The sequence below is a fragment of the Haliotis rubra genome, unplaced genomic scaffold, assembly GCF_003918875.1.
Source record: "Haliotis rubra isolate DU_JTF1 unplaced genomic scaffold, ASM391887v1 Scf252, whole genome shotgun sequence".
Taxonomy (NCBI): Eukaryota; Metazoa; Mollusca; class Gastropoda; order Lepetellida; family Haliotidae; genus Haliotis; species Haliotis rubra.
This window is the reverse complement of record NW_025766581.1, coordinates 716447-788535: the sequence shown is the minus strand read 5'-3', so window position 1 is coordinate 788535 and position 72089 is coordinate 716447. Positions and strand designations below refer to the sequence as shown.

The 72089-nt window shown below is 40.2% G+C and overlaps 4 protein-coding genes across 6 annotated transcripts in view; 1 reads left to right on the top strand and 3 right to left on the bottom strand.

Annotated features, from left to right (window-relative positions):
* LOC124279569 overlaps positions 1 to 5676 on the bottom strand; it is a 10346-nt gene extending 4670 nt beyond the window's left edge. Inside the window, exons 1-3 of one of the 2 annotated variants that reach the window (XM_046715409.1) lie at positions 5057 to 5676; positions 625 to 729; positions 532 to 543 (exon numbers count right to left, since the gene is read on the bottom strand). In XM_046715409.1, the coding sequence (XP_046571365.1) occupies positions 532 to 543; positions 625 to 729; positions 5057 to 5516 (577 nt within the window). In that variant the 5' untranslated portion in view covers positions 5517 to 5676. Of the gene's footprint in view, positions 1 to 531; positions 545 to 577; positions 730 to 5056 lie in introns of both variants that reach the window. The other variant, XM_046715408.1, reaches the window with a different exon arrangement.
* A 38286-nt stretch (positions 5677 to 43962) lies between these two features.
* Positions 43963 to 49023, bottom strand: LOC124279593 (putative per-hexamer repeat protein 5). Its single transcript, XM_046715436.1, has 6 exons — positions 48999 to 49023; positions 45919 to 46344; positions 45668 to 45775; positions 45206 to 45457; positions 44841 to 45061; positions 43963 to 44241 (listed from the first exon to the last, which is right to left on the bottom strand). The coding sequence occupies exons 1-6, from the start codon at positions 49021 to 49023 to the stop codon at positions 44161 to 44163; spliced, it is 1113 nt and encodes a 370-aa protein (XP_046571392.1). The 3' UTR covers positions 43963 to 44160.
* A 597-nt stretch (positions 49024 to 49620) lies between these two features.
* On the bottom strand, positions 49621 to 64491 carry LOC124279565 (G8 domain-containing protein DDB_G0286311-like). Of its 2 annotated transcripts, none has more exons than XM_046715402.1 (5): positions 64018 to 64491; positions 53939 to 54186; positions 53893 to 53905; positions 52847 to 52929; positions 49621 to 52753 (listed from the first exon to the last, which is right to left on the bottom strand). In XM_046715402.1, exons 1-5 carry the CDS (start codon positions 64475 to 64477, stop codon positions 52637 to 52639), a joined length of 921 nt encoding a protein of 306 aa, XP_046571358.1. In that variant the 5' UTR covers positions 64478 to 64491; the 3' UTR covers positions 49621 to 52636. The 2 variants fall into 2 exon arrangements, with proteins under 2 accessions (XP_046571358.1, XP_046571359.1); XM_046715403.1 differs by having other exon boundaries at positions 53893 to 53904; positions 53986 to 54186.
* Positions 64492 to 65388: 897 nt separating this feature from the next.
* On the top strand, positions 65389 to 70912 carry LOC124279568. The gene is made up of 2 exons (XM_046715407.1): positions 65389 to 65501; positions 68958 to 70912. Exons 1-2 carry the CDS (start codon positions 65441 to 65443, stop codon positions 69764 to 69766), a joined length of 870 nt encoding a protein of 289 aa, XP_046571363.1. The 5' UTR covers positions 65389 to 65440; the 3' UTR covers positions 69767 to 70912.
* The last annotated feature ends 1177 nt before the right edge of the window (positions 70913 to 72089 follow it).

The window sequence follows — 72089 nt, the reverse complement described above, 5'->3', positions numbered from 1 at the left end:
ATGCTCGATTCTCTTCATATAAATTCACGTACGATTTGCTTCTTTTTTTAGAGTAATTTTAATAATGACATTATATGATCAAGAGATTATTAACCTCGTGTGTTTCCGTATCATTTATATCATATATTAGGAATAAAAAATTATGTATTATGCTCGCCATAGGCTCGCATAATACAATTTTTATTCCTAATATATATTAATAATAGGGAAACACACGAGGTTATAATCTCTATGTATTACTGACACTATTCAATACATTAAAAATCTAAAACCTTATTATGCTGTACATGTAATTGGAACTTGAAACGTTGTTGCAGTCACAATTGTCTTTGAGCATTTCTGGTGACCCTCGCCGTGATGTAGCTGGAATATTGCTAAAAGCGGCGTAAAACCAAACTCAGTCAGTCAGTCAGTCTTTGAGTGTCTGCTTGTTTTGCAATGTTATTTTTGATGTAATTATGGAGATAGATTGTGGAAAATTGTCAATACCAAAGCGTTGTTAAATAATAACACCTGTGAAAATAAAGATACCTGTTATGTCCGCTTTGGGGGGTTCAGTCGAGCCGTTTGTTGCGACTTTTGTGTGATTCGCTGGCGGCGGTGTTGTCGGAACTGCTGCCGGGCCTGTTGTCTGATTCGCTGGCGGCGGTGTTGTCGGAACTGCTGCCGGGCCTGTCGGGTGTGTTGTCGGGGTTACTGTTGTAATCGCGTCCAAAAAATTAGTGGGCCCTGAAATATCAAAGACAGGATTAAGGGACTTTTTTTTCTGTCTTCTGTTCGTTTCTATCCAGGGCGCCACCTCTACATCGAGATTTAAATCCTATCGGGTTTCAGACATATTAATTTCAATATGTTGGATACTAACATAAATGATGTCGTTGGTACTTATTCTAACTATTCCCGGTTTTCACGTAGGCTAGTTCGTACTTGTGTGCCAAAGCTGGTCCTATTGTATCAAATACATTGTACATTTTTATGTGGACATTCAAAGAGCTCCGATCTGATCACACATCGAAATTATTCGGCTTTCTTTGCAACAAAATGTTTGTCTAGTCTGTATCCAGTTTATTTATGATTTCGGTATTTTAAAGCGACAAAACCCTTGTAGGACGTAAATTTTTATTACAATTTACCGCAGTGTTATTACAATTTACCGCAATATTATAACAATTTGCCGCAGTGTTATTACAATTTGCCGCAGTGTTATTACAATTTACCGCAGTGTTATTACAATTTACCGCGTTATCACAATTTACCGCAGTGTTATTACAATTTACCGCGTTATCACAATTTACCGCAGTGTTATTACAATTTACCGCAGTGTTATTACAATTTACCACAGTGTTATTACAATTTACCGCAGTGTTATTACATTTTACCGCAGTGTTATTACAATTTACCGCAGTGTTATTACAATTTACTGCAGTGTTATTACAATTTACCACAGTGTTATTACATTTTAATGCAGTGTTATTACAATTTACCGCAGTGTTATTACAATTTGCCGCAGTGTTATTACAATTTACCTCAGTGTTATTACAATTTACCACAGTGTTATTACAATTTACCGCAGTGTTATTACAATTTGCCGCAGTGTTATTACAATTTACCACCGTGTTATTACAATTTACCGCAGTGTTATTACAATTTGCCGCAGTGTTATCACAATTTGAGAAAGTGCTATTGCAATTTACCGCGTTATCACAATTTACTTCAGTGTTATTACAATTTACCGCAGTGTTATTACAATTTACCGCAGTGTTATTACAATTTACCACAGTGTTATTACAATTTACCGCAGTGTTATTACAATTTGCCGCAGTGTTATTACAATTTACCAGTGTTATTACAATTTACCGCAGTGTTATTACAATTTGCCGCAGTGTTATTACAATTTACCGCAATATTATAACAATTTGCCGCAGTGTTATTACAATTTGCCGCAGTGTTATTACAATTTACCACAGTGTTATCACAATTGACCGCAGTGCTATTGCAATTTACCGCGTTATCACAATTTACTTCAGTGTTATTACAATTTGCCGCAGTGTTATTACAATTTACCACAATATTATAACATTTGCCGCAGTGTTATTACAATTTGCCGCAGTGTTATTACAATTTACCGCAGTGTTATCACAATTGACCGCAGTGCTATTGCAATTTACCGCGTTATCACAATTTACTTCAGTGTTATTACAATTTACCGCAGTGTTATTACAATTGACCGCAGTGTTATTACAATTTACCGCGTTATCACAATTTACGTCGTAACACACCCTCTCCATATCAACAAGCAAGAACTTCTGAAACAGAGAACGATTCCGACTTTATCATAGTATGTGTTTATGAATCACTATCACATGTAAAGATAAGTCAGTTGTTCACCTGAAGAGGGACATTTTGCCAGGAATCATTTCAGTAACTGATGCAGGGGTTGAAAAATACCATTGCCCGACGCTCGGGCCGAGTGGAAATCTCCGGTCGGTCAAGTTAATATCCAAATTAAACTTTACCGTGGAACAGTAGTGCCAAACTATTGAAATGTTTTGATTTATGTATATTGATGATGAAATACAAATGCAATTCCTACCAACTGATAAAGATTATTTGCAAAAGAAACCAAATTATTAATTGTGGTCAAGTGAAATTAATATTTGGTCAAGTGGATTTTGAAAGTTTACTGGACCTGTGTCCAGTGGAGTTTTGAAAAAAAACTTCAACCCCTGCTGATGCATCAAATTTGGAACCTTCCCACATGGTTCCTATAAACTCTTTTGAATCTCTCCTGAGGCCTTTAAAGGTCTAACATTGATCAAACATTTACTGACAAAGATTGGTATGGCTCAGGTTAAAGTCTTCGGAGAAAGAACATGCTTGGTTGCACCTCAAAGACCAATGACTGCACTATTTGAAGATTAATCTGTGCTAAGGGACAGTTGACTAATGGAAAGTTGATGTCAATCCCCTTGTTCTTTAAGGCTTGAGTAATGTTCTCACTTCAAATCTTTATGCAGAGAACCCGTAAAGATCCGGGTTAGATTTGGTCTTACTTGCCGTAAGAGGCGACTAACGGGATCGGGTGGTCAGGCTCACTGACTTGGTTCACACATGTCATCGTATCCCAGCTGTGTATATCGATGCTCATGATGTTGATCACTGGATTGTCTGGTCCAGACGCGATCGTTTGCAGAATTATTGCTGAGTGTTGCGTTAAACCACAAACGAAACTTTTGCAAAGGCAAATGTGTGAAACGTATGAGACGGTTCCGTTGGCCTCTGTCATCTAAAGATGGGGGCGGTGGGGTAGCCAAGTGGTTAAAGTGTTCGCTCGCCAAATGAATGCATAGTTTATATCAAATAAAAACAAGTTGAAGTACGTTTCAGACTCTTTTAAAACTGACAAGAAAAATAAAACCCAGATAAAGTAAACAGTTAAAACATACACTATATGAAACTGCAAGTCTGCACTCAAACATCCTGTATTTTGCGCTGCGCATTTATCAACGGATGTCAATGACTAAACTATCGATAGTCGCACATACTATGATTGCATTGATATTTTTGTTTCTTGTATCGATTAGTAGCTATCGGTGACTCAACAACTTCAATCCATCGATAGTTCGATGCGGGCGGGCGGGCGGGCGGACAACTACGGACGGACGGAAACCGATTTAAGTACTTGGGTTATTTTTATCGAAGCATCTCAATCCTTACGTGCATTCTGATTGTTTTGTCGTATTTTCGATAATAACATTCACCAATGGGGGACGAATCTTCTTGCAGTTAACGGAACGGTGTGACAGGTAACGAATGCTCCTTGTTCATGTTGTTGTGTCTGTAAACTGTTCGCGCTTACTCTTATAGTTGCACTGCGAGAATAGAAACACGACCCGTGTTGTTCATGTTGTTGTGTCTGTCTGTAAACTGTTCGCGCTTCACTCTGTACAGTTAAGTTGCACTGAGAATAGAAACACGACCCGTGTTGTTCATGTTGTTGTGTCTGTAAACTGTTCGCGCTTACTCTTATAGTTGTACTGCGAGAATAGAAACACGACCCGTGTTGTTCATGTTGTTGTGTCTGTAAACTGTTCTCGCTTACTCTTATAGTTGTACTGCGAGAATAGAAACACGACTCGCCTTGTTCATGTTGTTGTGTCTGTAAACTGTTCTCGCTTACTCTTATAGTTGCACTGCGAGAATAGAAACACCACTCGCGTTGTTCATGTTGTTGTGTCTGTAAACTGTTCTCGCTTACTCTTATAGTTGCACTGCGAGAATAGAAACACGACTCGCGTTGTTCCAACAGCACCACAAGTGTTTCACACAGCACAGGTTTAAAAAGTAAATTCTATATGATAAAGTTGATAACATATCATGTTTATAGAAACATTGGTATACATTTTATTACACATAATTACTGGCCATTTATTACCATAGACAGAGGACGTGCTGATCATTCATAGATAGGACCGTTATTAGGAAACGTTTTGCTGAATAACATTTGTAGATATTATAAGCACTGTCAGACAAAAAACAAACAATGACTTCACCTTTGTGTCATGATGGTTATCTGTTTGGCACAGATATACTGAGGGGAAAAAAATAAGGGATCACATGAAAGCACAAGTGTTCCTTATTTTTTTTCCTCAGTATATTATTTCACGATGTGTTCCCAAACATTCAAAACGCATGAGACCCGTGAACATCCGGGTTAGAATATTGATCTTCAGTAACCCATGCTTGTCGTACGAGGCGACTAACGGGATCGGGTGGTCAGGCGCGCTGACTTGGTTGACATATGTCATCGGTTCCCAATTGCGCAGATCGATGCTCGTGTTGTTGATCACTGGATTGTCTTGTCCAGGCTCAAATATTTACAGACCGCCGCCATATAGCTGGAATATTGCTGAGTGAGGCGTACAACTAAACTCACTCACTCAAAACGCATGGAGACAATGAAAGGATAGCACGATATCGCACCAGGGTCAATTGTGTCAGCGATTCGTAATGTTAAAAATATCTCAGCTTTAGTTATGTTCTCTATCAATCTTACCTGTCAGATATAGAATAAGAAGCAAGCGGCACACCTCATAAGGTCCATTCGCGGAACAGGATGATTCACACTTTTGACCCTGCAGGTGTTTCCTGACCTGAGGACTCAAGTTCAACATGTTCAGTACATTACAAACATCGAGATTGGTGTTCAACATTTGCTTGGTTTCCTCGGCTGTTGCCAGCACCTTAGAAACCTCTGAAGTGCGACATAATCTGTCTACCTCATTTTGATATAGGACACAGATGTCCGGCACGTTTGTCACTTTTGTTTCCTTTACACACTTTTGGAACAGCGACTCATTGACAAATGCTTCATTTGGTGGGTATCCACAGGTTCCCGAATGACTTTTCAGAGCTTCGACATATCCTAGCGGCTGATCTTCAGCATTTCCTAGTGTCAGCACGGATACGACCAATGTTGCACAAAATACCCAGTGTATCTTGTCCGCCATTTTCATGCACAAGAATATAACAGCCGATAACAACCCAACCCGGATTTGAAATGGGAGGCGCTGCTTTATTTGTATTTCTTACCCAGTGGCGAGGTATCATTGCCCGCCATCTCGATAAAGCGCATGTGTATCCGGGTATTTACTTTTCCAACAAAGCTTGTTTTTTTGGGCTATAAACTGCCTGAAGGCTGTATTTATTACTGCATGTGTAGAGCACAGCGAACAACATGACAAACAAAAAGACTGCAGTCATCCAAGGACTTGGTGCATTATATTTGACTGGGTACGCACTAGGGGTTAAAATAAAATATCAATTGGATTGTCATCTATCCATATCACGGGGTTCGAGGACATGTCATCTATCCAAGTCACGAGGTTCGAAGACGTGTCATCTATCCATGTCACGGTACTCCGTGTTCGAAGACTTTTTATCTATGTGTGTCACGGTGTTCGAAGACATGTCATCTATCCATGTCACGGTGTCTGAAGACTTTTTATCTATGCGTGTCACGAGGTTCGAAGACATTTCATCTATCCATGTCACGGTGTTCTAAGACATTTCATCTATGCGTGTCACGGTGTTCGAAGACATGTCATCTATCCATGTTACGAGGTTCGAAGACATGTCAGCTATCCATGTCACGGTGTTCTAAGACATTTCATCTATCAATGTCACAGTGTTCGAAGACATTTCATCTATCCATATCACGAGGTTCGAAGACATTTCATCTATCCATATCATGAGGTTCGGACATGCCATCTATCCGTGTCATGGTGTTTGAAGACATTTCATTTGTCCATGTCCCTTCCGTGCCACCATCCTTTTCCATCGTCTTTCACGAACAAAAACCCAGCAGTATACTGGCGACACCGGAGGACATTTGTGCAGTGTCAAGATAGCTGACCCGTTTAAAACAGGCCCGATCTTTATATCGCTCATACCAATACAACACACACACACACATTTTCACATAGTGTCAGGACATGTATTTGCATCCCGTCATCACATGGCAATCGCTCAGAGGAATCTAACTTGCAGCTTTGCTTAATTTCCTATGCTGGATTGTCACAGGTGGTACATCTTAAAACAAGACAGCGACATGAGTGTGAGCTACGGTAAGTGGCGTTTGTCCGGTTTACAATACAGTGTAGCTCATCATCGTCTTCCTTTTGATGATGTTGTTGATGATGATGTTGATGCTACTGCTGTTGATGTTGTTGATGATGGTAAGGCTGATGATGACAATAATGATGCTGTTGATATTGTTGCTGATACTGCTGATGCTCTTCATGTTGATGGTGTAGATGTCGAGGATGACGAAGTTCATGATTATGCCATACGTGACAAGTTTCGGGTGCAGCTGTTTTAAGTGTGCATGTTTTTGTTTATTTCTATGCATATTTCCAGGACTGCAGGGTGATAGCTGTAGTTATAAGTATAAAGCTTACTGTGTGGTGTAGCAGGGAGTTGGTCCTGAAATATCGTAGGGTAGGATATACCAGAAATGAATATCAGTACGTTGAAAACACATGGAATTAAACGTCTTTAAGGAACTAGAGACAAACAGACTCGTTTATCTAAACGTTCACTTGGCAAGCGAATAGTCAGGCTACATTAAATCAGAACATGACAGCTACACTCTTTATTAGGGCTCCTTTGCCTTTAGGCAGGAGACCTATTGTAATCGTTCGTGTTTTTATTATTATTATTATTATTATTATTATTTATTCTTCCGCCGTATTTTGTAACAGAGCTACAGAGAGCACCGCTGGACAGAATGCCTTGACAAAAATCACCCAGATGCCCACCGAGGTGTAGATATCGCGCTTTAAAATCTCTAGGCTGTAGGCCCAATAGCAAAGGGCAGATAATTCAAAATTAATTCAAAAATTTCAATTTCAAATGCAAATATCTCCGTAACTAATGCTCCAATGTGTGCCAAAGTTCTTGAGCAGATGCGCAATCAAAATGCCTACAATTTCGCCTGGACGGCTCAAGTCGTTAAAATGCACCGTTTGGCCGCTATGTTGAATTGAAGTTTTTGGTGATGTTTTTCAGCAGAATGCTGACTGCATACCTCCCAAAATGTGCTGCACTAAAACTACAAGGGCTACGGGTTTCAAACGTTGCATACTTTGTGTCTATGCATGTTTCTACACAGTACCATCGTCAAATGTGCCTATGTTTATATGATGGCCGCCATATTGGACGCTACTTTTGGGCAAAAGTTGTCTTCAAAAACTTTCACGGGCTACTTTGCTATTTTGTGCCAAACGAAACTTACCACATACAACACTTTAAACGCTTGTTCTGAAGTTGCCTTTGGTTGTTGAACATTTTCTGTTCTTGGTCCTATGTCAAAAGACCCTGCAAGCGCTACGGCTTTCAAACTTTGAAGAGCGCCATAAAAGTTACTGATCAAAACATCTGTTCAACATTATCCATGTGGATAAAACGTATGGGAGCTAAAATGGAAAAAACTGTTTGAGACGTGCCCCGAATGAAAGAAAAAGAGTGCCAAACAACCTGACCCTCAACACCAGGCAGAACACGCGAAACATCACGCAAAAAGTATTCCAACAACGTACCAGTCATGATAAATAATGCCTACATTCAAAACCCCAAAGTTTGGACAGATTTAACAAAATAAGGACTTCTTTTTATCACCGACGGCCCAGGGATACATTGCCGAATGTACCATAAGTTTCATCGACATTTACAGCACGGCAGATTACCCGTGCAAAGCATGCGACAGTCTGAAGGAAGGCGCAAGGACGATATCTCCTATAAAGAGACTACCACTGCAAAGCGTGGTCCACGTGCAGATATGGGAGACGATGTAAATTTCAATTGACAATGACGAGAGCTAGCGCTACACAAAATTAAAATACACTGCAGTAGAGGTGCTATTCCTTCATTGTAATTCAATCTTTTGTAAGGGGTATGTCTTTAGGCAGCTTTTAAAGATTGTCAATGATTGAGCGTTCCGGGTCAGGGTAAAAGTTGTAGCTGTGGTCTAAGGGGGGAAACTCTGGTCTAGCTGAAGTAAGCGCTAGTAAAATCGTTCAACAACGACCAGGCGCCGACTTTGCAATGCCCGAAGAGTAAAACGCTTTTGCTAACAATTCGGTGCTGTTTGCATGGACTTTAAAACTTCATAGGTGACCTGTATCGAGTTTAGGTGTATTTCCAGTATATATACCTTCTCTCGATTCACGAATTCAGTTGCAACAGATCGAGTGTAACAGTGTAATGGATACTGATGCAAAACTACTGAAGTACCTTAACTGCTGTGTAATCACAAGTTCACTTGCGTGAGCGTGAGTGTGAGTGAGTTTAGTTTTACGCCACACTCAGCAATATTCAAGCTGTATGTCCGCGGTCTGTAAATAATCGAGTCATCACGACTTGTCAGCTACATGTGACGTACATTTAGATTCACATAATGTCAGTCACAGCGAACCTTTCAAATTATATAGTTGAGGCCACAACATTTTCTGTTTCTCTGACTGTTTGAACAAAGGGTTCTTCTGTTTTGATATTCATGATACCTAAGTGATATTATTTAATGTACGAAAATAGGTTTTGTGATGAGTTTATCGAAACTTAATGACCTCCCAGTACTTCCAGTCGAAAAGCATTCGACTAGCAGTGATATGATTCATATTAACTAATACCATTACTACATTCATGAGATATGTGAGAGATGCAAAAGGCTCCAAAGAAGTAAAGCCAAGGAGCCCTATATCGCTGCTCGCAGCTATATTTATAATCAAAATCACTGGTTTATACACCAGAATACAATTGTTATTCACTGCTAATAGAAACACATTTATACGATATACGGACTGTAAAATGATAATGTATAGCATATGTATCAACAATAACTAAACAGCTTCATTTAATGAATATATATTTCCACGCGTCTCACTGTAAAGTGACTCACAATGTTAGAGAACACTGTAGGAAAATTTTGTTGTGTTCAGAAAGAGATGGGATTCCTTAAGTCTAGTTGATGCTGTTAGAAATACTAGTATATACTAGTATATAGTCGGGCCATATATTTTCCTCGTCTCGCGATGAGATTTGAACCATGGACCTCCTGATCTCCACTAGACCGACCTGGAAATAAGAGGACACATTTGCCTCCAAGTGTTGTCATGTAGTGTGGACATTCTAGGATATTGTGAGTGAGTGAGTATGGTTTTACATCGTTTTTTAGCAATATTCAAGCAATATCACTGCGGGGGACACCAGAAATGGGCTCACATTGTACCCATATGGGTCTTCGGTGTGACGGGTGAACGCTTTAACCACTAGGATTCCCCACGGCCTTGAGATATTGTGATGTAGGTGCATCTGGCTATAGGAACGTAAAGGATATGAGTTTAGAAGAAAGTTGCTGGTGTTTATTGTTTATTATACCAAAATTGTCGCTATGTCGCGTGTCGCCCTTTGTCGCCACTCATTCCGCTCCACTCCGCTCACTCACTCACTCATTCACTCACGCCGCTTCACTCCGCTCCACTCTGCTCACTCACTCCACTCCCCGCTCCACTCACTCACTCATTCCTCTCCACTCCACTCCACTCCAAACATCGAAAAGTAATCATGCTTGTGATAGTTTATAAAATCCGCCGTAACTAATAAAACGCGACACGCGACAATGCGACAACGCGACATTTTGATGAAATGTCGCGTTGTCGCGCTTTGTTAAAATATTGAGTACAGTATGTATTATAACGTATTTGACTAAAACGCGACACGCGACAATGCGACAACGCGACATTTTGATGAAATGTCGCGTTGTCGCGCGTCGCATGTCGCATGTCGCGCTTTGTTAAAAAATATTGAGTATGAAAGTATGTATTATAACGTATTTACTAAAACGCGACACGCGACAATGCAATGCGACAACGCGACATTTTGATGAAATGTCGCGTTGTCGCGCGTCGCATGTCGCGCTTTGTTAAAATATTGAGTATAGTATGTATTATAACGTATTTACTAAAACGCGACACGCGACAATGCGACAACGCGACATTTTGATGAAATGTCGCGTTATCGCGCGTCGCGTGTCGCGCTTTGTTAAAATATTGAGTATAGTATGTATTATAACCACAGAAGTTCGAATCACTGTTTGGCCTCTCTTCGATAAACATCGACAGTTTCCGTGGATATTTTAATGACTCGGAAACAGAAAACGGCTCAGCCTGGTTCCCAGGGCCTGCTGCCCTAACGCTTCCACACTGAAAAAGCCATTTATTATCTAATTCTTTTCTTATGTATTATGAGGAAATAATTGATAAAGTTCAAACCATTGTTTTTTAACTGCGGGTGTGCTTGTAAAATTGTCGGCTCCCAGTAACATAATACAGAAAAATATATTCCTTATCTTGAGTTACCTTGGTACATATAATTTGTAATAAAATTAAACAGATCCATCCATGTACACACTTTCTTTCGAAGAATGTTTGTAAAACAACATGAAAAGGTTTTACAATTTTATCCAGAAATGTTTATGATTAAAATAAACATGGGGAATCAAATGATCTGTACAGAAAACACACACACAATAACACTGCTGAATACAATGAATTTGACCCACTATTTTACTAAAATGAATATATAAAAATACACAGTATGATCAGTATGCTAATACACTACGATAAAAATACATACATTGCCTTAAAAGTACATATATTTGAAGATTAACATTTAATACAGATGTACATTCCGCTATTTGAGCTTTTTACCACTGAAACTTGTCCTGAGTACTGTAGTTTTTATGGCTTGAAGCCAGTATCAGTGTATACATTTGGTATACATGTATACTCTCCCAAAAAAGAAACGCATATAGGAATTTCAACTGTATTTTTATGTTTATTTTAAAACATCTTGTAGGCTTTATGAGTGAATAAAATATAGCGAAATTGCACACTGGGAATGCAGACTTATCCGTCTTTGGCACCAACTCGAGGAAAGTCAGTTTGAGTGTCACATGGAGACGTGTGGTGGCGCTGAAGTCAATACCTCGTGTGACCACCGTGGGCATCCAGAACTGCACGGCATCGCCTCGGCATCGAACGAATAAGTCTCAGAATCTCGTGTTGCCCAATCGCAGCCCACACTGCCTGCAGTGCCTGTGCGAGTTGCTGAAGTGTCTGGGGCTGAGGGTTACGGCGTCGCAACCGTCTGTCCTGGGCATCCCCTAGATGTTCGATCGGGTTTAAGTCCGGTGATCTTGTCGGCCGAATCTGTCCACCTGGGGAACGCAAGCGTGGGCGAAGCGTTCACGTCGACGTCTGTACACCCGCATTCTTCCATCGCGTCGTTCCAGTAGAAATCGTGATTCATCACTGAACCAGATTCTACGCCAATTCGGTAGGTTCCAGGCCTGAACGTTGGTGCACCATTGAACTCGATGTCGACGATGTTGTTGTCGAAGCACAGGGCCAAAATTAGGTCTTCTGGCACGTAAATCAGCATCTCTCAACCTGTTCCTGACAGTCTGTGCAGAAAGCCTCCTCAATCCGGGTATTGATGACGCAGGTGATGTACCCGGATGTAGCGATCCTGCGACGCAGTGGTCGCTCGAGGTCGCCCACTACGAGGGGCATCTGCTACCGCATTCTGCCGGCGATATCTCTCCCAGAGCCGTGAAATGGTGCTTTGGTGAACATTCATGCGTCGGGCAACTGCACGTTGAGACGCCAGCTTCAAGCAAACCAATGGCGACATGACGGTTGGCTTCACTTAGACGTGGCATTTTGCGTTCGTCAACAACATTCCAAATACAGTGAATAATCGACAGGCAACGATGAACGTTTTATACCAATCATTGAGACTATCTGATCCCCAACTTTCACGTGCATTGCATGTGAATTGTGACACTACACGCCGAAATCATGCTGTTAAATACGGGTATTTTACGGATGGTGCGTTTTGTTGTGATGTTTCAAAACATAAACACCATAGGACTCATAAACAGAGCAAAACCTTTTGTAAAATGAATCACGTTTTCATTCATTGCTACATGAAATTGCTATTTTCACGATGCGTTTCTTTTTTGGGAGAGTATATGTTGACTATTTTGAGCATGATAACCCTGGTGATATTAGAATAGATCTGATACATGTTAATAATCATATAATTTGATATCAGCAATTATTCAGCAGTTAACAAGTTTGATTAAATGCTACAATGGAGTCTTTTTGCGTTACTTTATTATACTTTAGGGCTGTGCATACAAACATATTTCAACACATAATCAGTGATTTTACATTGAATTTTGGAGAATGACAGTGCTCTGAATTTGTTAGCCAGTTCACTATTGATATTTGTTTTAAATTGAAATTGTATGGTTTGTATCTAGAAATCTGGGTATTGTGTTAACACCTATCCTTATTTGGACTAAAGCACTAACTACTCTTGGTGTAGAGATTGAAAAGGCTATTATGACATTGTACAGATATTGAAAAGATAGTTGGAAATATACCATGTCCAGATTTATTTAAGATATTTAGGGCTCCTTGCCTCTAGGCAGGAGACCCATTGTAATCGTTAATGTTTTTTTATTATTATTATTATTTAATATTCCGCCGTATTTTGTACCATCACTACAAAGAGCACCAGTGGACAGAATCACTAGAGAAAGGTCACCTAGATGCCCATCGAGGTGTAGATATTCCCCATTAAAATCTCAATGCTCTAGGCCCAAGAGCAAAGGGCAGATAATTCAAAATAATTTTAAAAATTCAATTTCAAAAGCAAGTATGTGCAAAATACTGATCTAATAAGTGCCAAAGTTCTTGAGCAGATGCGCAATCAAAATGCCTACAATTTTGCTTGGACGGGTCAAGTCGCTAAAATGTACCGTTTGGCAGTTATATTTGTTTAACTGATGTCCAGTACGATTGTGCAAATTCTGCACAAAAAGTGCCAGGGTGCCGTTCCACTAACCGATCTTACCTAAGATCAATCTTAGCAAGTTACACCAATTTTACAATCGTCTTAGCTAAAAGTTACACCCGTTCCACTACCCGATCTTAGGCCGATCGTAGCCGGTCTCGATCTTACGATCCGATCCAAGCTTAGATCGAGACTCTTTCGTGCGAGAGATAGAGGAATGCGAGGCACGAGTTATCTCCCTTTGCATAGTCTAGCAAATGATGGAAGTAGTTTACGAACCAACTGAGTGAGTGAGTGAGTTTAGACTTACGCCGCACTCAGCAATAGTCCAGCTATATGGCGGCGGTCTGTAAATAATCGAGTCTGGTCCAGACAATCCTGTGATCAACAGCATGAGCATCGATCTGCGCAGTTGGGAACCGATGACATGTGTCAACCAAGTCAGCGAGCCTGACCACCCGATGCCGTTTAGTGGCCTCTTACGACAAGCATGGGTTATTGAAGTTCAATATTCTAACCCGTGCCTTCATGGGTATATTTCCAACCAAGTGTAAACGTGCAGAAAAAACCTAGAGCAAAATATTAGGGTAGTTAGTGAGCACCTTGGTTTCAGGTGCAAGTGCGTGTGAACGCTGGGTATCAGGCATAATATAATACTAATAAATGCATATTTATAGTGCGCCTATTCCACATCCTGGGGCATGCTCAAAGCGCTATGTACAGATAATTTACACGCGAGTATTTACAGCCGAGATTATAAGTAATATACTGAGAACAGGTTTTAAGTCTGGACTTTAAAAAAATGTCAATTGTGTCAGAGCTTTTAATATGTGCCTGAACCTTGTCAATCAGAATAAACAAGGCATGAGGAGGCATCCTCTAAAACGTATGTAGAATCTGTCAGTGGTCTTGAATAACACGCGGCCTGTATTTAGAATCCCCCACCAAATAAGCGCACGTGAAATCAAACATATTTGTATCTTTTTGTTTCAGAACATTGTTCACTTCACGGCTGTCGTTATTCTTAACCATGACGTTGCAATATTGTTGTACAAATGTGTTACACCGACTCGCTCGGTTGTGTTCCCATGACGACAGTGGTCAGACTGGCCTGACATTTGTAAGGCTTCAGTGCAGTGTTTGTTTACATCACAGAAATATACAAATTCATTTCATGGGGATTTTAGGGACGCTGACGGTGAAATGCTCGCTCTTATTTTCACATAGAATAGGAAAGACACCATTTTGGTTTCTCTACGACTGATTTTAGCGATCCTAAGTTGGTCATGAGCAACTTAAACTTTGAATCTTAACTTTACGATTGACTTAGGTAAGATTGGTTAGTGGAACGGCACCCAGGACGATAGACAAAGTCTTGGTGATTCCAGAACACTAATTGTTTTGACTGTAGACTAAAGAACACCTGAGATACCGACTTTTAAAGAGGGAACTATTTCTTCTCAAGAACTTCTTAAAAGGAACATGACCCCCGCCGACACGGGCTGCATTTCAACGATTCGCTAAAAACCCGTGTCAAAAACGTGTTCTGGCTGCGATTTCACGGGGCGATTTCTAAGCCCTCAAATACAATTCAAACACCCGTAACTCTAAAACCATCCGTCCGATTTCGACCAAAATATACCTGTACAAGTGGGCTAGCTGGTAGTGTGGATTATAACTAACGATTGCAGTAATGTATCTCCAAAGACAACAGAGGGACAAGTGGAATTATATTTTCCACATTTTAGTGGCTATCTTCATCGGTTCTCTAGAGAACACAATGAAAGTTAGCCGTATGTATCTCAAACGTTAGCTGATCAGTTTCTGTTCTTCGGTGCATGTGGAAAGTATCACCGTTTGGTACATATCTTCTTCATGATTGTTGGAGGTAATTCAGATAGATGTTTGAACAAAGGGTTCTTCTGTTTTGAGATTCATGATACCCAAGTGATATTTTCTAATCTAAGAAAAAAGGTTTGGTGATGAATTTATCAAAACTTAAAGACCTTCCAGTACTTCCAGTCGAAGAGCATTCGACTAGCAGTGATATGATTCATATTAACTAAAACCATTACTCCTTTCATCAGTTATGTGACAGACACAATAGGCTAGATAGAACTAAAGCCAAGGAGCCTCCATCGTTGCTTGAAACTATATTTGATGCTATGATTGTTCCTATGGTGTGTTATGGTGCAGAGGTATATGGTACCTCATTCTTATTGAACTATTGAAGATGTTCAGTATAAAATGTATAAATGGTTTCTCAAAACAATGGTATGGTTTGGGAGAATGTGGCACAGCCCTTCTCCAACTTGTCAACACCACAAGGGCTATTAAGTATTGGTGCAGGCTACTGCATTTGATCAATGCAGACTGCCAAGGCTACCTAATGGATGACTCTGGCTGTACCACATGGGCTACTCATATTAAAGATATTCTGTTTAGACCTGGATTTGAATATGTGTGGTTAACACAAGATGTGGGAAAAGTGAAGATATATATTCTCCTTTTAAACCATGATTATTTAACAACCTACAACTATCATGGTGTTGTTCTATCAACAGTTTATCTGATTCTTTCTATTTATATTCCATAATGTGTCCGTTTCCGATTACATAAAAACAACTGTAGCTGTATCTGGAGTGGGATGGGTAATGGGGTACATTCAGTTTTATTTTTATCATAGTCATGTGATTTTACATATCCAGAAAATAACAGGCATAACGCAGATGTTGTAATGCCATGGTCACTGAAGATCATTATGTCTGTTCCATCACCATGATCAACCTCATGCAAAATGGAAGAATAGAAATGGATGTTATTTTGAAATGATATATGCAAAATGAGTAAAAATAATAAATATATTCTTCTTCACATACATTGTCAAAAATAAATGGTTGAATTAATCAGTTATGTGTTACACATGTATTAGATCTATTTCTTATTGATTACATAATGTGGTAAAAAAAATTTTTCTAGTTACTATTACTGGATGTTCAGTTTATTTCCAGCATACAACAGGAGAAAATGGGACCATATCATCGAATTATACGTAATCAACTATGTTAAAATAAAGATTCTAACTATATTCAATGAATGTGGTCATTCAGATCCATGTTTTATGTGTACGATTTTGACACAACAGCGAGCTGACAGGAAATATCAACGCACATGTCGGTGTTGAAACTGGGGTCTTTGTTATTTTAACTATTTTCGTGTCTCGAAATAAATAACGTTTTCGTACACGGAAAGATTTACGGAAACTGTCGATGTTTACCGAAGAGAGGCCAGCCATTTGTTCAAAGCAGAGGGTAGTGCTAATGCGAGGGTCAGTGTCCAAATATCAAAAGCGGGTAGACAAATTGAATACAATAAGCAGAAAGGTAAAAGAATTACTCTACAAGCTCAAAACAATGTTTTGTGAAAACGTAAGCCTTTGATTGAACCGCACGTTAAAATAGTCGGGCTGTCCGGTTTTCGATAAGGTTTTGAGCATCGCGAGTGTCACCCTTTGAGTATTGTATGTAATGAGTGTAGCGGTAGAATTTTCTTAAAAATATAGGTTAATCATAACATAAAAAAAATACAATATACGATTGCAAAAGTCTAGATTTATATTTGTATTGTCCAAACAGTGATTCGAACTCCTGTTGTTATATAATGCATACTATAATCGATATTTTAACAAAGCGCGACGCGACAATGCGCATTGTCGCGTGTCGCGTTTTAGTCAAATACGTTCTAATACATACTATACTCAATATTTTAACAAAGCGCGACATGCGACGCGCGACAACGCGACATTTCATCAAAATGTCGCGTTGTCGCATTGTCGCGTCGCGATTTAGTCAAATACGTTATAATACATACTATACTCAATATTTTAACAAAGCGCGACGACGCAACGCGCGACAACGCGACATTTCATCAAAATGTCGCGTTGTCGCATTGTCGCGTCGCGCTCTTTATTAGTTACCGCGAATTTCAAACCATTACAAGGATGATTATGTTTAGATGTTTTAAAGGGCCAAGATACACAGGATCGAACCCAGAGTAATAATAAATGTGGCCGTGAAGTCTGTGGGTTAAGAGTTCTTGGTTAATGGAATGGATGTGTTGAAACTGGCCATCTTGGCTGAAAAACCATTATGATTGAGTAGGTGTATGTTTGAAACGACACAAGCACACGTGTATCGCTTGGCATACATTATTATAAATAATATAGGATCTCAAACAGAATTGAAAAACAGACATCACAACACATTGTTGTAACGATGAACATTCCTCCCACATTCCACCAAGTCCCAAACCCTGGAGGAGACATGAGCAAGGAGATGAGCGAGCATGATGAACGTGGAGTGATATTCCATGACATGACATATTCCGCAGCCCATGACATAGCGGAGGAGGAGATGAGAGGATTTATTACATATGCTTATTTTACACATGACATATCCACAGAGCAGCATGAGATTTATATTAGACATTTACATATTTTATTATTTACATTTATACCCACATGCCATGACATATTTAGCTATTATTTATTATTTCTATGACATATTATTATTGCTTATTTATTTGCCATTTATTATTTATTATTTACTATTTTATATTATTTACATGCTTATTTATTATTTATTATTTACATACATTATTTATTCCATATTACATATTTACATTCATTCCATTATTTATTTATTTACATATTCAGCATTTACATATTCCATATTTATTATTGACATACATATTATTTATCTTATTTATATATTTATTATTTACATTCCATATTACATTTATTTACATAACCTATTATGCTACATATTATTTAATGTTAACATATTTTATTATTATTTATTATTTAACATTTCATTACATACACATGTCATTATTTATTACTACATTTATTATTTCATTACATACACATATTTTATTTTATTATTACATATTCATATACACACTCATATTACATTTATTACATTTACATTTTATTTACTTACTATTTATTATTTTAATCCATATTATTTATTATTTACATCCTTTTATTATTATTTACCTTTATATTTATATACTGCACATGCCTCTTTATTGACTATTATTTTTACCTTTATTCTCATATTCATTACCTACATATTACTTCATATTATGTCCATACTTATATTTTCATTTTACTACTTACTACTTTTATTATTATTTCATTCATACTTATATTTATTCTTTTATCATTACATATTACTTTATTTTTATATTATTAATATTATTCCATATTCGCATCTATATTTTATTTATCCTTATATTATTTTATTTACATTATTTTTATTATGACATATTTATTTATTATTTATTATTTATTTTATATTCTTTATATATTATTATTATATTTTATTATTTTACACTCACTTGACAGATATATTTGCCTTATTATTATTATTATGATTATATTATCTATATATTGGTGACATTTTATTATTTATATTTATTATTATTATGGTTTTATTATTATTTTATTTATTATGTGACGGAGATTGAGGAGTATTATTATGAGCATTATTTATTATTATTTGATGCGGATGATATTATTATGAGCGGAGTCGTTGAGCGGAGCTGGAGTGAGAGGAGGGTTGGTTTCTGCCACCCAAGGGTACGCCTCTCTGCCAAGCGATTTCATCGTTTCTAATATCATAATGGATAACAGTCCATTTGTATGGCGTTTTAGCAAGAAGAATATCACGTTCAAAGCCGACCTAAACTGTCTTTGAGGTGCTGGATGGTTAAGGATATTACCATCTCATTCTACCTGGTATCCATCCACTGCTGGTTGAACAGAGGCAGATGTCGGACAAATTCATCAGCGTCGGACAGGACTGTACCAAGAAACTCTGTCAGGAGCCACACTGTTGAACATAGTGACCCATTGGGGGACTTCACCTGATGTTTATGCCGATGTGGCCTGAATTTTAACAATATTTGAGTTTTTCACAACCTGTGTGCTTCGATATAGGTGAAATGTTCAAAGTGATGAATGTGTTTTGTGCTGGGATTAGAACCTATGATCATAGTTATCTAGTGTGACTAAGAGACACAACCCTGCATAGCAAATTGCCTCGCCTTGAATGACAGGGCCACCGTGTGCCGTCATTACAATGACTAGTAGCGCTAATAATTTGTCTGGCTGCTAAAACACACTTGATTGGCTAAACACAGTTACAATATATAAAATAATAAAGCAACAATGAAAGATTTCCATTCAGTTCAAGAAAAAGCAGCCCCCATTGCCATTACGAGCACTACTTCATTGTTAAAACCATTGGAGGTAACAAAAGACCACTGAAGTCTGAAATAGAGTATAACATTGACTTTCTACACATGCGCACCGGTAATCGAAAAGGGCGAAAACGCGACACGCGACAATGCGACATATAATATGTCGCATTGTCGCGTGTCGCTTTTTTCATATGTTATAATACATACTATACTCAATATTTTAACAAAGCGCGACACGCGACAATGCGACAACGCGACATTTCATCAAAATGTCGCGTTGTCGCATTGTCGCGTCGCGTTTTAGTAAAAAATTAAGCTGTTTTACACATCTTAGATAGGGCGACGCGCGACAACGCGACATATTTTGACCTTGAAAATTGTCGCTATGTCGCGTGTCGCCCTGGAGGAATGAAAAAATATATTATTCAAAACGCGACAATGCTACGATGCACAAATGGTCGAAATGTCGCGTTTTGTTTAATGTCGCTTGTTTAATTTTGCTTGTAGAGGGCGACAACGCGACAATGCGACAACGCGACAATGTCCCTTCCAGGATTCCATACGATTTCGATACATTTTTTCATACGTCTATGAAAGCGATTGACGAAGACACGGTTATTCTGAAGTGGCGTCAGTACGTGGATGGTGATCCGTATCTACGCGTCATCTCTCCATTATATTTTCTGAAATATCAATGTAGAGACTACCGAGACACCAGTGTCAAAACCGACCAGTGGATGAACCCTATCAAACGGACGGTTAAACGTTGGTGTGGGAAAGTATAGTCATGCAGGTTGAATATCATCAGGAATACTACGATCCCAGGAAACCAGGCGCTTTCGCGGGTGAACAAAAATTTTATGCCGCTCTGAAGCATCGTAACCTTAATGTCTCTTCTCATAGCGTACGAAGATGGATGAGAACGCAAGACGCCTTCAACCTACATCGTTTACCAAAGAAACGATTTTCAAGAAATAAAGTCATCGTGGGAGGAATGTACGTACAAGCAGACGGAGACTTATGCGACGTTTCTAGGTTAGCGCAAGACAACGATGGAATTAAGTATATTCTCATCGTAATCGACTGCTTTTCGAGGTATGTCTGGGTCCGACCTATGGAAAATAAAGAATCAAACACGATCGCCAAAGCGATGAGGGAACTATTGTCACCCATGGAGAAACCGCCATACAGTCTAAGAACGGACAAAGGAAAGGAATTTTATAATCAAACAGTGCGACGGATTTACACTCTATTTAACGTCAAACATTTGTTACGCAAAACTTTGCGACATTAAAGCGAACTACGCCGAACGATTCATTCGTACTTTGAGATCTATGATGTATAGATTCCTCACGTACAGGCATACCCATAGGTACATCGACGTATTACAAGACCTTGTTTATAATTACAACCATCGCCCGCACAGGAGCCTGAGAGGAAGAGCACCGGTGGAAGTGAAACCATCAAACGAAGCTAGCATATGGTTGGATATATACGCGGACAAAGCGAATATCAAACCTCTACGAAACAGCAACCACGTCAGAGTATCATTGGTCAAGAGAACGTTCGAGAAGGAATACGAACAGAAATGGTCGGAAGAAGTATTTAGGATACGTCAGCGACAACTCAGAGACAATATACACGTATATTGGATAGAAGACCTCCAATCCGATCCCATTATATGATCCTTTTATCAAAACGAGTTGCAGAAATATCCTCACGATCCCAACGAAGTGAATTGGCGAGTTGAACAAATACTCAAAACGAAATACGTTGGTACGAAAGGAAGTAAGAAAAGGACCAAACGTGTTTTAGTGAAGTGGTTGGGATATCCAAAGAAATTCAATTCATGGATCGACGCTGACCAAATCAAGAACGTACACGTATTGAGAGAATGATGTCAACGGAATGGATTGTGACTAAGAGCGACGATAGCGTCGAGTATTTTCCTGAAAATAAACCTTATAAATTTTCCGTGTACCTGAAACAACCACTCAGACTTATCGGACACTGGACCATATCACTACGAGAAGTATACGCCAGAAGGAAGAACGCCAATAAGAAAAGAGATGTTTTGAATGGAATGTTGTATATGTGGTAGAGTTTAAGTCTGTACATAGTGATTGTGTTTTATCATTTTGCTGTTTTACTTTAACATGTTTAAAATAATGTCATTTGTATATTTCAGGCAATACAGTAATTAATAACTATTTATTGTATTAATTTCAGAGATATGAACCAGTCATCGTCACTGATTTATGAATAATCAAATCTCTTATTTCAGGCTGCATAAGATATTTAAGCAGTTGCAAGTAAACTAGTATCATTAAAGCTCATTTCTTTTGTTCAGTAATTTCATTGGGTAAGTCCACTTCAGTGTCGGGTAGATCAGCTAGCAATCAAAGTATAAGCCCAGGTATTTTAATGATTGGCTAATTTTGAATTAGGTGTCCCACTTTCAAACCCTTTGTTTTCCACATATGCATTCTTGTCACTGGCACTTACAACTTGCACTTGGACACTTGGAGAGACACAGGACCAGAAATTAAAAGGGTTAGTTACTATTATGTTCTTTTTATGCCATTGTAATGTATAAATCACTTCATGTAAATATATCTATATCAGATTAATGTTATGTTTAAACATGTCACATATACTTTGTGTGTGTGTGTGTATGTTGAGTGTATGTATATAAGAAATACCATATCTGATTGTATGTGTGGTTTTGGTTATCTGGCAGTAATTTGTATTGTTTAGATGAAATAGTTTAGATGAAATATTTAGATGTGTAAATAGATTAGTACTCATGGTATGTTTTATATCATGAACAGGTTCATACAAGATTATCTTGAATACGGACAACAACACCCCCGTGGGAATCACAGGGTACATATGTTTATATATATTTGTATAGTATAATTAATTGAATATAACATCATGCATGTCATGCCATATCCGTATTGCATGTGTAACTTCAACGACCGCAATATGTCAAGCTTATATAAAGTAGTGATGTCTGTATCACTTATGATTATGTAGAATTGTTGCTTTTATATGTCAGATTGTGAGATGAACTGTATTCTTATTATCTCATTCCTTGTTACAGGGTGTCAGTTTGTCATCAGTTTGGTCATCAGCAAATAAACAGTTCTCACAACCTAGCCTGTGTTATCGTGACCTCCACAAGACACTTTGATGGCTATTACATATATATTCTGTTCCATTTGCAAACCGATCATAGTACACGGCCAACGTCAACCTCTGTTGAGACGAGTGCAACAGTTAACAGCATCGACGTGGAAGGCTACGTTCTCCGAACCCTACGACATCGCGTGAGAGTGATTAACGATATTGTGGAGCGGTTGGATGTTTATATAACGGACGCCTGGGGCAATCCAGCCACTTTTCTGACGGACATTTCGTCTATCACTCTGCAGTTGAGACCATATCCTTTAATTACATAACATTTTAGTGTTATGGATGTCGACGACGCACTACCAAACGCAGCAGACAGGATGTATGTTCCGAATCCAAACACGTGGAAGAAATATTACGGTGATGTGGCGCACAGGAAAATAAACCCCTATTTTCACCCAAAACAAATAACTCCAGAAACAATCTCACGACTATGTCACCAGATCCGCATCAAAACCGATGATCATCAACTCACCACGTGACATGTCATCTCTCCTGAAGGCGCGTGTCGAACGAGTGGTAGACGTCACAAGGGATATAAACCTCGTGAGTCCGGTAGAACAGGCAGTAGAACAAGCCAAGTCGGAGATCGAACACAACCCAGACATCGTCTCCAAGGTAGCCATAAACGAAGGTATGAGGATTACAAAAAGAGGTCGCAAGCACGGAGGAGGCAGTTGGAAGAAGACCCTTACGAAAGGCAGACGTACGAACAAAATCCGCGCAAGAAGAAAACGAAGAAAGCTCCGAGCAGAAACGGGAAGACGAGGAAAATATCCACATACGGGAAAAAGCGAAAACAGGGGAATCGCTCTCATACAGAGATATATTTAGCTAATTATGTCTACCATATTCTATTCAGAGTCCGGGGTTTTCAGCGAAACCCAACCACCAGAACTGGATCTATTTAGTCTACCCCCGACGCAAACGGCAGTAGAAAGGACGTATCTACAAGACTGTCGCCCTATTTCTCCCCTGTCCGGATCAGCGCCTATCGAATTTCACATTAGCGGACAAAACAGTCTAGATTACATAGATCTCAGGCGCTCGTCCTTGTACATCAAATGTCACGTGACCAAAGCAGACGGAACCAGCCTGACGCTTAGGGACGAATGCTCTCCGGTCAATCTTTTTCTGCACTCACTATTCTCTCAAGTGGACGTCTGGCTACAGGGACGCCTCATCAATTCCACAAACAATCATTATCCGTACAAAGCCATCATTAAAACGTTGTTAAATACAAACGAAGTCGACGCCAATGCCAAGCTGACATCGCAACTATTCGTCAAGGACACGGCAGAAAACATGGACGTTACAAAGCCAAACTCAACTAACAGAGGAATGTTCGAAGGACACAAGCTTTTATGTCGGAGAGTAAGAGTTTCGACATGGAAGGTCCTATTTCGCATGATCTCTTTCAGCTGAGACGCTACATCATGAACCAGATCGACGTGCAAGTGAAACTATACAGATCTCCTCCGAGCTTTCTTTGAAGGCCACCAAACCGGATGAAAATTACGGTACACATAGACGACATCGTCCTTCGCATCATGAGAGTCGAGGTGAACCCGGCGTCATATCACGGACACAACACCGCTCTTTCTACGACAACGGCTAAGTATTTTTACCCTCGCACGGAAGTGAAAATGATGTCCATACCCAGAGGTCAAGTGGTGTTCACGTACGATAATATCTTTATAGGCTTGCAACCCGAAAGGTGGTCGTAGGCTTTGTACCTTCCAACGCAGTAGCTGGAGATTATAGTCGAAATCCCTTCAACTTCGCCAAATACGATCTATCTCAGATGGCGCTCTACTGTGACGGTCGAAACGTCGGAGAATCGGGACCTATGAAACTTCAATTCGCCGAATTCCGCGTACACGATACACGTGACCGTTTCCGGAAGAGCAGTGGCGAATTGAGCTTCCAGGCGGAGGTTGCCTTGTTTTTGTAGATTTAGATAGGATTGTTCGTGGCTTCTCCCGAAGACGGGTTCCAATGGGAAGACGTATAGGGCGTATCCCCCGTCGAAATCCGTCCTATCTAGATAGACGCTGCTTTGTTAATCAATACCTCCTCCGTCAGCCACCCAACACCCGTTGAACCGGAAGAGATTAGCGAATGCCGTCATCATGTTTTGACCTTTGCGTTTTGTCGAATTGAAGTTTCATAGGTCCCGATTCTCCGACGTTTCGACCGTCGCAGTAGCGCTATCTGAGATAGATCGTATTTGGCGAAGTTGAAGGGATTTCGACTATAATCTCCAGCTACTGCGTTGGAAGGTACGAAGCCTACGACCACCTTCGGGTCGCACGCCTTGAAAGATATTATCGTGACGTGAACGCCACTTGACCTCTGGGTATGGACATCATTTTCACTTCGTGCGAAGCGTAAAAATACTTAGCCCACGCTGTCGTAGAAAGAGCAGTGTTGTTGTCCGTATATGACGCCGGGTTCACCTCGACTCTCATGATGCGAAGGACAATGTCGTCTATGTGTACCGTGTAATTTTCATCCGGTTTGGTGGGCCACCAAGAGAAAGTTCGGAGGAGATCTGCATAGTTTCACTTGCACGTCGATCTGGTTCATGATGTAGCGTCTCAGCTGAAAGAGATCATGCATAATAGGACCTTCCATGTCGTGCCACTTGTGCAAAGGTTCCCAGTGCTGAGATATAGGCGTTGGCCGTTCTAGACGATTTTACCCTGCAATGACAATGCTGACAAGTATTACATAATATGATCAAGCGGTGCCGGCCATGTAGATGGGAGACAATGTGACACTCTGAACTCGTGGAAAGACTGTAACGCTGTATGATAGGTTCTCCAAGTGTTTCTGGATAGTGACAGGTCCAGTAAACGGTCCAACTCCAGTCTTAGATGTCCCAGATGTCCGGTGGTAGTGGAGTTGCTGTTGAGTCTGCTTGTGGTGCTGCTTCCGGAAACGATCCGACTGAAACCTCGAAATAGCATCAGCTATAACATTATCATGAGTAGAATTGTACCTGGACTGGAAAAGAATATTATGATTAAGACATGAAGCTACTAGCAAACGCACGAGAGACATCACCTTTGGGTTCTTGGATGTTTGCCTGTTGATGATGGACACAACAGCTTGGTTGTCACACACAAACATTACCTTGCTGTTAAGAAACTTAGGTGCCCACAAATGTAGGTCTACGATGACAGGAAACAATTCCAGGAAAGTCATGTCTTTCATGTAGCCCGCTCTCACCCATTCGCCTGGCCATTTTACCATACGCCCAACTCCCATGGAAGTATACCCCGAACCCGCACGAACTGGCAGCGTCTGTGAAAAGCTCTATTTGGGTTGACGTGATCCACTTCTTTCACTCCCTGGTAATCCTGACTCGGTGATATGGTTTTACCTGACCCTTGATTGCGTCGTACAGGCGCATGTAGAAAACCCTGCCCGCTGGGATAGCATGTGTAATGAACTGGAGTCTACCGACCAATGATTGCACCTCTACTACCCGTATTTTCTTTTTACTGCTCGTGAGGATTGCTTGTATCTGCCGGGTGACCTCTGTTATCTTCTCCGCCGGTATTGTCACCTCCATAGCTACAGTGTCTATCGTCAGGCCCAAAATGTGATTGTAGTGGAGGGTCTGACAGTTTTGTCATTCGCAATCGGCACACCAAATTGCTGAAACATGTCCATAGAAAGTTTAAGTAATTCAGAACATGTGTTTGTAAAGGGATAGCCCCCCAACAAGAAATCATCAAGGTAATGAATTAAGGAATGCGAGGAGCTTTTCTTTATGATGCACCATTCAAGAAATGTGCTGAACTTTTCAAATAATGCACAGGAAATCGAGCATCCAAATGGTAAACATTTATCGAAGTAATATTTACCTTGAAAACACATTCCTAAAAGATGAAAGTCTTTGGGGCGGACCGGAATCAAACTGAACGCAGATTTGACATCAAATTTTGCCAGCTCGGCGCCTTTACCCAACTTTTTGTACCATGGTAACTGCTTCGTCGAATTTTGTGTAGGTCACCGACGAAAGCTCCTGGGGATAAAATCGTTAATAGACCTACCTTCTGGGTAAGATAAGTGATGAATAAGCCTGTAGTGGTCATCTGTGGGCACCGATGCACTGCTAACCTTTTTGTTTACCAACCCTATCGGTGATGCGATCAAATCCGGAAAGGGAGGAGATTCAAACGGTCCACTTATTCTCCCCAGTTTGATTTCTTTGTTAAGTTTTTCAGCGGTCACGTGTGGAATTTGGGTAGCCGACTTGAGATTGTGTGCAAACCTTGGTCCAGTCGGCCCAGTGTACTGCAAATTGAAACCCTCAGAAAAACCCTGAAACAACAACTGTGCATCCAACATATTTACAGTACCATAGAGAGATAGCCAGGGAGAGAGATTAGTAAGATTTATTGGTACCTGAGCCAATTGTTTTACCCGCTGTACTTGTGACGGTTGTGCTGGCATTTTGGTACTTGTGGTGTTGCTGGGTCGTGCCTGGTGCGTTTCGGGAACGAAAAAGTGACGACTGACAAGAGCGGGCCCCGTGGCTGCAACTCTGACACTTGGAACACCTGTTACGGGAACTTGCACACGGATCTTGTACACTGAGAACGATTAAAATCCCAACATACATAATCATCACCCTTTGACGTTTTGGAGAAAAAAGGAATGCTTGGTGACATGGTTTTCTTACCTGGCAACATACACTTTAACCAAAGGTCACCGTCAATCTTACCCCATGACCTGGCTGGGTCACGTGCCATTTCGTGACGAAAGTGATAATCGTAGGTCGCACATGAATCTCCGCCGTGCTTGAAGGCTGCTCCCCTGATTGTTTCAGCGTATGACAGTAATTCCTGCACTCGGTCTGCGTGCTTGCTTACGTATATCCCCATGAAGATATGGAAAGCAGTCGTCCATGCGCTAATAGTCAGTGGACGTGCAGTGTGAGATTCATATGGCTTGAACAAGACCTGACCGTTGCTATCTGAAACAAGTCATCGAGAGGTTGGTTATCCGATGGGAGCAAATTACGGAAGTCAACATACTCGCCATTGAGGATTTTTTGCCAAAAGGCTTCCTTTACGTGTGAGCCTATTGCTTCCACGGGATATGCGTGAGCGGTAACTGACTTTGGAGAGATTGGGGTGAGGAGATATTTGTACGTGAAGCAGCGGGTGGAGGAGATGGGAAATTACCTTGAGATGCGAGCTGTGATAACCAGGCTAGCGCGCGGTGCATGTCACTACCCGGCGGTATCGCAGATTGAGACTGATTCATATTTTGATTTGATTGCAATATGACACCCGGATCAATAGTAATGATGCCATTGTCTGTAACATTACCTGCATTATCTTGTGGCGCCGTTGTTGTATTCGACCCGCCCGCATTCTGTTTCTTTGCCGCAGGCTGAGTCCGGACGAGTCTATGGTTAAGCGACGCTTTACGTTTAGGAGGCATCCTTGCACAAATGCTGCTTACACTGTGATTACAGTGTAATTACACTACACTAGACTACACTAGACTACACTACAAAACACTGTACTTCACTACACCACACTACACTGAGAAAAAGAAACTGAGAAAACGATGATAAAATGAAATTGCTAACAAGTGGTTGATATAAAGACGGTTATCTAAAATGGCGGAGGAATAAAGAAAGTGACGTAATATAAATATTATGATGACGTGTCCAATTGTGTGATGACGTAATGTAAGCGGATGTGATGAAATGCACATCTTTGGGTGTTTGTAAACATGAGCACGTGTTTTGTTAAGAGGCATTTGTTGTGTTTGCTGTAAAGAAATGATATGTAATTGTCAGTAGAATGAGAATAATTGTAGGAACTCGGGAAATGCATGGAGCGTACAATAACGACATTTAGCCAAATAATGCTAAATGGAAATAATAATAATAAATGTGAATTCCTACCTTCAGACGTTGTTGTTGTTGTTGTAGAATATATGGTTACACGTCCTGTATTAGTATCGCTTACATTAGATGAATACACAACCGGCCACACCGCTACACAAAACACATGTCCCATAAAACAAAAGCACATACTCAGGCTCAACAAACACATTAAAAACACCGACCTGCCCAAACCAGCACGCCCAATACTGCATACAACTCCATCCTCTCAGCCTCATCATCTTCCCCTACACCTCCTCCTCCCCCTAACTCGTCATTCTATTCACCCCTCCCCACCCAAACCCCCAAACCACACACTCCCTCCCCCCTGCTCGCAAATCCAACCCCCACCTCCACCTCCCCAAACCCGCCATAAACCACAACCATCAAACAACCTCCTCCCCACCCCACCCCAACTGCCCCCAAACAAACACGCCCTAAAACCGCACCCTCCACCCAAAACCGTTAACCCTCCCCTCCCCCAACATCCCCAACACAAACCACCCACATCCAAACCCACAATCAAAACCCAACCCCCCACTGTCCAAACACACCCAGCACCCACCCCCAAACCCACACTTACTCTCACACCACAAAAACTTCACCAAAACTTAAACAAGATAATAGAATTCATCACCGCAGCCATACTCATGGAAAAACCCACAGCAAAAAAATTACACACACTCGCCCACAAAGCCAAACTGTACCATAAAAGCCTAGCCAGTCTCCTTATCGCCATCAAAAACACCTTTTAAACACAACAACCTCTACTAAAGCACTAAATTCCCTCTTTTTCAAATTCATGCCCCACACCATGGTATTTATTCAAATTTTATTTCAAATTACAGTTACCATGGCACTCATTCAGTGGAATTGTAATAGTCTCCGAGCTCATGGGAATGAGCTTAAGGCACTCATAGCCCATAACAAAATTTCCCCCGATGTTATAGCTCTCCAAGAAACCAGATTATCACCCAAAAACGCCTTCAAAATACCAGGCTACAATTTCATTCGGAAGGATAGACCTCGGCCACCTAATCACCCAGGCCCCCCTGGCGGGTGGGGTGGGGTGGGCATTTACATTGCAGAAAAGTTTAATTATACCATTTTGCAAATTCCTGTTACCAACCTCGAAGTCCTGGCTATAAACACTAAACTAAACAACAAAGAAATCACCATTATTAATGTCTACAGAAGGCCTAATATCAAAATCACTCCCCAAGATTTGGCAATACTCTCCACATTCATAGCCCCAATACCATTTTACTCGGAGACTTCAATGCACATCACTCCACTGTGGGGCACAAGACCCCACACAGATATAAACGGAACCCGCCGCCGACTGGCTAGGCCAACACAACCTCACTTCACTTAATGACAACCAGCCCACCTGTTACCCTCTTTCCCCCTCCTCCTCACCCACAGCCATAGACATCACCTTTCACCACACCCAAACTAACACAAGCTTGCATATGGGAGGTACACAACGACACCTGGGGCAGCGACCACTGCCCCATTAAAATCACTATAACTTCACACATCCCCACCTCACCAACCACCACTCCTCCACCCACACCCACAGAAACGAGATACAACATTCATAAAGCAGATTGGAAAAAATTCACAATACTATGCAACCAAGTAAACACCTCATCCATCTACAGCCCCGATATAAACACATTTAACAGTAATCTTACAAACACTATCCTAAATATCACAGATAAATGCATTCCCACCTTTCGGTTTAACCCCGCACAAAAAACAGTCCCGTGGTGGAGCCATGAAATTATAAATGCCAGAAAGGCTAGAAAAAAGGCCCTTAATCAATCAAAAAGGGACCGTTCCAAATTACATTTAGCTAAACAACTACGTAACAAAACTAAACAAATTATCAAGGCAGCAAAATCACCCATTGGAGGAAATTCTTTGTTCTACCCTCAGGCAATCTCATCGAAATCCCAAGACTATGTGGAATAAATTTAAAGCCATAAAGGGCATTTCTAAAAACCCATTTCACCCAACTTTCCAGACCTAACCACAAACAAAGATAAAGCAAATGCATTTGCTGCCCACTTCTCGGCTACAAGCAGCTCCACCAACTACTCACCCACCTTCCAAAACACTATCAAACACCCCCCCCTACACCCCACAACCTCCTCACACTGACCAACCCATAAATAAAATTATCAACATACATGAACTCAAATCCGCACTAAAAAACAAACAATCAGCCTCAGCCCCAGGTCCAGATACCATTACATACACAATACTAAATAAACTACCCCCCAACATGCATAACCTCACACTTACCCTCTTTAACCATATCTGGACCACAGGAACTATCCCCAACACTTGGAAAACAGCCAGAGTGGTACCAATCCTCAAACCAGGGAAACCCAACAGCGAGCCTGACTCATACCGGCCCATCTCTCTTACCTCCCACCTCTGTAAAACCCTAGAAACAATTATAAACAACAGGCTCAAACACCTTATTTTAACCAACAACTTACTTAAGGAGGACCAGAGCGGCTTTACTCCAAATCGACAAACTTTAGACCACATTATACATTTAGAACAAGATATCAAAGTAGCACAAGCTCAGAAACAATATACTATGGCCATTTTTATTGACTTCAGTAAGGCATTCGACATGGTTTGGCACAACGGCCTACAACAAAAAACTTCAAAAACATGCCATTCACGGTCGAATTTTAAATTTCATTCACTCTTTCCTAAACGACAGACAAATAACAATCAAATCTCACAACACCATCTCGGACCCATACCCCCTAGAAAATGGAACCCCCCAGGGGAGCATATTATCCCCAACTTTATTCAACTTCATGATTAATGACATTTTTCCAGATAAATGGCCAGAAATCACAACTGCCAAATTTGCAGACGATATTTCATTTTGGACCTCCTCCACCTCAGTTAAACAGGCATCACTCAAAAAAATGCTAAACTCCATTCAAAACTGGGCCCAAAAATGGGGGTTTCACATCAACGTTAAAAAAACCGTGGGCATATTATTCAAAACACAGTATATGCAAAATTATACCCCCAAACTTCACCTAAATAACCAAGAAATTGAATTAAAAAAAGAAGCCAAATTTCTAGGAGTAACTTTCGACCGCCATCTGACATGGACACCCCACATTAATAACTTGGTCAATTCATGTCAAAAAAGATCTAAACTTAATGCGAGCCATCAGCGGCACAAACTGGGGTGCCGACAAACATACCCTCATCAACATATATAAAACTCTCATATTATCGAGATTGGACTACGCCGCCCCGATTCTCCACAACCTCACCTCCCATAATCTTCAAAAACTTAATTCCATTCAATTTAAAGCCCTCAAATTAGCTCTCGGCGCGAGGAGTGGTACCTCTCTTAACACATTACTTCTACTCACAGGCACCTCTTCAATCACACAAAGAATAAACCAAACCACACTCACTTACTGGGCTGGGGCCCAACACAACCCCATATTTAAACTAATCACAAACAAATATAAAAACATTAAGAAATCTACACTTAAAAAGTTCAAATCAAACCCATTTAAAGCATCATGCCTTACTCACTTATACAGTCTGCTACATGCACAACAGCTAAACACCATTCAACACACACCTCCCATTACAAGCTACATTCACGACGAACTCCCACCCACCACAGACATGTCCCTTGACACAATCCTCAAACAACTACCTAAAGACACCCATCAAACCACCATAACTAATATCACAAACAACTACATAACTACAAACTACCCCACCCACACTCACATATATACAGATGCACCAATCAACACAAACAAAACCACAGGCCTAGGCATACATGTTCAACAAACCCCTCCCATCACAACTAATTTCCACTATACCAACTACACCACAATAAACACTGCTGAACTCACTGCAATCCTCACTGCACTTCACCTAATACCCACCCTTCCCCAAACAATCTTCCTCATCTTAACTGATTCACTCAATTCTATCAAACAACTTCACAACATGCACTCTAAATCTCGTCCAGACCTCATACACAATATAGTAATCCAAACAGACTCACTCGCACGCTCAAACAAAAATATCACATTCACTTGGATACCCAGCCACTCAAACATCACAGGAAACGACACCGCAGACACCGCAGCCAAACTCGCCACATCCCATATATCACCAAATCTCAATTTTCACACATCCAAATCAGAAATAAAAAAACTGATTAAAACTAACATATCAAATTCAAGCTTCCAACACAACATCAACACAAACAAATCAACCTGGGTCACCTCCATTATTAAATCTCCAATTAAAAATCCCCACATATTCAAATATCAAAACATAGACACAGCAATAACCAGGCTAATCACAGGCATCACAAACTTAAATTACACACTCTATAAACAAAACAGACACCCGGATGGACTATGCACACATTGCAACACCCATGAAGACATAAACCACATATTCACACATTGCCAGCTGCAACAAACAAACATTAAGCAATTACACAGCAACATTCCCACGAAATACCACAATAACATACACCTCCTTCTCAACCCCCACAATCCGTCCAATATCTTCCATGCCATAGCCACTTTCCTACAAAACTCTAACCTACTCCAAAAAATTTAGAACCTCCCAAACAAACCCTCTCATTACTACTCACTTCTAGCTTACATACTTAGATCAGGCGTCAAAATTCCACTTAACCATACTATCATTCTATCACCAGCACACGCCTACACATTTAGACCTGGGAGTCAATTTCATTCATCTATAGTCCTCTAAATCCGCTGCGAGGTCCGCGCCCACCCCTAGCCAATCACACTCCACTAAAACGTAAACAAAGCAGCCCAACCCCTCTAACGCAAGGTCAAGGCCACCCACCCAAGCCAGCTTACCTGCAATCTTCACCAAGCAGCCACGGCCCCTTACCCACAGCCTTCTTCGCTCCCACCTCACCCCCCATCCCCACCCCCAACCAACTTAACCCATTTTTCTTTCCTTATTAAATCCCCTTATACTAATTATGCAGCTTACCTGCATTCCTATACACGCCCCACTATGCTATACTTCCTTATCATCTCCTTTCCCCCCCCACCCCCACCATAGGCCCAACATTTTCATCATTACTATTTAGTAATAACTCTATCTACTATCACTAATAAACTCAAGTGTATTTCTTTCCCTTTCCCTTCATAATATCGGCTTTTTATTTATTTTTTCTCATGTTTTTAAAGTTTTTCACTTCAAAATTCCACTTAGGTTAATGCCCCAGCATTTATATTTTTTTGGGTACGGTGGTTTACTCCTTATTTTAAACCTATTTATTATTATCTTATCTCCCACCTACCCCGTCAGCGACATTGGCTACAGCTAAAAGCCGACGTTAAACCCTAAATCATCATGATGAATACACACCCTCACCGTTCATCATTATCTACGAGTGCGAGTTGATTCCATTTATATCTAAAGTTCATCGTGAGCGTTGCGATGTATTGTATGTATCCACTCTGATAGCTGTTCCTTTAATGTGATCAGATTTGTTTCCACAGATATTTTAACTGATTCGTCTCCTTTTTCTCTTCTAAATCCTGTATGAATGCTAAGTATTCATCTCGTAAGCGATATTGATATCGTTCGAATTAATCATTGCTTAGTTCTTCAACTCGATCTCTGAGAGTTTTCCTGTGGGTACATACTGACGTCGGAGTATCCAAAAAGAATACGTAGTCACAGTTCCATTTTGGAAAAGTTTAGTTTAGTTTCCTCCGCTTTACTCCAGACGTAACACTCACTGAATGATGTCATGTTGTGCATTTTGCACAGGGTTTTGGTGAATACCTTAGCCGAATGGATACCTCTCTCTATCAAAACGACATCATAATCCTCTACGGGATTCTCACGACATGCTTTACTGATGGAATCCAGTACGTGCAATTGAAATGCAGTGGAGTTCAGTTGAGGGTGACTATAGAATTGTTCCAATGGATTCCATTCACTTCCCGAAAAATCCCGATATGTCGAAAAATAGTCGACTGGTTCGAACAGAGATAATGTTCTATTCATTTCTTGACTGATATCATCTTGTAGTTGCGTAGAAGAGTGCTTTTACCGCTTGAAATAATGCCATCGAGAGAAATAACTATAGGTTGCATCATGCTGATTCGCGCTATTGTATTGAAACTTTTCAGTCAGTGACTCGAGCAACACTCGTTAATGGTGTTTTTCCATCGAAGGGGTGGTTACTTAGCCGGGCATGTCGTTAGTGTTAAGACGACTTATGCGGTGTTTTCTCTTTGACCGTTGAGATGTTCAGCGCTGCGAAAACAAATATATATATACACATGTACATAAAAACAATTTGTATTAATTATACCTCTTTGTGTGCGATATCCCTGATACCGTTGTGAATAATATACCACGTGCTATTATTACATTCGTTCTACTACTTACCTCCCGTCTTGTGTGTCTCGTATACTGTGATGGATTTCTCGATCATGGTCTATTGTTATTTCATTTGTAGTACGTTCAATGGCATCAAATTCAACTTCTTCATTGAGATAGCGAACGTGTTGATTTCGGTGATATTCGGTGTCGGGTTCGTTTTACAATAATTGTAAAACGAACCCGTCATGCAGTGAAAAAAACAATCCATAAGTGCAGGAAGTGTGGTTTTAAATTATTTAAAACCACACTTCCTGCACTTATGGATTGTTTTTTTGGCACTGGTTGGTGAATCTACTCTGCGATATTGTAGGGGACGTATTGTTATGAACTCATCGAATTCCACGAACCACGGTTTATCGAACGAGTCGTCTTCTGAGGATGAATTGTCTTGCGTAGATGATATTTTATCCGATTGGTGCTGTGTCTTCTCCTTGTAGTTTTCGTTCGACATGATCAACGTATATATGTAAGGTTTTGATTTGTTTTTCGTTCACCGAGTCCGGTGTAGTCTGTACTTTACTAAATACTTTCTTAAACACGTAAATATTCATCTAGTCCAAAAACTAATGATTACACGAAACTGGGGATTGGTATCTCGTGTGTTAGCAAGGTTCTTCACTCGACGATTACCATTGGATGGAGAACAACGAACTCAATACAATAGTCGCTGAGAGATGGGTGTTTGGATTATCCAGGTGGGGATGTGTTTGTCTTCGTTACTCGGTTTACCACTGTGTTTGTCATTCACCAACCGTAGCGCTGTTTGTATTTAGTAAATACTACTCTCTTCAACTCGCGATTGTTCTTTTGAAATGTAGCTAATGACGATTCGAGTTGAAGTGGGGAATGTTAACTCGTGCGTGAGGTGTGACCATAGAGACATAATGTGTTTGTAATGAACCGCGAGTAGGAAATTGGTTCTTGAAGTATTAGCGGGAGTAATGTTACCGTTTTCATTGTTGTACGGATTAGTAGGCGCGGGGGTTTATAAGTCGTGATTAGCTCGGTACTCTTCCTTCGCAATAGACTTGCAGTGAGTGATACAACTGATGATGATGGCTAATAGCGGCAGTGACTCAGCACCCATGCCTATACGCAGACAAGGTCTGAAGGCCTCGATGTTAGGATCGGGCCATTCGGAAAATACTCTACCACACCTTGGGCGTGGCAAGTGGAAGGAAACCGTGGATAGAATAGTAATGGCTTCCTGGCACCCTCGTGGGCCTCTGACACCACCGGTTGGACGTGGGAGTCTGAGAAAACAGTTAGAGGCTTCAATGTCAAGATCATGTCCAAAACATGCCCCTGTTATGATATCGCCTGTTGGACGCGGGATACTGAGAAAACAGAGGCTTCAATGTCAAGACCATGTCCAAAACATGACCCCGTTATGATATCGCCTGTTGGACGCGGGATACTGAAAGAACTAGCTCGTGCTCCTATATTGCCGTCACCCGTTGGACGAGCTAAATGGAGGGAAAGGGTGGAGGCCGTAATAAAGTCAACGACTTCTTCTTCTAGACTCCCTCATCATCTCCCGGCGGCGTATATTGCTGCTTCGCCACCGGTTGTAGCGTCAAAATTAAAACAAAACATGATGAAGGAGACCAAACTGGAGTCGCCAAATGATCCTCTGCCTCCTTCATCACCACCATCCCGCTACGAAATGGACAGAGTTGTTGCAGTTCGAGGGTCATGGATGAAAGATCCTGGTATAGGACGCGGGCATGGAAAACGATTATCGTAAAGTACGTATTATCTTCCAATATTTAATTATTCATGTAACATAATGCTCGATTCATCTATCACATGTGACACACACACACACACACACACACACACACACACACCGATTATCTCTTCTACTACATAGGCTATTATTATTAATATATCGAAAAAAGATGTGTATGTAGTGATTAGCGCATTTGTTCGACTATTTAACATATCACCTTCCCATGCAACGAAGATTTCTTCTACCACACAGACTAATATGACAAAGGAAAACGTATAGGATGCTACACTATTGATGTTATGTACCATTCCTGTATCTCGATTGATATAAATAACAAGGACATCTCATATTGCGTAACGATAAAATATGTCTTACCTCATTTTTTCTTGATTTTCATCGTTTTTGTCCAGGGCCATTCTCCATGTTTTGTGGTTTTCTTGAGCGCTCAATCCCGTACTCTGGTATTCGTCGTAGGGATTGTTTTGTTTTTTTTCCTGCGATCTGGTTAGGATCTGTGTATATAGGGCATTACTTCAGTTGATTGTTTTGCGGGAACCTGTGCATGATAAGACTTTTGAACATGTTTCTTTTTTCCTTACAGAGACCCACCGATGAAGACCCTGCTTGGCGTGCACTTCCTAACAGTACCTTTCGTTGGTTGTTGTTGATGTTGAATAGTTGTGTATAGGTATTCACTCGAGAATATACGGAGCTTTGGTTGATATGTACAGTGTACATACTAATGTTTGTAGTCTTACTGATAAAGTAGACTTAGTTTACGCAGAGCTTCATGAATATGATGTTATATGTATATCAGAAACTTGGTTGCATGATGGTATTTCAAATTATGACATTCTTATGCCTGGGTTTCATCCGCCATTTCGTAATGGTAGACAAACTAGGGGAGGTGGGGTTGCAATTTATGTGAAAGACTTTATTTACTGTAAGCATAGGCCTGACTTACAACTTCTAGGACTAGAGGCAGTGTGGGCACAGATCACGTGTAAAACAAGAGTTATGTTGTCGGTACGTTTTATCGTGTAAATGCTAGTTCCCACTACTGGAATCTGATTGAAGAATCAATAGGCTTAGCGATAGATACTAATATTAAGACTATAGTACTTGGGGACTTCAATGCTAATTCATTGAATAGAATAGATCCTAACATTGAACGTATTAAGACAATTTATGGCATGACGCAACTGATAAATGAGGCGACACGTATTACTCAACAATCGAGAACACTTATTGACCTAATATTTGTATCGTGTCCTGATATTGTAAATTCCTCGGATGTTACACCCCCATTCTGCAGTGACCATTGTTCAGTTAGCGTGTCGCTGAAATCTATTAAACAGATGAAAGAAGCCTATTCAAGATTCATTTATAATTACGATAATATTGATATAAATTCCTTTCGGCAAAATGTGGCTGATGTTAATTGGGATTTTCTTACACAAAATGATGATGTTGATGCCATGCTTCACAATTTGTTAATACATTAACAGACTTATGTAAATCAAATATTCCAAATAAAACTGTTGTGATTCGTCCAACTGATGCTCCGTGGATGAACGGATTTATACGAAAACTTATGCGTAAGAAAAATATAATTCATAGAAAGGCTAAACGTAGTAACTTGCCTAATGATTGGGAAAAATTTAGAAAAGGTCGAAATAAGCTTATCTCAGAAATAGGTAAAAGTAAGTCATTGTATGTTGAAAAACTTGATAATGTTGTCAATACAGAACATGGTAGTTAATCTTGGTGGCGGATTGTTAAACATTATCTTAAGAAAACAGATAAAGCTAAGACATTTCCACACATTGAACACAATGGTGTTGTTTATGAAGATGATATTGAGAAAGCAAATATTTTTAATGACTACTTTGTGAGTATGGCAGCGGTTAACAGTTCTTCTGATGATGTTAATGTATATTCTGATATTAACGTGGAAAATTGTCTCACTGATATAAGATTACAAAGCGTTGAAGTAAGGGATATTTTACTGTCGCTTCATGTCACTAAAGCAACTGGTCCAGATCATCTTAGCAATCGTGTCTTAAAATGTTTAGCTGAACAATTGTCCATTCCACTTTGTAACCTGTTTGATATTTCTCTGTCCTCTTCTCAATTTCCAGATATATGGAAATGTTCATCCGTTGTTCCAATTTATAAGAAAAATAATGTTCATCATTATACTAATTATCGACCGGTTTCACTTACTAGTTGTCTTTCAAAAGTATTTGAGAAGTGTGTTTTTTAAATATGTGTCAATAATTTTTTCTAGATAATGGAACTATTACTTCATTACAGTCAGGTTTCACGACTGGTGATTCTACATCATACCAGCTCACTCATTTGTATGACTATATAGCTAAGGCGATGGATAGTTGCAAGGAGGTACGCGCTGTATTCTGCGATATAAGTAAAGCGTTTGATAGGGTTTGGCACAAGGGTCTTTTGCATAAGTTATGGGCTAGTGGAATTCGCGGATCTCTTTTATTATGGTTTGAAAGTTATCTAAATAATAGAAAACAGTTTACAGTAATAAATGGGTATAAGTCAAATGTTAAATCAATTGAAGCTGGCGTCCCTCAGGGATCAGTCCTAGGACCTTTACTCTTTTTTGGTTTATATCAATGATATTGTTGAAGATATACAGAGTAATATTAAATTATTTGCCGATGATACATCCTTATATGTGATAATTGATGACCCTATGGTATCTTCCAATATGTTAAACGATGATTTAGAAATAATAGCTAAATGGGCCCAGACATGGAAAGTAAACTTTAATCCCAATAAAACTGAATCTATCATTTTTTTCTAGAAAGAAAACAGTAACATCAATGCCAGATCTTATTATGAATGATATACCGATAAAGTCTGTTGACACTCATAAACATCTGGGGCTGACTTTACAAAGTGATGGCCACTGGAATATACATATAGATGATATTATTTCTAAAGTCAGTCCTATGATCAATTGTTTAAGAAGTTTGAAATACCGCCTTCAGAGGAAAACCCTCCCAACCCTGTATAGTTCATTTGTTTTACCACTTTTTGACTATTGTGATTATATTTGGAACAACTGTACACACACTCAAGAGTTATTGTTAGAAAAACTTCACTTTAAGAACCATATGTGGATCAGTTAGAGGAGTTTGTCATTCCAAAATCTACCATGAAACTGGTTTTTCATCATTAAGGGAACGTCGTAAAAATCACCAAATGTATGTATTTCATAAAATGTTCCATAATAAAACTCCAAAGTATTTATCAGATCTAATTCCAATAAACATATCCTCTGTATCCACATATGGATCTAGATCTAGTAATATGCTTCAAGTACCATTATGTCGTACGGAAACATATAAAAAATCTGTTTTACCATCCTCTGTGATGGAGTGGAACAAGTTAGATAATGATATAAGAAACATAGATTCCGTTGCCATGTTTAATCAATTGTCGTCGTTGCGTCAAATGATAAGGGAGTTTCTCGGAAAAAGGGCGATCGTTCCCCTCCCGAATCCCGGGCTGGGATTTGACTCCCGACTGTTCCTAGTTCTCCAAAAGAAACGGACACTGGAGGCCAGTATTAGACCTGTCTCACCTGAACAAGTACACGCTAGTAGAGGCGTTCAAAATGGAAACTCTCACTTCCATAAGAACCTCTCTAAATCAAGGCGACTGGGCTATTTCAATAGACTTAAAAGACGCCTATCTTCACATTCCTATTCACAAAACGTCGAGAAAATACCTCCGGTTTGTGGCGTGACGGCCTCACCATTGTATTCCATGGTAGTAGCAAATGCTGTAATAGTTGTATTTGTAGTTGTAGCAGTCGTCGGATGGTGGTAACTTTTGTAGAAGCAGCAGTAGTAGTAGTGATAATGGAAGTGGTTATGGTAATGGTAGTGGTAGTGTAATGATAATGGTAGTGGTAGTGTCACTGGTAGTGGTAACGATAGTGGTAGTGGTAGTGGTAATGATAGTGGTAGTGGTAATGATAGTGGTAGTGGTAGTGTAATGATAATGGTAGTGGTAGTGACACTGGTAGTGGTAGTGGTAGTGGTAGTGGTAGTGGTAGTGGTAGTGGTAATGATGGTGGTAGTGTCCGTGTCAGTGGTAGTGATAATGGTTGCGGTAGTGGTAGTGTCACTGGTAGGGGTAACGATAGTAGTAGTGGGAATGATAATGGTTGTGGTAGTGGTAATGATAATGGTAGTGGTAATGGTAATGGTAGTGGTATCGATAGTGGTAATGATAATGGTTGTGGTAGTGGTAATGATAATGGTAGTGGTAGTGGTAATGATAGTGGTAGTGGAAATGATAATGGTAGTGGTAATGATAGTGGTAATGATAATGGTAGTGGTAATGATAATGGTAGTGGTAGTGGTGGATAGTGATAGTGGTAGTGGTAATGATAATGGTAGTGGTAGTGTCACTGGTAGTGGTAATGATAGTGGTAGTGGTAATGGTAGTCGTAATGATAATGGTAGTGGTATTGTCACTGGTAGTGGTAATGATAGTGGTAGTGGTAATGATAATGGTAGTGGTAATGATAGTGGTATTAGTAGTGTCACTGGTAGTGGTAGTGGTAATGATAGTGATAGTGGTAATGATAATGGTAGTGGTAATGATAATGGTAGTAGTAGTGCCACTGGTAGTGGTAATGATAATGGTAGTGGTAGTGTCACTGGTAGTGGTAACGATAGTGGTAGTGGTAGTGGTAATGATAGTGGTAGTGGTAATGATAGTGGTAGTGGTAGTGTAATGATAATGGTAGTGGTAGTGACACTGGTAGTGGTAGTGGTAGTGGTAATGGTAGTGGTAGTGGTAATGATGGTGGTAGTGTACGTGTCAGTGGTAGTGATAATGGTTGCGGTAGTGGTAGTGTCACTGGTAGGGGTAACGATAGTAGTAGTGGGAATGATAATGGTTGTGGTAGTGGTAATGATAATGGTAGTGGTATCGATAGTGGTAATGATAATGGTTGTGGTAGTGGTAATGATAATGGTAGTGGTAGTGGTAATGATAGTGGTAGTGGAAATGATAATGGTAGTGGTAATGATAGTGGTAATGATAATGGTAGTAGTAATGTCACTGGTAGTGGTCGTGGTAATGATAGTGATAGTGGTAGTGGTAATGATAATGGTAGTGGTAGTGTCACTGGTAGTGGTAATGATAGTGGTAGTGGTAATGGTAGTCGTAATGATAATGGTAGTGGTATTGTCACTGGTAGTGGTAATGATAGTGGTAGTGGTAATGATAATGGTAGTGGTAATGATAGTGGTATTAGTAGTGTCACTGGTAGTGGTAGTGGTAATGATAGTGATAGTGGTAATGATAATGGTAGTGGTAATGATAACGGTAGTAGTAGTGCCACTGGTAGTGGTAATGATAATGGTAGTGATAATGGTAGTAGTAGTGTCACTGGTAGTGGTAGTGGTAATAATAGTGGTAGTGGTAATGATAATGGTAGTGGAAATGATAGTGGTAATGATAATGGTAGTAGTAGTGTCACTGGTAGTGGTCGTGGTAATGATAGTGATAGTGGCAGTGGTAACAATAATGGTAGTGGTAGTGTCACTGGTAGTGGTAGTGGTAATGATAATGGTTGTGGTAGTGGTAGTGTCACTGGTAGTGGTAGTGGTAATGATAGATGTAGTGGTAGGTAGTGGTAGTAATAGCAGTAGTGGTTGATTTAAACAATATTTTATTTCCATTAATGTTCATAATTGACATGTTACATGACATAACAAAATGGAAATAGGATAAGCAAACAGACCAAAAGGTCTGTATTAATGCTTCTCCGCATATAGAACATAATAATCAATTCTATAAAGCAGACATTAATAAGTGACTCAAAATAAAAATAAAATAAAAATAGACACCAAATGCATTATATATTCTTATGTTGTGACTTAAATTCCGTAAAGCGGCTAATTTCAATTATGTAAGTTTGAACTGATTTTATACTGTTTTCATTGTCAGAAGGAGATGAATCATCATGGCCGTGGAATATGGTATGCATGCTGGGGTGGTTAACGACAAAGCATTTATCAATTCTGAACTGAGCACAGCGGGGACAAGATAGAAAGAAGGGCAAGGATCTTCTCTGTTATGGCCACATGAACAAGTGGGATCATCAATAAAAATGTGTCACATAAATGTGATTTTAAATCACTACAACCTAGCCTAATTCTAGATAGAATCACTTGGCATTGGCGCTTGCCATAACTAGCAATGGATGTAAAATTTAGGAAAGCATAATTTCTGTGGAAATCAATTGCTTAAACCTAGATAAGGAATCTGCATTCTAATATTAATTTCAAGTGCATTCCAAGCTTGAACAACAGATGGCAGAAAAGATCGATTATGCTGGGATAAGCGCCCTGCATTGGTCTGAAAGTCGTTAGAGTTACGAATGTTATATCCCGTTATGCTGGAGATATGAGATGGGACCCATAAAGATAGGTGTTCAGGAGTCAGCCCATTGACCATTTTATAAAATACATGTATACATGATTTATGGTAATGCCGTCTGTCAAACAGTGAGCAAAATGCCGCTTCCCTGTAAAGTTTTTCAAGACTGGTTCCTCGTACTGCTCCACATATTATTCGAATAGCATCTAAATGAAAGCTTTCTACTATTTTTACTCGTTCATTATTACAGTTATCCCAAATGTTATCGGGTAAACGCCTACTTCAAATTGTCTCCACCCGCACCCGTGAACATCGGGGTTAGTATTGGTCTTCAGTAACCCACCATTGTCGTAAGAGGCGTATAACGGGATCGGGTGGTCAGGCACGCTGACTTGGTTGACACATGTCATCGTATTCCACTTGCGTAGATCGATTTTCATGCTGTTGATCACTGGATTGTCTGGTCTAGACTCTATGATTTACAGACCGCTGTCATATAGCTGGAATATTTCTGAGTGCGGCGTTAAGCAGCAATCAATCAATTGCTTCCACCCAGTAGTGGCACTTAAATATCTCAATACATTTAAGAAAGACAAACATGGACTAAAAAGGAAGCAAACATTTCAAAAAGGACACCAGACTATCAGACTTGTTTTTTGGTATCCAGTGGCGCAATTGATGAAATGAGAGTTTAGTGTAGATAGTTCTCGAATGACGGCATCACCTGTTCTGTATTGCACTACAGTCTCTTGTAGTCGCCACGGTCATCGGTTCGCCGCCTCATGAGTTCTCCGCGACCCTCGATGATGAAAGCTATTATCTGTCGACCAAAGATAACTTTTCAAACTATTGGAATAAAATTGCGATTTACTTCTTGAGTATTGGAATTTAATGAACATTCCCTCTATGGATAAACTGTGAATGAGAGATTAAATGCTAATAAATACACATTTGCTCGGATCATTCAGTTTGTCCAGTAAACAATTTAGTCTGTATTGTTTTCAGGAATGTTTCTTCCACCATTGTATTGTAGCCTTAGTTCATAGGTCCGCAAGTAGATGTCCTAGCACGTGATTTGCCACAGTTGGTCGTCATTCTTTATAATTTTTTCATAATGTATGGATATTGTCAGGTAAGATCACGAGAGTGAATTCCATTCAAGATGGATGCCACCTGAGGTTACAATGTTAGAAATTGTAGAATCTGTTTTTGAAACATATGAAAGCGATACCATGTTAACAACACTTATATTTCCAACGATATGATCAAAAACATATTGACAATATGGCTAAAATAAGTTATATCATTTAACACCCTTTCATGTTTACAAATTCAAAATTGAAACTGAATACCATTAAAGGTAAAAACATACATATGATTCTGTCATTATGTTAGTAGACGTGAATAAAGTAAGCTTACCGTGTTTCTTTTGTGGTACATCAAATATGCAGCAATACATAGGACGCATGCCGTTATGAAATAGGCCATGAACACACTGGATGAAGGAACATCAGACTCTTCCTTCATCTGTCCGGGATCTCCTGTTTCCACGCCTGTACCTGACCCTGTACTAGATGTACTAGCTGTTGTTTCCACGTGTGTACCTGACTCTGTACTAGCTGTTGTTTCCACGTGTGTACCTGACTCTGTACTAGCTGTTGTTTCCACGTGTGTACCTGACTCTGTACTAGCTGTTGTTTCCACGTGTGTACCTGACTCTGTACTAGCTGTTGTTTCCACGCCTGCAGCTGACTCTGTACTAGCTGTTGTTTCCACGTGTGTACCTGACCCTGTACTAGCTGTTGTTTCCACGTGTGTACCTGACTCTGTACTAGCTGTTGTTTCCACGCCTGCAGCTGACCCTGTACTAGCTGTTGTTTCCACGTGTGTACCTGACCCTGTAGTAGCTGTTGTTTCCACGTGTGTACCTGACCCTGTACTAGCTGTTGTTTCCACGTGTGTACCTGACCCTGTACTAGCTGTTGTTTCCACGTGTGTACCTGACCCTGTACTAGCTGTTGTTTCCACGTGTGTACCTGACTCTGTACTAGCTGTTGTTTCCACGTGTGTAGCTGACCCTGTACTAGCTGTTGTTTCCACGTGTGTACCCTGACCCTGTACTAGCTGTTGTTTCCACGCGTGTGTACCTGACTCTGTACTAGCTGTTGTTTCCACGTGTGCTCCTGACCCTGTAGTAGCTGTTGTTTCCACGTGTGACCCTGTAGCTCTTGTTTCCACGTGTGTACCTGACTCTGTACTAGCTGTTGTTTCCACGCCTGCAGCTGACCCTGTACTAGCTGTTGTTTCCACGTGTGTACCTGACCCTGTAGTAGCTGTTGTTTCCACGTGTGTACCTGACTCTGTACTAGCTGTTGTTTCCACGTGTGCTCCTGACCCTGTAGTAGCTGTTGTTTCCATGTACCCTGTACTAGCTGTTGTTTCCACGTGTGTACCTGACCCCCTGACCCTGTAGTAGCTGTTGTTTCCACGTGTGTACCTGACCCTGTACTAGCTGTTGTTTCCACGTGTGTACCTGACCCTGTACTAGCTGTTGTTTCCACGTGTGTACCTGACCCTGTACTAGCTGTTGTTTCCACGTGTGTACCTGACCCTGTAGTAGCTGTTGTTTCCACGTGTGTACCTGACCCTGTACTAGCTGTTGTTTCCACGTGTGTACCTGACCCTGTACTAGCTGTTGTTTCCACGTGTGTACCTGACCCTGTAGTAGCTGTTGTTTCCACGTGTGTACCTGACCCTGTACTAGCTGTTGTTTCCACGTGTGTACCTGACCCTGTACTAGCTGTTGTTTCCACGTGTGTACCTGACCCTGTAGTAGCTGTTGTTTCCACGTGTGTACCTGACTCTGTACTAGCTGTTGTTTCCACGTGTCCTGTAACTGACCCTGTACTAGCTGTTGTTTGACCTGTAACAATTATAAGGACTACTAATGTGTGTACCTGACCCTGTACTAAAGATGCCTGTCCTGTAATTATAATGATAACAAATGTCTTGTAATTATAACGGTTACAAATGTCCTGTAATTATAATGGTTACAAATGTCCTGTAATAAAAATGATGACTAATGTCCTGTAATTATAACGGTTACAAATGTCCTGTAATTATAATGATTACAAATGTCCTGTAATAATATGATGACTAATGTCCTGTAATAATAATGACTAATGTCCTGTAATTATAATGATTACAAATGTCCTGTAATTATAATGGTTACAAATGTCCTGTAATAATATGATGACTAATGTCCTGTAATTATAAATGACTAATGTCCTGTAATTATAATAATGTAATAATAATGGTTACAAATGTCCTGTAATAATAATGACTAATGTCCCTAATAATAATGACTAATGTCCTGTAATTATAATGTAACTAATGTTCCTGTAATTATAATGGTTACAAATGTCCTGTAATTATAATTACTAATGTCCTGTAATTATAATGACTAATGTCCTGTATTAAATGTCCTGTCCTTAATAATGACTAATGTCCTGTAATTATAATGACTAATGTCCTGTAATAATAATATTGACTAATGTCCTGTAATAATTGATTATAATGTCCTGTAATGTCCTGTAATTAATAATGATGACAAATGTCCTGTAATTATAATGATTACAAATGTCCTGTAATTATAATGACTAATGTCCTGTAATTATAATGATGACTAATGTCCTGTAATTATAATGACTAATGTCCTAATGTCCTGTAATTATAATGATCTGTAATTATAACAAATGTCCTGTAATTTAATGGTTACAAATGTCCTGATGATCACATATGTCCTGTAATTGTAATGATTACAAAGAGTAGACATCACCAAACATTCCACACATCTAATCATCTGATATCATTCCTTGTGCTTGTACATGATATCCTCTGAAATGTTTGAGATAGATATTTATCAGTGACAGCCAAAGATTATGAAAACTGGGAAAATGAAAGAAATATTGAATTCCTTGGCCTCACCCTATACCTTGGATTTGGAAATTATAACAAATATAGATCATTCTTTCATCATAGTCCTAAGACTATATAGATTTACCGTTGAACTGAAAGTCAACAACCTTGGAATGAACAAGACAATCTACATGCAGCAGCTGAAAACATGTTCATACCATTCCTAAACGACGATTTAGTTTATAAGGTGACTGCTTGTCTGACTGGGGGGAAGATAGGTAGCCCAGTGGTTAAAGCGTTCGTTCGTCACGCCGAAGACCCGGGTTCGATTCCCCACATGGGAGCAATCTGTGAAGCCCATTTCTTGCGCCCCCCGCAGTGATATTGCTGGAATATTGCTAGACCAATCACTGGTTATGACGAGATATAGGGAATAACACTAATGTGATCATGAGTTGGGTAGAACTATAGTTAAGTTATATCAAGGCAAATTACTGTGACAATATTGTGTCATAGGGGTGAGACAACTGGTTGGAGACAGGGTGATTTTTTTGGTCTCTGAAAGCCTCAAAACATTTTACGTTTTGATGACGTCACAATGCTATGACATCGCTGCGTTGCAATTCTTATGGCAGTACCGTGTTCAGAGATGCACATTTTTCATTGAAAACTAATGAAGAGTGATTTTGATGATAAATGGAATCATCAACACTCGTTGATAGTAAAAATATCCTCGCAAGCCTCGGATATTTGTAACTTTATCAACTCGTGTTGATATAATTGATATCAATACACATGATTGACACATGGGTGAGATTCTCTATATACCATTAAAACAAAGTAGGGGATATTCCATTTTGCGAGCATACCACTAGCCAATGCCAATGCATATGAGAAAAAGTAATATATATCCATACAGATGAAACATTCCCAAAGGAATTGAATAAATTGTCACACTTTCCCTTAATTTCTCTTCATCATCTCTTTCCTCCTTGCCTTCATCATTTGCATTTTATCAATCTTGTAAATCCAATATTCCCTACTTTTGAATGGTTTATATCATGATGATGATTATGTTTGTATGAATCACTATCGCATGCTGATGATAATAGATGGCACGTCGTAAACACATGCAAAGGTTAGTCAAGTGTAAGGCTGAAACAAAACACGGACCACATTTTCAGAACATCCAATAATTACTGCAAATTAATGTGGTGGAAAAAAAGAGGACAGGAATTGCAGGAGCCTGGTCATCTCATTGCTCATCATCGTTTACCAAAGCACAAGCAGAGCGCAGACATGTGCATATACATTTGGTTGCATTTTCGATAATGTTACAGAATGAACGGAATCTTTGAGACTTTTCAATAGAAACATATCTTCTTTGGTTGATTATTAAATCATTAAGGCCTAATATATAAAAGTATAAAAACATCTTGAAAATTCCTATAGCGGTGGGTAACTGAATAACACCATGGTTCAAGCAACGACTTCAACTGTCTAAAGAAATCATGTTTGGAACTTCAATGACTGATAACTGCCTTTTTAAACATATCCATGGCACACACGCGGAACTGTCTCTAAAATATATGCATTGCCAACTGTCTGGATAACCAAATAAAGCCAAATATAGGATATATGATGCTAAAGTGTTCTTACCAAGATTATCAAGATGTACAAGCATGTTGTAGAGCTATTAAGGCAAGCAATGTACAGACATATTAATTATTTTACACCAATATTTGTAAGGAGTGTAAGATATTGAGTACAGTGGAACCTTTTCTATCGTATAATGCCATATATAATACCATATCTCAGATCCATAAAGTAAAATAGGTTGTATTCTAGAATCAAAGAATAAATATTCGCTGGAATAACACCAAACTTAGGAATCAAAGAGTGAAGTTGTAAAAGAATCTTTCTTTGCTCTGATCATCAGGTTATTTACAAAGTTATTCAAATCCAGCTTATGGGTAAACAATATTTATACTCGTTTACAACATTCAGGAGTTTACCTTTCTCTCAAGCGGACATTGACCCACATCTGCGAAATAACAGTATTTGTTTTATCAAATTTCACATCAGGCGTTAGTCATCTGATTACTCTGTAACTGTATCAAGCTGGTTTTGAATGCTCATCTGTATAGTATAGCAAAACACGAAGCCAAGAGCACCTCGAAGGATGCAGCTGTCTTCTCTTAGCTCTCAGGTAAAATAAGAGACGTCGGTTAAAATCGGCTTTGGCGTCCCTTCAAGACTCTCGAAAAAACAATAAGATAAATGAGATAAGATAGTAGTTTATTATACCAAGCGAAATGTGTGCTACATATTTACATTAAAAACATAATGATTAATAATATCAAACAAACATTGACACTGATGGTAAAAAAATAGTGAATAATTAATTGCGAGTTTCCAAGGGTAAGAGGGGTGGTGGGGTAGGATAGTGGTTAAAGCGTTCGCTCGTCGAGGGCCCGGGTTTGATTCCCCACATGGGTACAATGTGTGAAGCCCATTTCTGGTGTCCCCCGCCTTCATATTGCTGGCATATTGCTAAAAGCGGCATAAAACCATATTCATTCAATAACTCCAAGGGCAAAAGGGGAGTCAAGGCATCTCATAAAACAGAAGTCTTCAGACACATTAGTTAAAAATATTATTATAAATGTGTCCGCAAAAACAATAATAACATGGATTTTCTTCAGATTTCATATAAAGCAACACTACTGGTGATCGTATTGACTATTTATGGCAGATAAGACTTTGGACTTGCAACATGAACACTTCACACATTTAGAAACGTTTCAAAATAGCAAATGACACAAATTAAGCTGATCATCGATCGATATCCCATGTTTCGCTGAAATATGTTGAACGGTTTTTTTATGTTCTGGCTAGTGAATTCTACCCTCTTTTGGAACTAATCCAAAATGGTTTTAGAGGAAACATAAAAAAACAAAATAGATACTCAAATAATATGAGTGTAACCAGGGAGACTATATAATGTTGTAGATTATCCCTGGGGTAACAGCCGAGCTAATGATCAAAGAATATGGCAAGATCAAACAAATTAGGCCAGCAAAAGACATGAAAATATTAATAAAGGATGCTATGATATTTCTGTACAAACTACACAAAACAGAATCAAACACCGTCAATCTTAAATTTACAATGCTTTGATTCACCATTACTGGAACAATCTCAATTTTCGACCTCCTCTTTGGAAGTGTGTTAGTGGTGTATGTTTGGGTACATAAGTCATATTTGTATCACCCTCGTATCACTGGTAATGAAGTTGATATTTTTTAAAATTAATATAACGTCTCCTTGTTCTATAAACTCTGGTACAGTGCATTATTGGAGCGTTTTAGGGAATGGTAATTTTCCCTAAATGAAGTATGTTAGTACACGGTATATTGTGCTGGAGGATATCAGTGTTATGCAAAAAAATCACTGGCTACATGAAAATGTTGCATCTTAGCCTCTGATTTGACAAACGGTTAGACCCTCCAGTTGTATAATTTCTTGTTTCTATAAAATATATGCCTGAATTTTTATCCCATGGACTGTCTAGTTGTTAAGGAAGCTTATATCATGACCCAACGTTTATCGTTACTCGTTTTGCTTACAGTAGTACGGTGCTTCAGTACCAGTAGAAGAGCATTTTAGAAAAGAGTTTCAGAGAACTTTGGCTGGGGACAGTGAGACACTGGACCGCATCTGCAATGGGAACATATATCTGTATAAGTGAACAGACCGACGGTGAAAACTATGGTTGTATGATAAACTAATGTCCAAAAGAAACGATACAAAACATTTTAACAAAACATATTTTCAATATATTTTTTAATTAAGCATTCCTTTTTGTATGAATACATGTTTAGGCGTTTCCAACGTTCCAAACCAAACGTATTCGATCTAAAAATCCGGGAACATTTGATCAATTGCAAACAAAACACCCACTCTGCCAAAATGATGTTACATCCGGCATGTGCAGTTCAACTGTGTAAAACTGCTGACTCGGCACGTTGGGATCAAAGCAACAAAAAGCAAAGAAAGAAGTGCCACGTTTGACAGGTATTGAGGGAGTGAGAATCGTTGGAGGTGGTCCAACAGGGAGCAACGCACACCGACGTCGCTAGAAGGTGAGGATGCGCGCGCATAACCGTCACCAGGTTAATGCAGCGGTTGCGTCAAACAGGTTGGACAAAAGGACAGGCCGAGAAGCGGGAGACCAAGGGTGACCACGCCTATTGAAGACCGACTCATCCTGGTACTTTATCTCCGGAACCGCTTCATCACGGCCACGATAACGGCAAGGACGGCACTGCAACACGTGATAAGTCGACAGACCGTGTACAAGAGACTGCAGGCTCATGGTATCCGAGCACGTCGCTCCTACCGCGGAGCGGTAACAACAGCGATCCAATAGACTGGTGTGGGCCAGGTGACTTCGACGTTGAACTGGGCACGGGTCATGTTTTCCGACAAGAGCAGAGTTTGCATCTTCAGGAACGATGGGCTTCAGCGTGTGTACCGAAGAATTTGTGAACGTTTGGCCATTCGGAGGCGGAGGTTTAATGGTTTAGGGTGGAAATTGCGGTGACACCAAAACGAGGCTCGCCGTTTTTCTAGGAAACCTGAATGCACAGCGTTATCGAGATGAAATTTTACAACCAGTTGTGGAGCCATTCATCCAACAACAGCCTCGTGGAATCTTTTTCCAGCACAATAATGCGAGGCCACATACGGCAAGGCTGACTCAGAACTTCCTCGCCATCGCCAACATTCAGGTTGTATAAAAGTCAAACAATATGGATGACAACTTCTTCTTTCTTGTATGTCACAACGTTTCTGGGCTATTCCTTGCCCCTTCGTCAGGGGCACAATTCACCTGACGAAGGGGCAAGGAATATCTGTTGCATACAATAAAGAAGTTGTCATAATATTTGCCTTTTATTTAAGACGTGTGTTGTGACATTTTCCCCACTTGCCTCGTCATATGTGTTTGAATGAAATTGTCATTTTGGATCCCTCGCGTCTTTACAGGCCTGTCCGAATGATTGTAAAATATTGATTGAAATGATTTTTGTACACGCGTTAGAGAAATAATTCTCAAATGAAATCTACCAATCTAAAATTTCTGTATCGTTTTGCTTTTCTTTAATGTCAATTCAAACACGTGGTATCGTTTCTTTTGGACACTATTTTACTTAATGTAATGATATGAAGATACTGCAAAATACAGAACTTCGTCGTGTCTTTTTTATGGGTATTAGTAAACAAACGATTTGGCTTTATCTATTTCCTGCAATGAAGGAACGGTCTTTTGGAAATTTGGCAGCTTCCGGTAGCGCCCTTTCCATCCTCCGGTGACTCGAACTCTCCGGATCGTCTTTAAGACAAGTCAAAATCTGAAAACATACATACAAATCAATTCGGTAAAACAATTCGAACATAAATGTAGTATACTCTGCAAGAAAAGTCATCATTAGTTTGATCCTCACCTGATGTCGTTTTCTGTAGATGAGATAGAGAATGGCACATGCTATCAGCACCAGAGCGGGATACAGGAGCTTCTTGAGCCAACCTATGACAGCGTGCAAAGTGAAAACTCTAATGAGAAATATGTAAAGGAAACTTTGTACCAGCTCATACACTGCAGTTGGTCCTGACATTTACTTGTGATGATACTGCAGTAATTAACTTTGGAAAACATGAAACGGAGTTCTTCGTTCACATTGAAGGTGCGGATTATGAGGCACGACTGAAAGGCAATCGTTTTAGAAAGGTACCAACCAAGGATTTCGATCTATAGATCACAATGCAGACGACGAATCGATTCCGTCAGGTATCAGAAACTGATATTGATGAGGTGATTAGAAACACTGCCAGGAAAACCCTGCCCGGTTTTGTTGTTCCTTTTAGACAGAAAGATCTCATTTTAAGCATGAGTTTTGTTTGCACTGTATTAGCAACTAGTCACAACCATACGCCGCCGTCTTGAACGACCTTCACCTTGGTGTACCGCTAAGTATTCTTACGCGAATGCTCGATTCTCTTCATATAAATTCACGTACGATTTGCTTCTTTTTTTAGAGTAATTTTAATAATGACATTATATGATCAAGAGATTAGTAACCTCGTGTGTTTCCGTATCATTAATATCATATATTAGCCATAGGCTCGCATAATACAATTTTTATTCCTAATATATATTAATGATACGGAAACACACGAGGTTAATAATCTCTATGTATTACTGACACTATTCAATACATTAAAAATCTAAAACCTTATTATGCTGTACATGTAATTGGAACTTGAAACGTTGTTGCAGTCACAATTGTCTTTGAGCATTTCTGGTGTCCCTCGCCGTGATGTAGCTGGAATATTGCTAAAAGCGGCGTAAAACCAAACTCAGTCAGTCAGTCAGTCTTTGAGTGTCTGCTTGTTTTGCAATGTTCTTTTTGATGTAATTATGGAGATAGATTGTGGAAAATTGTCAATACCAAAGCGTTGTTAAATAATAACACCTGTGAAGATAAGATACCTGTTATGTCCGCTTTGGGGGGTTCAGTCGAGCCGTTTGTTGCGACTTTTGTCTGATTCGCTGGCGGCGGTGTTGTCGGATCTGCTGCCGGGCCTGTTGTCTGATTCGCTGGCGGCGGTGTTGTCGGAACTGCTGCCGCGCCTGTTGTCTGATTCGCTGGCGGCGTTGTTGTCGGATCTGCTGCCGGGCCTGTTGTCTGATTCGCTGGCGGCGGTGTTGTCGGAACTGCTGCCGGGCCTGTCGGGTGTGTTGTCGGGGTTGCTGTTTTACTCGCGTCCAAAAAATTAGTGGGCCCTGAAATATCAAAGACAGGATTACGGGACATTTTTTGTCTTCTGTTCGTTTCTATCAAGGGCGCCACCTTTTACATCGAGATTTAAATCCTATCGGGTTTCAGACATATTTATTTCAATATGTTGGATACTAACATAAATGATGTCGTTGGTACTTATTCTAACTATTCCCGGTTTTCACGTAGGCTAGTTCGTACGTGTGTGCCAAAGCTGGTCCTATTGTATCAAATACATTGTACATTTTTTATGTGGACATTCCAAGAGCTCCCATCTGATTAACACATCGAAATTAGTCGGCTTTCTTTGCAACAAAAAGTTTGTTTAGCCTGTATCCAGTTTATTTATGATTTCGGTCTTTTAAAGCGACAAAACCCTTGTACGACGTAAATTTTTATTACAATTTACCGCGTTATCACAATTTACCGCAGTGTTATTACAATTTACCGCGTTATTACAATTTGCCGCAGTGTATTACAATTTACCGCAGTGTTATCACAATTTACCGCGTTTTCTAAGATGCCTAGCGGTTAGAAAAATCGAAAAAAAAATACATGATCAGGCAATAAAGGTATAGTTTTTTGATGACGTAACAATTGAATGACGTTATCCCGTCACTGCGCCATTCTAGTGTGCCCCCTCGTAATCGAACCATTTTACATTACGTCACAATGTAAGCGACGTCACGATGCATGTCAGTTGTCATCGCCTCGTACGGCCTCCTACAGTAAACTACACCGTTGCATCCAGTTTCTTGGTTTGCTGTTGCTTCACGCAGCTAACATCACTGGTGGAAACATTACGTTTATGTTTTACGACGGTTAAAATGTGTCATTTCGACTCACAAGTTTTCAGCGACACGGTAACGTTCGTAATGTTTACATTCCAACAATGCAATTGTGGAATGTCGCTTGACTACTCAACTTCCTCTGGATGTACTGATCTAAACTTACGCCGGTAGTAGAAATGCAACGTTCATATTGCCCCATATGGTTTACGTTAATGACAGATGTAATTAAAATAATTCAAAGAAGATATTTAATCCGAACGTAAACCGTCATCAAACTGTTATCATTTGTTTTTTTCTGGTAACGTTCGTCTTAACGTAGGGGGCAGACATATCAATAGAACAGCGCGCCAGTTAGCCCTGTGCGAGGATTCTTTATTTAGGTCACCGACACCGTCGTTTGTTTTCTGCCTTAAATTAATCGTAATTATCTTTAGAAAGTATTAAATTTGGCATCTTAGAAAAGAAATACAGTTCGCCCTACCACCATGTATAGTGTAATAAAACACACTTTCGCCCTGAACTATTATAACGTTAAAGCACTCGGACGCAAGCGTCCTCCGTCCGAGTGCTTTAACGTTATAATAGTTCAGGGCAAAAGTGTGTTTTATTACACTATACATGGTGGTAGAGTGAAGTGTATTTCTTAATTAGTGCAGTGTTATTACAATTTACCGCGTTATCACAATTTACCACAGTGTTATTACAATTTACCGCGTTATTACAATTTACCGCAGTGTTACTACAATTTACCACAGTGTTATCACAGTTTACCGTGTTATCAAAATTTACCGCAGTGTTATTATAATTTACCGTGTTATCACAATTTATACCGCAGTGTTATTACAATTTACCGCAGTGTTATCACAATTTACTGCATTGTTATTACAATTTACCGCAGTGTTATCACAGTTTACCGCAATGTTATTACAATTTGCTGCAGTGTTATTACAAAATACCGCATTTACCGCAGTGTTATTACAATTTACCGCAGTGTTATTACAATTTACCGCAGTGTTATCACAATTTACCGCGGTGTTATTACATTTTACCGCGTTATCACAATATACGTCGTAACAAACCCTCTCCATATCAACAAGCAAGAACTTCTGAAACAGAGAACCACTTTATCATAGTATGTGTTTATGAATCACTATCGAATAGTGTTCGCGAAAAGGGGACCGTGTCACATGTAAAGATAAGTCAGTTGTTCACCTGAAGAGGGACATTTTGCCAGGAATCATTTCAGTAACTGATGTAGGGGTTGAAAATACCATTGCCCGACGCTCGGGCCGAGTGGAAATCTCCGGTCGGTCAAGTTAATATCCACATTAAACTTTACCGTGGAACAGTAGTGCCAAACTACTGAAATGTTTTGATTTATGTATATTGATGATGAAATACAAATGCAATTCCTACCAACTGATAAAGATTATTTGCAAAAGAAACCAAATTATTAATTGTGGTCAGGTGAAATTAATATTTGGTCAAGTGGATTTTGAAAGTTTACTGGACCTGTGTCCAGTGGAGTTTTGAAAAAAAACTTCAACCCCTGCTGATGCATCAAATTTGGAACCTTCCCACATGGTTCCTATAAACTCTTTTGAATCTCTCCTGAGGCCTTTAAAGGTCTAACATTGATCAAACATTTACTGACAAAGATTGGTATGGCTCAGGTTAAAGTCTTCGGAGAAAGAACATGCTTGGTTGCACCTCATAGACCAATGACTGCACTATTTGAAGATTAATCTGTACTAAGGGACAGTTGACTAATGGAAAGTTGATGTCAATCCCCTTGTTCTTTAAGGCTTGAGTAATGTTCTCACTTCAAATCTTTATGCAGAGAACCCGTAAAGATCCGGGTTAGATTTGGTCTTACTTGCCGTAAGAGGCGACTAACGGGATCGGGTGGTCAGGCTCGCTGACTTGGTTCACACATGTCATCGTATCCCAGTTGTGTATATCGATGCTCATGATGTTGATCACTGGATTGTCTGGTCGGAAAACAAGCCAAAGGCAAGGAAATAGGAACATTGATCAGCCAGAGCCCATATTTCTATGTCCAATGGTTAGAAACATGACAGAAGCCTCACATAGTGCTCTTTGTCATACGAACTAAACCTCTTTACCACTACGGTTACTACTAACAAAAGGTGCGTTTTGAGGGCATGAATCATCCATTAATTAAACGTATATGTACAGTTATGTATCTTAGTGAAGGGCAACTGCGTTTTGCATTATGTTTGCGAGAATGAAGTTCAGGTCATATACTCAAAACATTGACATCCCTTATTTTTCAGGCACATTGATATGATATAAATAATGGTTCCTCGTCATCAATGTTTCATGGTATTCTCTACCCCTGTGGGGCCTGTGGGGCCTGTTGGGTAGCCTAGTGGTTAAAGCGTTCGCTTGTCACGCCAAAAACCTGGGTTCGATTCTCCATATGGCTACACTCTGTGAATCCCATTTCTGGTGTCCCCCGCTGGAATACTGCTGGAATATTGCTGGAATACTGCTGGAATATTGCTAAAAGCGGCGTAAAACTAAACTCACTCACTCACACTACTAACAATAAAACATATTCTGAGCCGATGATGTTATATTTCCAATGTGTATATCTAAATAATGTTTTATAGTTAAAAAAGTGTAAAATATGTAGGGGTATTGAGGGGGAAACAACTATTGCGATAGCGATAGTCTATTGCGACCAATAGTTATTTTTCTCCTTGAATTGTCTCATTTGAAGTCATTTCCCAAATGAATGCATAGTTTATATCAAATAAAAACAAGTTGAAGTACGTTTCAGTCCCTTTTAAAACTGACAAGAAATTTAAAACCCAGATCAAGTAAACAGTTCAAACATACACTCAATGAAGCTGCAAGTCTGCACTCAAACATCCTGTATTTTGCGCTGCGCATTTATCAACGGATGTCAATGACTAAGCTATCGATACTCACACATACTATGGATGCATTGATATTTTTTCTTTCTTTTATCGATTAATAGCTATCGGAGAGTCAACAACTTCAATCCATCGATAGTTCGATGCATCGTTACAGCCCTAAATATATGTGTGTTCAGTGTGAAATAACTTCTGTGTAAATTAACATCAAATAAATTAAAATAATGTTCTTCAGGTGTATACTTCAGTTACAAGTACACATTTGCCAATACATGATCAAATATTAGTACAACTACAGACAGACTGACAGACAGGCAGGCAGGCAGGCAGGCAGACTGACAAACAGACAGACAGACAGACAAACAGAAACCGATTTAAGTACTTGGGTTATTTTTATCGAAGCATCTCAATCCTTACGAGCATTCTGATAGTTTTGTCGTATTTTCGATAATAACATTCACCAATGGGGGACGAGTCTTCTTGCAGTTAACGGAACGGTGCTACAGGTAACGAATGCGCCTTGTTCATGTTGTTGTGTCTGTAAATTGTTCGCGCTTACTCTTATATAGTTGCACTGCGAGAATAGAAACACGACTCGCGTTGTTTATGTTGTTGTGTCTGTAAATTGTTCGCGCTTACTCTTATAGTTGCACTGCGAGAATAGAAACACGACTCGCGTTGTTCATGTTGTTGTGTCTGTAAACTGTCCGTGCTTACTCTTATAGTTGCACTGCAAGAATAGAAACACGACTCGCCTTGTTCATGTTGTTGTGTCTGTAAACTGTTCGCGCTTACTCTTATAGTTGCACTGCGAGAATAGAAACACGACTCGCCTTGTTCATGTTGTTGTGTCTGTAAACTGTTCGCGCTTACTCTTATAGTTGCACTGCGAGAATAGAAACACGACTCGCCTTGTTCATGTTGTTGTGTCTGTAAACTGTTCGCGCTTACTCTTATAGTTGCCCTGCGAGAATAGAAACACGACTCGCCTTGTTCATGTTGTTGTGTCTGTAAACTGTTCGCGCTAACTCTTATAGTTGCACTGCGAGAATAGAAACACGACTCGCGTTGTTTATGTTGTTGTGTCTGTAAACTGTTCTCGCTTACTCTTATAGTTGCACTGCAAGAATAGAAACACGACTCGCGTTGTTCATGTTGTTGTGTCTGTAAACAGTTCGCGCTTACTCTTATAGTTGCCCTGCGAGAATAGAAACACGACTCGCCTTGTTCATGTTGTTGTGTCTGTAAACTGTTCGCGCTTACTCTTATAGTTGCCCTGCAAGAATAGAAACACGACTCGCGTTGTTCATGTTGTTGTGTCTGTAAACTGTTCGCGCTTACTCTTATAGTTGCCCTGCAAGAATAGAAACACGACTCGCGTTGTTCATGTTGTTGTGTCTGTAAACTGTTCGCGCTTACTCTTATAGTTGCACTGCAAGAATAGAAACACGACTCGCGTTGTTTATGTTGTTGTGTCTGTAAACTGTTCGCGCTTACTCTTATAGTTGCACTGCGAGAATAGAAACACGACTCGCGTTGTTTATGTTGTTGTGTCTGTAAACTGTTTTGCTTACTCTTATAGTTGCACTGCGAGAATAGAAACATGACTCGCCTTGTTCATGTTGTTGTGTCTGTAAACTGTTCGCGCTTACTCTTATAGTTGCACTGCGAGAATAGAAACACGACTCGCGTTGTTCATGTTGTTGTGTCTGTAAACTGTTCGCGCTTACTCTTATAGTTGCACTGCGAGAATAGAAACACGACTCGCCTTGTTCATGTTGTTGTGTCTGTAAACTGTTCGCGCTTACTCTTATAGTTGCACTGCGAGAATAGAAACACGACTCGCCTTGTTCATGTTGTTGTGTCTGTAAACTGTTCGCGCTTACTCTTATAGTTGCACTGCGAGAATAGAAACACGACTCGCGTTGTTCATGTTGTTGTGTCTGTAAACTGTTCGCGCTTACTCTTATAGTTGCACTGCGAGAATAGAAACACGACTCGCGTTGTTCATGTTGTTGTGTCTGTAAAACTGTTCGCGCTTACTCTTATAGTTGCCCTGCAAGAATAGAAACACGACTCGCGTTGTTCATGTTGTTGTGTCTGTAAACTGTTCGCACTTACTCTTATAGTTGCACTGCAAGAATAGAAACACGACTCGCGTTGTTTATGTTGTTGTGTCTGTAAACTGTTCGCGCTTACTCTTATAGTTGCACTGCGAGAATAGAAACACGACTCGCGTTGTTTATGTTGTTGTGTCTGTAAACTGTTCGCGCTTACTCTTATAGTTGCACTGCGAGAATAGAAACACGACTCGCCTTGTTCATGTTGTTGTGTCTGTAAACTGTTCGCGCTTACTCTTATAGTTGCACTGCGAGAATAGAAACACGACTCGCCTTGTTTATGTTGTTGTGTCTGTAAACTGTTCGCGCTTACTCTTATAGTTGCACTGCGAGAATAGAAACACGACTCGCGTTGTTCATGTTGTTGTGTCTGTAAACTGTTCGCGCTAACTCTTATAGTTGTACTGCGAGAATAGAAACACGACTCGTCTTGTTTATGTTGTTGTGTCTGTAAACTGTTCGCCCTTACTCTTATAGTTGCACTGCGAGAATAGAAACACGACTCGCGTTGTTTATGTTGTTGTGTCTGTAAACTGTTCGCCCTTACTCTTATAGTTGTACTGCGAGAATAGAAACACGACTCTCGTTGTTTATGTTGTTGTGTCTGTAAACTGTTCGCCCTTACTCTTATAGTTGCACTGCGAGAATAGAAACACGACCCGTGTTGTTCATGTTGTTGTGTCTGTAAACTGTTCGTGCTTACTCTTATAGTTGCACTGCGAGAATAGAAACACGACTCGCGTTGTTCATGTTGTTGTGTCTGTAAACTGTTTGCGCTTACTCTTATAGTTGCACTGCGAGAATAGAAACACGACTTGCCTTGTTTATGTTGTTGTGTCTGTAAACTGTTCGCGCTTACTCTTATAGTTGCACTGCGAGAATAGAAACACGACTCGCGTTGTTCATGTTGTTGTGTCTGTAAACTGTTCGCGCTTACTCTTAGGGCCATTTCGATTATGCTGAACCGGTTTCGGTTTCTGGAAAACCATGCACTCGTTTATGTCGAAACCTAAAACTAGGTTCTGAAACTTCGAAACCATCTCCGAAGCAGGTTTCGCAGTTTCGGTTTCGCGTTCTGTCACAACAAACATGGCGGAAAAGATATTGGGGGCAAAATAGAGCAGCAGTTTCTGTAACCAAAATAATGATAAAAATCAACTGAGAACCAGGAAAATATTATTTAAAACCCCAGTCTATTGAACATGACTATTTTATGTAACTTGTGTACATATAATTACTTGTACCAGTATAATGACATACACGCAAATATTTACTTCCAAAAGCATCTCATCTCTTCATTATTTGTTAACTCCCTGATAAAATGACAAAAAAATATAACCCGTGGCAATGCTGTCATTTGGTTCGTTCCTCATATATACTCAGCAGCAAAAACATCAGTACGAATTCAAAATTTGAGAGGCACTGTAATCAAATCATTACAGAAATGGACATAATAAGCTGATCAAAAACATATTTTGTGTACAATATCTTGACACATCAATGAATAACTCAATTTCAAGACATTACGTGAATGTTTGCAGTTTCTTCAGACTCTTGACTTCAGTATCTAGTGTGACCACCACGAGCGGCAATAACTGCAGCACAGCGTCTATGCATGGAGTGCACCAATCGATTGATGAAGGCCATTGGCACCTTGAACCACACTCTGAGAAAGGCCTGGCGCAATAAATCGGCTGTGTTCGGCCTTGGTATGATATGATTCAGCCCCTCGGAATTTCATCCCAGAGATGTTCAACTGGGTTTAAATCAGGACTAAGGGCTGGCCACTGCATAATGTTGACACCGTTTTGCTGTAGGAAGTCCCGTGTAGCTCTGGCAGTATGGGCCCGGGTGTTATCATGCTGGAAAATGTTGTTCCGGTGACGTGCGAAATGTGGTATGACGTGGGGTCTGAGAGCTTGGTCGATGTAGCGCACCGCTGTGATGCCGCCTCCTCTCCCTGGACCAAGGTTCTGGAACACCACAGGACCCACCCTCTGGTTCAGGCCTATTCCACCCCATACCACGATGCTTGCACCTCCCCATGAGTCTCTTTCCATAACACATTGGTCTGAGTAACGCTGGCCACGTCGTCGCCATATTCTTGTTCTGTCATCTGCAGTACTAGTTGATACGCAGTACCGACTCTCATCTGTGAACAGAACAGTTCTCCATTGCCTGTATCGCCAGTTTTGGTGTTGTAGGGCAAACAGTAGACGTTCACGCCGATGACGAGGGGTGAGGATAGGTCCCCGGTAAGGTCTACGGCAATGGAGGTTCCCGCTGTTAAGACGTCGGCGTACTGTATCAATACCGATTGGTCTTCCGTGTGTTCCCACTGCCTGGCGTGCTGTTTCGGATGGCTACATGAAGGGATTCTGAACATGCTGTCGCACAACATGGCAGTCTTGTCGTCGTTTGGTCACCCTTGGTCTGCCAGTATGGGGGCGATCATTTGTGGTGTTGGTGGCCCGGAGACGTTGCTGCAGCCTGTAGATGATCCGAACGTTGACCTGGAAGTGATTGGCAACGGCTTGTGCAGTGTGGTCAGCTTCAAGTCTTCCTAGCGCCTGGTTCCTCTGAGCTGTCATGAGAAGGGGCATCCTGCTGGCGTTGTAATGTGAATGTTTCAACCAGGTTTGGGGTGTATTTTATAGGGCTGGTCCTTGTGAACAGCACGTGCAGAATGAGTTGCACGAAAAACATGGAGAACACTGTACCATCTCCGAGATCAGGATGCGTTTTTGAGACCATTTCCTGGGTTCCATTCTGAGTTTGGGAAGGAATGTCTTTGCCCAGGTGAAGTTGGAGATGTTGTCAAAAATATACAATCAAAACATTAAATGAGTTTACAGTTTTCCGTTTCTGCGAAGGAAAATTCGAAACTGGCGTTTCTTTTGCTGCTTAGTATATAACAGCTGAGACATATAGTTTGTATCGATTTTGAAACCGGATGGTGAAACCATCCACTCGTTTATAAAACTAGAAACTAGTTTCACTTTGAAACCATATATCCGAAACTAGACACTCGTTTATAACAGGAGAAACCTGTTTCAGAAACCCAAACCAGTTTCGCAATAATCGAACAGGCCCTTATAGTTGCACTGCGAGAATAGAAACACGACTCACGTTGTTCATGTTGTTGTGTCTGTAAACTGTTCGCGCTTACTCTTATAGTTGCACTGCGAGCATAGAAACACGACTCGCGTTGTTCCAACAGCACCACAAGTGTTTCATACAGTACAGGTTTAAAAAGTAAATTCTATATAATAAAGTTGATAACATATCATGTTTATAGAGACAATGGTATACATTTTATTACACATAATTACTGGCCATTTATTACCATAGATAGAGGACGTGCTGATCATTCATAGATAGGACCGTTACTAGAAAACGTTTTGCTGAATAACATTTGTAGTTTTACGCAGCAATATTATAACCATATATATAATCGACCCTGGACTAGGTAAACCAGTGTTTGATATTATAAACACTGTCAGACAAATAACAAACAATGACTTCACCTTTGTGTCATGATGGTTATGCATGGCACATATATACTGAGGGGAAAAAATAAGGGATCACATGAAAGCACAAGTGTTCCCTTATTTTTTTCCCTCAGTATATTTTTTTCTCGATGTAACATTCAAAACGCATGAGACCCGTGAACATCCGAGTTAGAATAATGATCTTCAGTAGCCCATGCTTGTCGTAAGAGGCGACTAACGGGATCGGGTGGTCAGGCGCACTGACTTGGTTGACATATGTCATCGGTTCCCAACTGCATAGATCAATGCTCATGCTGTTGATCACTGGATTGTCTTGTCCAGACTCAATTATTTATAGACCGCCGCCATATAGCTGGAATATTGCCGAGTGCGGCGTACAACTAAACTCACTCACTCAAAACGCATGGAGACAATGAAAGGATAGCACGATATCGCACAGGGTCAACTGTGTCAGCGATTCGTATAATGTTAAAATATCTCAGCTTTAGTTATGTTCTCTATCAATCTCACCTGTCAGGTATAGAATAAGAAGCAAGCGGCACACCTTATAAGGTCCATTCGCGGAACAGGAAGATTGACACTTTTGACCATGCAGGTGTTTCCTGACCTGAGGACTCAAGTTCAACATGTTCAGTACATTACAAACATCGAGATTGGTGTTCAACATTTGCTTGGTTTCCTCGGCTGTTGCCTGCACCTTAGGAACCTCTGAAGTGCGACATAACCTGTCTACCTCATTTTGATATAGGACACAGATGTCCGGCACGTTCGTCACATTTGTTTCCTTTACACACTTTTGGAACAGCGACTCATTGACAAATGCTTCATTTGGTGGGTATCCACAGTTTTCCGAATGACGTTTCAGATCCTCGACATATCCCACCGGCTGATCTTCAGCATTTCCTAGTGTCAGCATGGATACGACCAATGTTGCACAAAATACCCAGTGTATCCTGTCCGCCATTTTCATGCACAAGCATATAACAGCCGATAACAACCCAACCCGGATTTGAAATGTGAGGCATGTGTATCCGGGTATTTACTGCTTCAGCAAAGCTTGTTTTGTGGGGCTATGAACTGCCTGAAGGCTGTATTTATAACTGCATGTGTAGAGCACAGCGAACAACATGACAAACAAACAAACTGTAGTCAATCCAAGGACTTGGTGCATTAAAGCTGACTGGGTACGCACTCGGGTTAAAATAAAATAGCAATTGGATTGTCATCTATCCATGTCACGAGGCTCGAGGACATGTCATCTATCCATGTCACGGTACCCCGTGTTCGAAGACTTTTTATCTATGCGTGTCACGGTGTTCGAAGACATTTCATCTATGCGTGTCACGGTGTTCGAAGACATTTCATCTATCCATATCACGAGGTTCGAGGACATGTCATCTATCCATATCACGGTGTTCGAAGACATTTCATCTATCCATATCACGAGGTTCGAGGACATGTCATCTATCCATATCACGAGGTTCGAGAACATGTCATCTATCCATGTCACGGTACCCCGTGTTCGAAGACTTTTTATCTATGCGTGTCACGGTGTTCTAAGACATTTCATCTATGCGTGTCACGGTGTTCTAAGACATTTCATCTATGCGTGTCACGGTGTTCGAAGACATGCCATCTATCCGTGTCACTGTGTTTGAAGAAATTTCATTTGTCCATGTCCCTTCCATGCCACCATCCTTTTCCATCGTCTTTCACGAACAAAAACCCAGCAGTATACTGGCGACACCGGAGGACATTTGTGCAGTGTCAAGATAGGTGACCCGTTCAAAACAGGGCCGATTTTTATATCGCTCATACCAATACAACACACACACACACACATTTTCACATAGTGTCAGGACATGTATTTGCATCCCGCCATCACATGGCAATCGCTCAGAGGAATCTAACTTGCAGCTTTGCTTAATTTCCTATGCTGGATTGTCACAGGTGGTACATCTTGAAACAAGACAGCGACATGAGTGTGAGCTACGGTAAGTGGCGTTTGTCCGGTTTACAATACAGTGTAGCTCATCATCGTCTTCTTCCTTTTGATGATGTTGTTGATGATGATGTTGATGCTACTGCTGTTGATGTTGTTGATGATGGTAAGGCTGATGATGACAATAATGATGCTGTTGATATTGTTGCTGATACTGCTGATGCTCTTCATGTTGATGGTGTAGATGTCGAGGATGACGAAGTTCATGATTATGCCATACGTGACAAGTTTCGGGTGCAGCTGTTTTAAGTGTGCATGTTTTTGTTTATTTCTATGCATATTTCCAGGACTGCAGGGTGATAGCTGTAGTTATAAGTATAAAGCTTACTGTGTGGTGTAGCAGGGAGTTGGTCCTGAAATATCGTAGGGTAGGATATACCATAAATGAATATCAGTACGTTGAAAACACATGGAATTAAACGTCTTTAAGGAACTAGAGACAAACAGACTCGTTTATCTAAACGTTCACTTGGCAAGCGAATAGTCAGGCTACATTAAATCAGAACATGACAGCTACACTCTTTATTATAATCAAAATCACTGGTTTATACACCAGAATACAATTGTTATTCGCTGCTCATAGAAACGCATTTATACGATGTACGGACTGTAAAATGATAATGTATAGCATGATATGTAGGGGTGGGTATTGCAGAGAATATTCATATTGCGATATATTGCGATGCGAAAGCATGTATTGCGATATGCATTGCAATATATTGCATGAAGTATTTTTAAAGAAAAAACTACTTATATTCGAGTTACTGCTTGATTTATAGAGCAAAAACACAAGAAAATCACTATGCTTGATTAAGCTTTAATAACAAATTTTAATCATGATAAAATAAAAATGTGAATAATATTTGGCACAAATGAAACAAGGAAATATCCGAAGATTTCCGAGTGTTACGACGTTTTCCGAATGCATGTCAAAATACCGGTTTTCGATCAGCGTATCGCAATACGTATCGTTTTCATGTCTGAACCGGTAAATACCGGTAAATCGGTTATATTGCGCAGCCCTAATGATATGTATCAACAATAACTAAACAGGTTTATTTAATGAATATATATATTTCCACGCGTCTCACTGTGAAGTGACTCACATTGTTAGAGGAGACTGTAGGAAAAGTTCGTTGTGTTCAAAAAGAGATGGGATTCCTTAAGTCTAGTTGATGCTGTTAGAAATACTAGTATATACTAGTATATAGTCGGGCCATATATTTTCCTTGTCTCGCGATGAGATTTGAACCATGGACCTCCTGATCTCCACTAGACCGACCTGGAAATAAGAGGACACATTTGCCTCCAAGTGTTGTCATGTAGTGTGGACATTCTAGGATATTGTGAGTGAGTGAGTGAGTGAGAGAGTATGGTTTTACATCGTTTTTAGCAATATTCAAGCAATATCACTGCGGGGGACACCAGAAATGGGCTCACATTGTATCCATATGGGTCTTCGGTGTGACGGGTGAACGCTTTAACCACTAGGATTCCCCACGGCCTTGAGATATTGTGATGTAGGTGCATCTGGCTATAGGAACGTAAAGGATATGAGTTTAGAATGTTGTGTTAATGCACCATAAAATATAACATCTTTCAAAACTTGATTCTGTCGTATCGTTAGCTAATTCAAACTGTACAATAGTGAACTAAACCTGTGTCACAGCAGAGATGGGACGTTTGCCCCAAAATATAGACAACGAAAACAAACATGAAAACAATATAGTCGATCATGTCGATCACACCCTCTAACCCATGTTACGCTTCAACCGCTAGGCTACCCCGCCGCCCCAAATTAACACTGGCAGCGAGTCGGACATTGGCCGACGCTGTCCGATATTTCAAAGTACTTTTTGTTTGTATTTGTTTGACAAATTAGGCCATTCCTTGTACTGGTGTGCAGGTTAGGTCTGTAACTCTAACACAATATCAAATATGAAAGCTTCCCCAACTCCAATTCCGAGTGCAGAAGCTGAGCATGTTAGGTACACTTCTGCCTCAAAATGATATTTACCTGCAGTAACGTGCAGTAAACTTGGACGAAGTACTGTGACTATGTGCCGCAGTCCACCCAGCTGTGAATGGGTACCTCGTAAGGATGTGAAAGCCACATTAACTCAGTGCGCCTAGTGGTTGCATGAGTTGTATGTTCCCCAGGGAGTTGAAATTGATAATACAATGTGCGTTTGAGATTGACAGCCAATGATCGAGGGAAAAACAACTTGAGAAGCGCCTTAGAGTGATCTAGAAGTCGTTCAAATAGGGCGCTACAGAAATGTGGCATATACTAATGTTTGAAAGAGACACAGGAATAAATATTGGGAACATAGTAAGAGTGGATGTAGATTTTAAACAAGTCCATTATCCTATCATAGCTGTTAATTTCCTACATGAGGAGGGCATTTTTTGCCCATTCGATTGAAGCGGGTGAGTTCGCTCTGCGGAAACATAAGGCACGCCATAAACATGAGTGTGGGTTCAAATCCTAGTTCAAGCGATTATGTTGTTGGGTTTGTGAGCACCATGCCAATGTTGATGGGTTTGACCAAAGTGATAAACATCTCGCTGTCCTCCGACATGAAGCCGGCACGCCATGGTATAAGCTGAATACTGTTGAAAGCAGTGTTAAACCCAACTCACTCACTCACTCTTCAACACGCGTTAAATATTTACCACTGGGAATGTCTTTTTGTGATATTGAGTATTTGAACTTTCAGGAACGCGAATATTCCTCCTAGGATTTAATATGGTCTTTGTAAGCAATATTAACTTCTAGCAGAATAATCCTTATTTGTCTGGTGAAAATTGACTTGCTTTGCATGTGTTTGTCATGAGTGAGTGAGTGAGTATGGTTTCACGCCACCTTTAGCAATATTTCAGCAGGGGAAACCAGAACTGGCCTTCACACATAGTGCCCATGTGGGGGAATCGAACCCGGGTCTTTAGCCTGACGAGCGAACGCCTTAACCACTAGACTACTCCACCGCCCCTGTTTGTCATGGAGGCCACTGGTGGTGCTGGAAGCGAACACCAGGTGTTCACCAGTCTCTGATAGTCATCAGAAACATCGTCAGGCTTGCTGACCTGGTTGACACATGTCATCGTATCCCAATTGTGTAGATCGATCCTCATGCTGTTGATCACTTGATTGTTTGACTCGATTATTTCAGACCACCGCCATATAGCTGGAATAGTGCGGCGTAAAACTAAACTCACTGACTCAGTCACAAGCACATGCTTATGAATATACAAAGGACATTGTTAACATCTTTGGTATTTCTAGAAATCTAAACCATAATTTTACGATTCTTAACAAAGACTCATGCTAGTGCTAATATAATGCTAATGAACACATGCCTGTGAATGTACAAATGAGTTATCTCTGATGATTATGGAAATAGTCTTTATCAATTGTATTCACAGAAGGACATGTTTTATGTTTCAGAATGCGAGGAAAGCATCAACATCCGCACCGACGGTGACACGGAAACACCGGAAGTTGTTGACGTGGCAGTTCTGTCCGTGAAAGGCTCCCTGGTTATGGTGGTCTCTGACCACAACAATAACTGTCTCAAATCCTTCTACACCAAGGATGGTCGGAAACATAATACAAAGGTAAAGACGAAAGGAAAACCCCTAGGTCTAGCAAAACTTTCCTCCAATAGGATTGCAGCAGCCGTGTGGCCAAATCGTCTAGTTCTGGTCGAGGCAACTCCAGATCTTCAACTCCTGTCTGTTCTGGAGACATGCAGGCAATATCGTGGTCTGGCAGCCTTGGCTGATTCAACATTAGCTGCAGCTTCTCTATCACAGTACATCGATATCCTGGACGGTAATGGAGACGTGCTGAGGTCCATTCCAGTCCCCATCACAGATCAGAACATGGGACCGGTGTCATATTTTCTTCACGCGTCACTGAGTACTAATATTCTGGTGTCGGACTATGGATCAAAGTCTGTTTATTGCGTCACTTCATGGGGAGGAGTTGTCTTCACTTACACGCCCAGAGGGGAGACAGAATTAAAAGAACCACGAGGAATTACCGTCACGAGATCCGGGGATATCCTCCTGGCAGACTGGTCAGCTAATGCCATAATACACCTGTCAGAAGATGGTCAGTTCGAAAAGAACATTTTGTCTGGAGAAGACGGAGTGGCCAAACCCTTCGGGTTATGTGTCGATGACCAGGATCGACTTTACGTCTGTCTTCCGGGTGGTGAAGTCAAGGTCTTCCGGCGTACATCGCTTGGATGAACTTTTGTCAGAGATGATCTTCTGGCTCTGTGCTTTGACGTTTCATTGTGAAAAGGCCATTTAAAGAAGTTAGTATTTTGATGCACATCCTGATGTTTTGTTCGTTACCGGTTTAAACCTGCACTAAAATATTTCGGCTATATGGCAATAACCTACTCTGGACATAAAAACTCTAGTGATTGACATCATGATCATCTATCTACGCAATTGCATGTCAGCGAGTCTAACTACCAGATCCATTTGGACAGTTCAGGATTTTCACGTGGTATGTGTCCAAACTGGATTGCTTAATGGTACAACAGTAGATGAACATTCTCATATTGTTCAATAAAGACCAAACAGCCTGTTCTCTTCCAGTAATTTACCAACCTCAGCTAGACATAAACGAGACCAGTTCAACAGCCTCATTTGTTTCGTATTTTGATCTGTGCAGAACGATTCAAAGTAATAATATACTCTCCACAAGAGTGCATGACCAAATATATGATTTCATTTGTCAACTTTACCTTTTGTACAGCAATGTTCCGATATTTTAGCTTTTTGTGTCTATATTTCACATTTTTTAAAAAGAAGAATCAAGCATACTCCTTTTTACCAACACGTCAAGGAGCGTTATACGACTCTCGCTAAAAATGTTTTAATCGGTATTGCAACATTCAACGCCTCAGCAACTTTTGAAATACACTTAGATTGCTACAGGACGTTTAAGTTTTGTTTCGGGTGAACAGTTGACTTGTCCTTGCATGTGTTTGTGACAGGTGCCACAGTGGGGCAGGATACGCTCATGTTTTTGCGAACATCTGGCAGCATAACTGGTTGGTGAATATTCATAAAAACATGCTGATGATAATGAATCGTGGAATGGATGTACAATGACAGAGGTTTATGACAAGAAAATGGTTCACATGAATTGTATGTATATTTGTGATCGTGGTTATTTAGAGTGAGTGAGTGAGTTTAGTTTTAAGCCGCACTCGGCAATATTCCAGCTTTTGTGGCAAGCATGGGTTGCTGAAGACCTATTCTACCCCGGATCTTCACGGGTCTGATTATTTAGAATACAAACATGTAGTCGCAGTGTATATAAGCATCGCTATTTGCTGAGATGACATGTTTGATAAAATTTCAAATACAAACCGCTGTAATTCAATGCACACTTTGTAATATCATTGCATTCATATCATGGTTGTTACAAAAAGAAAACATCACATATTTTCATTTTATTAAAAATCCATATGAAAATATACTCCATGAATCTAAACAGCGAACGCGATTGACCAATATTTGCACACGTATGATATAGTTTAATAAGTGACAGGCTGTTTAATAGCAAGTAAGCTATAAATCACAGCATCCATTGTTAGTATGATAATTATCAAATGATGAAAGATAAGTACTCGAACAAATAACGCACCTTGGACTGAATATACATCCAGTGCATCACGGTATGAAAACGCGTTTTGGGATATGACAACTGGAATAATCCCAAGGTAGATAACCGCATTTCCTGAGAGACACTATAGTTCCAATTAACCCTGAAAAGATCAAACTACAAAAACATGCATTTGTCATTTAAAATCACAAAGTAAAATGTTTCTTCCTCGATTCAATCAATCACACGTACACCTTGCCCCACCCCGTCACCCCCGAATGTAAGGGTAGGTTTTGACACTGATGCTTTGCTATGACTGGGTATATGAACAAAGTACTAGAGGTGTCGCACGTTTATACCATAATCAATATCACTTGTACATGCAGGACTTTAATTATTTAATAATTACTTCGGTAGATTATCTTCAGCCCTTCATATTGATAAATATTAAAGGGATAGGAAAAAGAACGTTATAACCGACTTCACTTGACCAGAAAAGTAGAAACAAAGGCGTATGTGAGATTTATCATAATTATTTTACAAACAGAAATCAGTTTCCAATAATATGACTAAAATGCATAGTAATACTGGTCTTGCATTTGCCACAATTTATTAAGAAAGAGTCAAGGGGTCAAAATAGAAAATTACACAAATCAGAGTTCATTCAAAAAGTGCATAATGAGTCAGGGAACATGTCATCAATAGCGAGCACAACCACCCTGGGCATCCATGCACGCCAACACACGTCTCTTTACTGACGTCGTCAGTCGGCGGATGACGTGAGCAGGAATCCTGTTTCACAAGTCCAAGAGAGTCTGTTCAAGTTCCTGTCGGTTCCCTGGAGGCGGTACACACCGTCTCTGCTGACGATCAAGTTGATCCCAATGATGTTCAATGGAGTTCATGTCTTGAGAAGGCGCTGGCCAAGGCGACACGTTGACTTTAACGTTG

What these genes read in the sequence shown, in the direction of transcription:
- LOC124279593 (XM_046715436.1), bottom strand. Translation starts at nt 49,023, where the DNA reads ATGCTTGTACATCTTGATAATCTTG. An exon ending in AACAGCTAGTACAGGGTCAG is followed by an intron (nt 45,062 to 45,205) that starts GTACACACGTGG and finishes GTACAGAGTCAG; the next exon opens with GTACACACGTGGAAACAACA. An exon ending in TGTACCACAAAAGAAACACG is followed by an intron (nt 44,242 to 44,840) that starts GTAAGCTTACTT and finishes TTTGGTCGACAG; the next exon opens with ATAATAGCTTTCATCATCGA.
- LOC124279565 (XM_046715402.1), bottom strand. Translation starts at nt 64,477, where the DNA reads ATGAAAATGGCGGACAGGATACACTGGGTATTTTGTGCAACATTGGTC. An exon ending in TCTTATTCTATACCTGACAG is followed by an intron (nt 54,187 to 64,017) that starts GTGAGATTGATA and finishes TTGATATTTCAG; the next exon opens with GGCCCACTAATTTTTTGGAC. An exon ending in TCTACAGAAAACGACATCAG is followed by an intron (nt 52,754 to 52,846) that starts GTGAGGATCAAA and finishes GTATGTTTTCAG; the next exon opens with ATTTTGACTTGTCTTAAAGA.
- LOC124279568 (XM_046715407.1), top strand. Translation starts at nt 65,441, where the DNA reads ATGCTGGATTGTCACAGGTGGTACATCTTGAAACAAGACAGCGACATG. An exon ending in CGACATGAGTGTGAGCTACG is followed by an intron (nt 65,502 to 68,957) that starts GTAAGTGGCGTT and finishes TTTATGTTTCAG; the next exon opens with AATGCGAGGAAAGCATCAAC.